The following is a 72,089-nucleotide window of genomic DNA, read 5'->3' on the forward strand; positions in this document are numbered from 1 at the left end:
GGAATCTAGAAAGATATAATACAAATGAACTTACTTACAAAACAGAAAGAGACTCATAGACTTAGAGAAAGAATTTGCACTTGCCAGGGGGATGGGATAGTTAGGGAGTTTGGGATGGACATGTACACACTGAAATATTTAAAATGGGTAACAAACAAGGACTTATTTGTACAGCACATGGAACTCTGCCTAATGTTATATGGCAGCCTGGACAGAAGTGGGGTTTGATGGAGAACACAAGCTGTATATGTGGCTGAGTCTCTTTGCTGTTCACCTGAAACTACCACAACACTGTTAACTGGCTATGTCCCAATGAAAGATAAAAAGTTTAAAAAAAAAAAAAAAGAGTAAAGCAACAACAAAAAATAAGTGATAGACCAGGAATGTCAGCCTGTACACTTAATTCTTATTTTATCCTGATTCACTTTATAATCTTCCTTCTTCTTTAGTTTAATCAGAATTTTAATGTAAAGTTGTAATTTAGAATGATTATGAAGATGAACTTTGGATTTAGACCTAGATTTGAATCTCAGCTCTACCATTTATTACCTGCCTGACCTTAAGCATTTTACTTAACTTTTCTGATCTTTCATTTCTTGCCTTCCATAAAATAAGCTTAAAAGCAACAACTATGGGTTTATGTGAAAAATAAATTTGTATACTGAATATCACAGGCTTTGTACACAGTAGATATTCAGTTCATCATCCCCTTTCCTCAAAGGAATATACATATTGGCCATGACAATTAGCCTCTAGATATTTAGCCTGTGTGTTTCACCACCCTTACTCTCATTATTACCACCGAAACTACTCAACTAGACCCACCCTTTGTTACCCAGCTTAATAACACCCCAAATTCATGTTTATACTTGTGTTCAAACTGAAGAACTTTTCTTGCCTCCTCTCAAACTTCACTTACACATTTCTATGTTCTGTGAATGATCATGGCTATTAATATGTTACTCTTCTAAAGTTCAACATTTATTTGTGTTTTACTAGGATCACCTTGCAGAAGGAAATGGCAAACCACTCCAGTGTTCTTGCCTAGAGAATTCCAGGGATGGGGGAGCCTGGTGGGCTGTCATCTATGGGGTCGCACAGGGTCAGACATGACTGAAGTGACTTAGCAGCAGCAGCAGCAGGACCACCTAAATACTTATCATCTAATCCCAGAGATAGCATCTATTTTTGTCTGCCCAGAACCATGAAGCCACAGAACAAAACAATTATAAGTTAAATGAAAAAGAGGTATAAAAATTAGAACCTTGAATTCTAGTAAAATTAACTCTCAAAAATTTCACACTGCCTCAAAGTGTTTGGGTTTGTTTCTTTTTGAAAACAAATAAAACACTCCTTTTACGCAAGTGTAAAGAAATAGAGAAAAATAAATTCTAGTCAACAAATAAAATAAACAGTAAGAGGTCAGTCTCAAATCTCTTTGAGACAATTACCAAACCCTGCATTAAGTGGTTCTCTTGCAGCTTCATCAAATAGTGACTTTGGTTCTCCTATGATTTCCACATCTCCAGGGGTGGCATTAGTAGCCTCCTTGCTCTCGTTGTCATTGCCAGACCAAAAATCTCTCTTTATTATGTACCACAATTGTTGTCCTTTGAGATAAATGCCACATGGCTCTACCATTCTCTCTTTCCATTTTGATGCTATCTGTTGATCACTGCTCTGTTCCTTTCATGAAAGCCCTATATCCAAGCTACTTTTCCATTTTAAATATGCAGGTCATCTAGAGAGATTTTCATGTCCGTGTAAATAATCCAACTACTACCTTAGCCCTCTTTCATGGATCACAGCCTTGTTGCAGTGAAGGGGCTTGCATAACTCAGTGAAGCTGTGAGCCATGCCAGGCAGGGCAACCAAGATGGACAGGTCATAGTGAAGAGTTCTGACAAAACTTGGTCCACTGGAGGAGGTAATGGAAAACCACTCCAGTATTCTTGCCTGAAGAAACCCATGAGCAGTATGAAAAGGCAAAAAGGTATGACATCATAAGATGAGCACTCCAGGTCGAAAGGTATCAAATATGCTACTGGGGAAGGAGCAGAAGGCAATTATTAATAGCTCCAGAGAATGAAGTGGCTGGGCCAAAGCGGAAATGATGCTCAGTTGTGGATGTGTTGCGTGGTGAAATTAAAGTTTGATGCTGTAAAGAACAATATTGCATAGGAACCTAGAATGTTAGGCCCATGAACCAAGGTAAAATGGACGTGGCCAAGCAGGAGACGGCAAGAGTGAGCATTGACATTTTAGGAATCAGTGAACTAAAATGGACAGGCATGGTTGAATTTAATTCAGATAACCATTATATCTACTACTGTCGGCAAGAATCCCAGAGGAGAAATGCAGTATCCCTCATAGTCAACAAAAGAGTTTGAAATGCAGTTCAGTTCAGTTGCTCAGTCGTGTCCGACTCTGCGACCCCACGAATCGCAGCACGCTAGGCCTCCCTGACCATCACCAACTCCCGGAGTTTACTCAAACTCATACCCATCGAGTCGGTGATGCCATCCAGCCATCTCATCCTCTGTCGTCCCCTTCTCCTCCTGCCCCCAATCCCTCCCAGCATCAGGGTCTTTTCCAATGAGTCAACTCTTTGCATGAGGTGGCCGAAGTACTGGAGTTTCAGCTTCAGCATCAGTTCTTCCAATGAACACACAGGACTGATCTCTAGGATGGACTGGTTGGATCTCCTTGCAGTCCAAGGGACTCTCAAGAGTCTTCTCCAACACCACAGTTCAAAAACATCAATTTTTCAGCGCTCAGCTTTCTTCACAGTCCAGCTCTCACATCCATACATGACCACTTGAAAAACCATAGCATTGACCAGATGGACCTTTGTTGGCAAAGTAATGTCTCTGGTTTTTAATATGCTATCTAGGTTGGTCATAACTTTCCTTCCAAGGAGTAAGTGTCTTTTAATTTCATGGCTGCAGTTACCATCTGCAGTGATTTTGGAGCCCAAAAAAATAAAGTCTGACACTGTTTCCACTGTCTCCCCATCTATTTCCCATGAGGTGATGGGACCAGATGCCATGATCTTAGTTTTCTGAATGTTAAGCTTTAAGCCAACTTTTTCACTCTCCTCTTTCACTTTCATCAAAAGGCTTTTCAGTTCCTCTTCACTTTCTCCCATAAGGGTGGTGTCATCTGCATATCTGAGGTTATTGATATGTCTCCCAGCAATCTTGATTCCAGCTTGTGCTTCTTCCAGCCCAGCGTTTCTCATAATGCAATCTGCATATAAGTTAAATAAGCAGGGTGACAATATACAGCCTTGACATACTCCTTTTCCTCTTTGGAACCAGTCTGTTGTTCCATGTCCAGTTCTAACTGTTGCTTCCTGACCTGCATACAGGTTTCTCAAGAGGCAGGTCAGGTGGTCTGGTATTCCCATCTCCTTCAGAATTTTCCACAGTTTATTGTGATCCACACAGTCAAAGGCTTTGGCGTAGTCAATAAAGCAGAAATAGATGTTTTTCTGGATCTCTTTTGCTTTTTCAATGATCCAGCAGATATTGGCAATTTGATCTCTAGTTCCTCTGCCTTTTTTAAAACCAGCTTGAACATCTGGAAGTTCACAGTTCACATATTGCTGAAGCCTGGCTTAGAGAATTGTGAGCATTACTTTACTAGCATGTGAGATGAGTGCAATTGTGCAGTACTTGGTTGCAATCTCAAAAACAACAGAATGATCTGGGTATGTTTCCAAGGGAAACCATTCAACATCACAGTTATCCAAATCTATGCCCCAACCACTAATGCTGAAGAAGCTGAAGTTGACCAGATATATGAAGACCTACAACACCTTCTAGACGAAACACCAAAAACAGATGTCCCTTTTCATCATAAAGGATTGAAATGCAAGAGTCGGAAGTCAAGTGATTTCTGTAGTAACAGGCAAGTTTGGCCTAGGGGTACAAAAGGAAACAGGGAAAGGCTAACAGAGTTTTGTCAAGAGAATGCATTGGTCATAGCAAACATCCTCTTCAAACAACACAAGAGACAACTGTACACATGTATATCACCAGATGGTCAACACCAAAATCAGATTGATTCTATTCTTTGCAGCTGAAGATGAAGAAGCTGTATACAGTCAGCAAAAACAAGACCTGGAGCTGACTGTGGCTTAGGTCATGAGCCCCTTATTGCAAAATTCAGCCTTAAATGGAATCAAGTAGGGAAAACCACTAGGTTATTCAGGTATGACATAGATCAAATCTCTTATGATTGTACAGTGGAGGTGAGGAATAGATTCAAGGGATTAGATCTGGTAGACCAAGTGCCTAAAGAACTATCGACGGAGGTTTGTAACATTGTACAGGAAGCAGTGACCAAAACCATGCCAGGAAAAAGAAATGCAAGAAGGCAAAGTGGTTGTCTGAGGAGGCCTTATAAACAGTTCTGAGAAGAAAAGAAGCAAATGGCAAGGGATAAAGGGGAAGATATACCCAACTGAATGCATCGTTCTAGAAAAGAGCAAGGAGGGATAAGAAGCCCTTCTTAAATGAACAATACAAAGAAATAGAGGGATAAAATAGAATGGGAAAGACTAAAGATCTAGAAGTTCTACAAACCTTGAGGATGACAAAAAGGTAATACCAGGGCAGCTTGCTATCAGGGGGCCATTTTTCTTTGGATTATTTATCTAGAGTTTACCTTTAAAATTCAGGTGCTACTTAGCAGCTTCCCTAGGAGTTTCTCTGAGGAGCAGGTCAAAGAAGAAAAAAAGAAAAGGGGAAAAGGGACTTTCTCAAAGTACAAAATCATAGTGTTGGCTTATTTTCTTCACCATCACCTCAGCTGCACCTTTGGGAATGGTTGCAGGCATTAAGCAAAGTTACCCAAGGGTTAAGCACTATGCTTCAAGAAGACTGAAGCACACCCGGCTTCCCTAGCATCTCCAGGGAAACAGCTTCTAAGTTACTCATGATCTCTGATCATTACAACAGCACTGTGAGGTAGATATTATTATGTATTTTCATTTTAAAAATAAAGAAGCTATAATCCAAGAGTCAAGTAATTTGCCAAAAACCCATGTAAGTGCTAAGTGGAAAAGTTGAGGTTTAAACTCTGGTCTAGTTCCAAGGTGAATGTTCTTCCAACTGTGCTTTTTTGCCTCTCACTTAGTGGTTAATTAGCCAATGCAACTGCTCAGCAAATAGCATTTTTTCAAGCTAAGTGATCTGCTCTGGCTGGTTATTCCTCTCAGAAGAAAAGTAATTGTTCTTTTCTGCAATACAGCAGAAATACCCTTTGTGCTAAATACTTCCTTCACCAGCTCAATAAAACCCCCTTTCCATAAGCTATTGCCTAAGCCTTGGGAATACTTCTGCTACAGTGAATTTCTCACCACAGAGGCATTCCTTGCAAAGGGACTTGATGTATAGACCAATAGTGCCTATAACTCATTTTGCAAGAAAATGCATACACTATTAACATTTTATGGCATAAATTCCACAGAATAAAACAACATTTTACATTTCTTGGAAACACTTGGTAGTTCCATTATTTGTGGAGACCTGGACAGTGAATGAGAGGGGGAATTGAGGGAATATTTATGCTTTTTTACTTTCACAGTTCTCTGCTCTGTTGCTGCGCTTGTGTGTCACTATGCCTTCTCCTTTGACCACCAAATGGAGGAAGGAGCATGTTTCCACAATTAGAACTATTCAGACACTTTTCACTTGAAGCACAAACTTGCAGCTATTTTTGGTTTCTCTTTGAGGCAAATAGTGGACAAACATGAACTATTTACTCAGTGGGAGGGATTCCAGGAACAAACTTTGGAGAGAGTGAAAACAAGTATATGGGCATTACACATTTATAAAGGCCTTCATACATGTCTCATAAAGTTGCCTCCTGGGAAAAGTATAACTAGCTGGTTTCTAGAAACCTAGCCCTCAGTATCTTCCTATCTTTCTTTCCCTACAGCCCCAGTTGCTCAGTGACATTTAGAAGCAACCTCCAACTCACTACTCACTTCAGAAGGTACATATTCACTGATACTTTGGATTACTTGCTGAGATAGCAGCCAGTTCTTAGCTTCAAAAACCAGGAGTGCTCTGAGAGATATTCCTTCTGAGAGATGCTTCCCTATCAGCTCCAGGGCCAGCGGGGAGGAAAGTTTATATTTTATTGGTCTTACAACATGAATGACAGTGAAACTATGTTATTCACAGTCTCAAAGGTGGGCTTGCTCTTGGGCACTGTTGAGAAATGGCTGACTCCTGGAATAAAAGGGAGGGAGATTGTCACAGAAGAGGGAATCACAGCCCCTTCCAGAATGAGAGCAAGGTAATCAACAAGTGCACCTTCAAAATATACCTCAAAGGTCTGGGATTTGGAAGTATTCACAGTGAGTGTCTAAGTGTTCAAGCTATCATGCACTAACTATGTGACTTAGGCTGGTTATTTAACTTTTCTGAACCTCAGTTTTTCTGTCTGAAAAATAATATCTACATTGCAGTGTTGTTTTAAGGAGTTGTTATGAGGTTAAGTATGATATATGGCAATCCTTACCATTCTGTTTAGTACATGGCAATTACTTCCCCTTGCATATATGGACATACTAATTTAACTTGTTTAGGAGCAACTAAAGTACAATTGCTAGATTATGAAGTTTAAAGTAATATAATTCTGTCTTTGAAATCCACCCCACCCTTTTAAAGGGATCATTCAGACTGGATTCAAATCTCAGTTGCACCCCTCTCAAACCTTGCTTTGATCAACTTTAAGAATGTAATATACCTGCCCCACAGAGTGGTTGAGAAATAGGATTAAATGTGAAGTGTTACTGCAGCATTGGGAACATAATAGGTACTCAGTAAATAATAATCTCCTCTCCTGTCTTATTCCTAGAAGACTAGCCTGGGCCTTTGCAAAAGTCACTATATAATCTATACATCTTGAAAAAATGATTTTTTGTTCTTTCTGTGTAAAAATATTCTAGATAATTTAAGTCATTTCAGGTCACTCTCCTTATGTATTCCACCATCCATGTTTTAAGTATCTACAGTGCACTACCCTTCTTTCAGTGATCAGGACCATCAACCATCTGACTACTACAGTAGATTGCTAACATTTATCAGTTAAAATGCACATTTCTTAATCAACCATTCTTGAGATCCTATAGCTATGGTTATTACACAGAGTTTTTGTGTTGTTGTTGTTGTTGTTTTCTAAAACAGACTCAATTTCAAGTATTGTACCCTATCTCCTATGTTGTCATAAACCACTGCAAATGCCTGGCAATTATAATACTTTGCTTTTCAAAATATATCTCTTACCTCTGCCACTCATACCCAAAAGCAGCACAGAAGTTATTTATTAAGCCATAGGACCTGATAATTGATTCATAAATTGTCATCACGGTACCTAGAATTCTTTGCAGTATGTACAAATGTGGCACTTCCTTACTCATTATTTCACACAACAAGAATTTATTGAATACTCACTGTTTGCCAGGTAAATGATGCCAGAAGGGTACATATGTTATATAGGAAAGCAGACATAGAAGTAGATAAATTATTATATAATATGACAGAAAAATAGAGCTATATAAAACTATGCTATGGCAGCCAAAGATAGAAAACAACCAGCCAATTCTACCTGAGGCTAATAAGACAGTCTTAACTAGAGAACTAGAGAAAGTGATGATTTAACTTGGACTTAAATGATACTTAAATACATAAGCAATGAATAGCTACTGTTTTTCTGAGTAGATATTGTTGAGGTGTTAGATTGGGGGTATTCCCTTCTATTACTGATTTCCATTTTGTGAGCTCATATACTGTATTTCAGTTTTTCTAGAAAGCAACATAAAAAAAAATTCCCCATGATAACAAGCCTAGCCTCAAATATTTTTCCTCGAAGTGGAACTTAAAATATCTATTTTTTGTCATCAGGTAGTTAAAATTTTACTGCTATTAGTGACCATTGTTTTCAGATATCATTACTGGCTCACAAAACATGACTTTAAAAAGAAACATATACATACCCACATATAAACACACACACGATGTGTATGTCGATGAGCAAGTGTACATATCACACACACACACATACACACACACACAACACACACACACATACCACTTAGAATAAGCTCTGCATGCAGAAACGAAATTGGTAGCCAGCATTTCATAAGTATAATACTCGATTTAAAGCCTAAAAAAGAATGTAATTATCATTAAATGCTGGTTTGAGTTTCTAAAAATCAAATAAAAATTATGTTTACAAAAGCAGTATTGATGCTTTTCAACTCTGACTTTATTAAAAATATTAATTTTGTTTCATTTTAACTCATCTCCTGTTAATTCAATAACGTGAAGCTTGTTCTCATTTACTCCTTTATTTCCCACTATAGTCTCTGTCCCAGCTCACTGCCTAACAAACACATGTCATTTGACACAGGGACAGGCAAGAGAGAGTGAATAGCTCATTGAAAATCTATCTCAGCTTGCAGGAACAGCTAATCCTCAGGCATGCTCTGCTTTAGGGGGAGGTGTGTCAAGCACTCCACATATTAAAACTTAAACATAGAGCCAAAAATGGCCCAGAAAAAAAAGAAAGAAAGAAAGAAAGAAAAGCCGTGAACCAAAACGTAACTGCAAGTGTTTTTGCAAGGAACAAGCAGGTGAATTAAGAGTGGAAGAAAAAGTCTTCATGACCAACCAGACACCACCATTGGTTTTTGCAGCTCTCGTCTCTCTTCTTGAGATAAGTTTAGGAGTAAATTTGAAGACGTTGATCAGAAACTAGATAACTTCTTCTCAATGTTCAAGAGAAAAGCACCTTCTCCAACTGGCAGAGAGAGCCAATTGGAAAGGTGAGAATGGCTCTGAAAACACATTCAGTTCTGGCTTAACCAAGATGGGATTTGTCAGTATCTTCAAGACCTGGCCAGTTTACAGTTCACATCTGTTAGGGAACAGGCAGCTATACATTTTCCATATAAATTCCAACTGGCCACTGCCCATTTGCATCCCCTCCTTCAAATCCAACCACACCAGTTCCTCTGAGGTTAGCTGACCAGTAGCTGAGAAGAGACTTTTTCTCTATCAATGCATAATTGGTCATTGATGAACAAACAAGCAGTCACTCAGACTACTTGAGTCTACCTAGGAAAAAATTTCCTGACCATCTTTCCAGATGTTCATGTCAGTCACCACAATCTCCATATAATTTACAAGGTATTAAATGTCAAATAATGAATCTTTTCAGTTAGCATCTTGGCAGATGATGATAGCAGTACAGTTTATGTGAGAAGCCAGCACAGACTTCTCCCACTAAAAGTGCAAACAGAAAACTGTGAGCACTGGCCCCAGATCCTCCTAGAAAAAGGCTGCCATTATACTCCATTACAGTTAAAGCTATGTATGCACTTCCTGGATGGCATCCAATCACATAGCACTTTTCCCTCTGTTACATTTTTTTACTCTTTTTTAATAAAAACATGCCCTCTTAATGGCTAGGCAGTGGTTTCCAGTAAAGAAATAGACTGAAAATCAACCAGAGGAATGTGTTCTGAAAGTAATTAGAGATTTTTCAAAATGACCATTAACAAGATAATTCTTTGTAGTCAACTTTATGTGCTATGTGGCATGCCATATGGACCAAAGACTCCAGTCTAATATATAATTCAGAAGTGTCAGCAAGTGCCAGAAAGTACAAATTAAATGAGGGGAAACTGCAAAGGAAAGGTGGACTTATTTACTTAAGACTTGAATATAGCTTACAAATTTTAAACATGTTCAAGATTTGTCTCCTTTCTTTGAGTTCTTCCTTGAATATTTGGAAAGATATTTGGGAACCCCTAGGTTCTGCACAAACTCAAAAGAAGCAAAAGATAGAGTAATGAAAGTAGTCTCTTTAGGAAATTAGTTATGTACTTTTCCAATTGTATTCTAAAATAAATATGATTTGCCCTTCAGTGTTCAGATTTTGATGAAAGTCAGCATAAAGCAATTGGAAAAGATGTTGAGCTTTAGGGAAAAGAGAAGGTTCAAGGAATAAATGAAGAGACAGTATAAGATCAAGAGCCTTGAAGTCAAGCAAACCTGGTTTCCTATCCCAGATCTTCCACCTTGGTTCATTCAACAATTATTACTTGAATGTCTACTATGTGCTAAATATGGTACTGATAAAAGCAACATGATTGCTGTCCTCATGGAACTTACATTATATGAAGAGTAATGTAGACAGGCACTGAACAAATTAATTAAAAAGAACATCAGTGTATTCTATGAAGAAAATTATAATAGGGTAAACTGAAAGGAGTATCTGCAAATCTACTATAGATTGGAAGATCAGGGAAGGCCTCTCTGAAGAGGTGACATTCAAACCTGAATGATGAGAAGGAGGCAGCATGTGAAGACCTAGTGAAAAAGTATTCTAAGCAGAGGGAAAGCAAAGATGAAGGCTCTAAGACAAAAATGAGTTTCACTTATTAAATAGTGGAACGAACACCAATTTATTTGGAGTTCAAGTATGAAGGGGAGAGTAGAAAGAAGAGGGTGGTCAATAGGTATGAGCTTCATCTGGAGGGAGCGCTACCATGGTTAGGTGCTATATTTCATAAAGACCCATTTGTTATCTATGAGAATTTGGGGGAGTTCCTTAACTCTCTATCTCAGCTCCCTCACTTGTAAAAGAGAGGAATAATAAGAGCATTTATCTCAGAAGATTATTATGAAGATAAAAAGAGATATTTGTAAAGCATCTTAAGGGATTTGATTTAAGTTATACCAGAATAGTCCAGTGGTTTTCCCCACTTTCTTCAATTTAAGTCTGAATATGGCAATAAGGAGTTCATGATCTGAGCCAGAGTCAGCTCCTGGTCTTGTTTTTGCTGACTGTATAGACCTTGGGGATCTTTGGCTGAAAAGAATATAATAAATCTGATTTTGGTATTGACTATTTGGTGATGTCCATGTGTGGAGTCGTCCTTTGTGTTGTTGGAAGAGCGTGTTTGCTATGACTGCTGTGTTTTCACGGCAAAACTCTGTTAACTTTGGCCCTGTTTAATTTTGTACTCCAAGGCCAAACTTGCCTGTTACTCCAAGTATCTCTTAACTTCCTATTTTTGCATTCCAGCCCTCTATGATGAAAAGGACATCTTTTTTGGATGTTAGTTCTAGAAAGTCTTGTAGGTCTTCAAATGGATTCAGGGAATTATATCTGATAGACAGAGTGCCTGAAGAACTATGGGAAAAGGTTCGCAACATTGTACAGGAGGTGGTGAAAAAAAACCATCCCCAAGAAAAAGAAATGCAAAAAGGCAAAATGGCTGTCTGAGGAGGCTTTACAAATAGCTCAGAAAAGAAGAGAAGCAAAAGGTAAAGGAGAAAAGGAAAGATATATCCATCTGAATGCAGAATTCCAAAGAATAGCAAGGAGAGATAAGAAAGTCTTCCTCAGTAATCAATGCAAAAAAATAGAGGAAAACAATAGAATGGGAAAGACTAGAGAGCTCTTCAAGAAAATTAGACATACCAAAGGAACATTTCATACAAGATGTGCACAATAAAGGACAGAAATGGTATGGACCTAACAGAAGCTAAAGATTTTAAGAAGAGGTGTCAAACATACACAGAAGAACTATACAAAAAAGATCTTCATAACCCAGATAACCATGATGGTGGGATCACTCACCTAGAGCCAGACATCCTGAATGCAAAGTCAAGTGGGCCTTTACAAACATCACTATGAACAAAGCTAGTGGAGGTGATGGAATTCCAGTTGAACTATTTCAAATCCTAAAAGATGATGCTGTGAAAGTGCTGCATGCAGTATGTCAGCAAATTTGGAAAACTCAGCAGTGGCCACAGGACTGGAAAAAGTCAGTTTTCATTCCAGTCCCAAAGAAAGGCAATGCCAGTTTTCAAACTACTGCACAACTGAACCCATCTCACACACTAGCAAAGTAATGTTCAAAATTTTCCAAGCTCCAACTTCCAGATGTTAAAGTTGGACTTAGAAAAGGCAGAGGAACCAGAGATAAAATTGCCATCATCTTTTGGATCATAGAAAAAGCACAAGGTTCCAAAAAAAGTATCTACTTCTGCTTCATGACTATGCAAAAGCCATTGACTGTGTTCAGTTCAGTTCAGCTGCTCAGTCGTGTCCGATTCTTTGTGACCCCATGGACTGCAGCATGCCAGGCTTCCTCGTCCATCATCAACTCCTGGAGCTTACTCAGACTCATGTCCTTCAAGTCGGAGGTGTCATCTGAACATCTCATCCTCTGTTGTCCCATTCTCCTCCTGCCTTCAAACTTTCCCAGCATCAGGGTCTTTCCAAATGAGTCAGTTCTTCACATCAGGTGGCCAAAGTATTGGAGTTTCAGCTTCAGCATCAGTCCTTCCAATCAATATTCAGGACTTTTGACTTTGTGGATCACAGCAAACTGGGGAACATTCTTAAAGCAATGGAGATACCAGACCACCTTACCTCCCTCCTGAGAAATCTGTATGCAGGTCAAGAAGCAACAGTTAGAACCAGACATGGACTGGTTCAAAATTGGGAAAGGAGTACGTCAAGGCTGTACATTATCACCCTGATTATTTAACATATGCAGAATACATCATGCAAAATGCTGGACTGGATGAAGCATAAGCTGGAATTAAGATTGCTGGGAGAAATATCAATAACCTCAGATATACAGATGATACCATCCTTATAGAAGAAAGTGAAGAAGAACTAAAGTGCCTCTTAATAAAAGTGAAAGAGGAGAGTGAAAAAGTTGGTTTAAAACTCAACATTCAAAAATAGAAGATCATGGCATCTAGTCCCATCACTTCATGACAAATAGATGGGGAAACAATGGAAACAGTGACAGACTTAATTTTCTTGGGCTCCAAAATCACTGCGGACTGTGACATGAAATTAAAAGATGCTCGCTCCTTGAAGAAAACAAATGACCAACCTAGACAGCATACTAAAAAGCAGAGACATTACTTCTCCAACAAAGGTCCATCTAGTCAAGGCTATGGTTTTTTCCAGTAGTCATGTATAGATGTGAGTTGGACCATTAAGAAACCTGAGCACCAAAGAATTGATGCTTTTGGACTGTAGTTTTGGAGAAGACTCTTGAGAGTCCCTTGGACTGCAAGGAGATCCAACCAGTCAATCCTAAAGGAAATAAATCCAGAATATTCATTGGAAGGACTGAAGCTGAAGCTTCAATACTTTGGCCACCTGATGCAAAGCACCGACTCATTAGAAAAGACCCTGATGCTGGAAAAGATTAAAGGCAGGAGGAGAAGGGGATAACAGAGCACAAGTTGGTTGGATGGCATCACCAACTAGATGGGCATGAGTTTGAGCAAGCTCTGGGATTTGGTGATGGACAGGGAAGCCTGGTGTGCTGCAGTCCATGCAGTCACAAAGAGTCGGACATGACTGAGAGACCGAACTTGTAAAGCATAGTGTCTGGAACATAGTAAACATTTGATAAGTAGTTATTGTATATTAAAACAAGTTTCTTGGCTGCTGATTTTAACTAGCCTGTATAAATATGTAAGTCCTGGTTCTGCCTTTTATTGGCTGTATGACTTTGGGCATGTTATTTAGGCTCGCAATTCCTTAGTTTTGTCACTTTTTAAAATGAGATCATAGGATTATGTGTGCTACTTCCTGACACTTAATGAGCATTTGAAATATGTCCATTAATATTGCTATTGTTATTATTTAAACTCATTCTAGCTTCACAGGGGAGTGGTGGTGGTTTATTCACTAAGTTGTGTCTGACTCCTGGGACCCCATGGATGGTAGCCCGCCAGTCTCCTCTGTCCATGGGTTTCTCCAGGCAAGAATACTGTAATGGGTTGTCATTTCCTTCTCCAGGGGATCTTTCCCACCCAGGAATCAAACCCAAGTCTCCTGTATTGCAGGCAGATTTTTTTACTGACTGAGCTGTGAGGGAATCCCTAAAGTAAAAGTCGCTCAGTCGTGTCTGACTCTTTGCCACTCCATGGACTACATGGTCCATGGAATTCTCCAGGCCAGAATACTGGAGTGGGTAGCCTTTCCCTTCTCCAGGGGATCTTCCCAACCCAGGGATTGAACCCAGGTTTCCTGCATTGCAGGTGGATTCTTTACCAGTTTTTCTGAAAAGAATGGTGGAGAGGGAAGGAGTCAGAGAAAGTGACAGAAACAGAAAGAAAACAAGTGAGCTTCTTGCTGTAGGATAAAGCCTGAGGGAGAGGAGCCTGAGGCCATGACATTATCAGCTTTGATGACTGAAAGTTGCCTATGCCTGGGTTTTCAGTAGCCTTTTGAGGTCTTTGGCTTGGGCAAGAGCATAAACAGCTAAAGGTAGACAGACTAACCACAGAATTTGGACAATTCAGGGCTGCATAACCCCTTTAAAAACAAACATTAGTGATGTGATGTTTTAAAGTCAGAACTCTTTAGCTTATTTTTTTTGTTTGTTTTTAGCTCTCCATGCTCTGAGTCTAGAACATAAGATTTAAAATGCCTTTTTGTCTGTTATTTTCACTACTGCATTCTTAGTGTCTAGAAGAATGTTTGGCACATGGTTGGTGTTCAAGGAATTTGTTGAAAAAGTAAATGAATGAATTATGAGTCACTCCCCCAGCCAAACTTTCCCAAGAACCTCAAACTGCCTTGAATCAAGACAAGTCCAGAAGTCCTATAATCTCAACTGAGGAAGACGATCAACTTGAGTGAGGAAGGTAAAAAGCTGAGCAGACAGTTTATCCTAGACTAGCAGTGGGCGCAATGAAGGCTCTTTGTAACAAGCTTTTCATCTTTTAGGGCAGAGCTCCACCATGATAAGAAGGAAAACAAGGTATGCACAAGTCATCCCAATCTTAGGGCTTGCCTGGTTTCCCTCACTGCCATATTTTAGGCTTCACACTGGCTCTACTCCTCTGCCCTCCTGGATTCAGTACCTCTCTGGGTGTTCGGGACAGAAGAGCTTTATTCCCAGACACTCAGAGAGAGAAAGAAGTGAGGCAGTGGGAAGTATATAGCTATTCAAAACTCTGAATACAGGCAAATTTTTACTCAGTTATCTGTGCTTTGGCTTCTCCGTTGAAACAAACTGCTTCATATTTTAAGAACCACTTCACCAAGTCCACCAGGACCAGCAGACATTTGAGGGAAATAATCCAAGTATATATCAAATGAGAGCATGTGTTCCCAGTCATCAGGGGGCAATTTTGGGAAAAAAAAAAAAGACTGTCTGGAGGAAGGCACTGTATATTTTAAACTCAGTAGTACACAGGGTAGTGTCAAGAGAGTGGGAAAAGAGAGTTGCAGTACAGAGGCTGTACTGCATGAGATGAGGTAGGCTGAAGTTCAAGAGATGATTTACCATTTACAAGGACAGTCATCTCTCCCCATCCCAACCCTGCTTCAGTCATTTGATTACCCAGACTCCTTTTATAAGATGCAAACACCAAAGTGAGAATTAAAAGCAGTGAGTAGAGGTGTCTTAATGTAAATTTCTTCAATATGTCACTGTCTTGGCAGACATTTATGTCATTTATGTATTGGTTTTGGTCCACAAAGAAGTACTATTTCTGTAAGAGGTGGGGAGAGATGTTAAAGGGCCACAAGGAACATAGGTAAAGAGTTTGGGAAACAATAGCAAACATAAACTGCAGGGCTTTGGGGGTACAGACAGATGGAAGATGGTTAATAAGGATGTGAAACCAATGGCATATCCCCATTTCTTCTGAGGATCTGGCTTAGAAGGTCACTAATGACAAAGTTCTTATAATTTTAAACATACCCTAGGGTTGACCATGCTGGTCATGATGTTAGAAAAGGCAATGTTTGCTGTCATCACATGGGGAAACCAATATACAATGTGCTTTATGAAATGCTGACACTGCTTTCCCTGAGAGTTAGAAGGCATAAGGATGACTAGGAATTTCCTGTGCTGCTATCCTGGGACCACCACTTGTTTTAGTTATTGATCAGTCAGCCACCTCTTTCCAAAATCATCTCACTGTTGTTAGATGTTTTCTCCCCCTGACTTTCCGCAGGCCTCCCAGTCATCCTAGGGTATTTCAGCAAATCTGAAAAGTCAGATTCAAGCATCAACTTGGCAATAAACTGCAAATAAATCAAAGCCAAGTTGGACAAATCAGCTTAACCTTTCAGTTTGATGCCTGAAAAGTCACCCAGGGATTTTCCTTTTGCAACTGTACATTAGTCTTCCGACAACTTCAAAAACAAAGTATTGGAATTGATTTGAGATCAAATATCTTTTAATAAGTTCTTTTCTGAAAGATGGAGGAAAGATAAAATTGTCTCTGGATGCCCACAGATAAAGGCAAAGTTCAGGGGTCCCTTTTTTCCATATTCTTGCCAACATTTGTTGTTTCTTGTCTTTTTAATAATAGCCACTCTGACAGATGTGAGGTGGTATCTCATTTTACTTGCATATCCCTGATGATTAGTGATGCTGAGCATCTTTTCATGTGATATGCCTGTTGACCATCTTCCTTGGAAAAATGTCTATTCAGGTCTTCTGCATACCTGAAACTAATATAACATTGTATATCAATTATAATTCAATAAAAAGGGCAAGTTGAATAAATATTTGACCGAAGTATAACTGCTAGATAATCCAAATGTATTTTATTACATTTAATAAGCACTTAAAATCCAAGTTGTAACTACAGTTGAATGATTGCTTTTGCTTTTAAATGTAAAATAAAAGGTAATTTTATATTTAGCTTACATTACATTTTGTTGGTTACATTGTTAATATGACAAAAATTTTATTATTAGCAAGCTATATTAACTATAAAATTTGAAATTAAAATAAGTTGAAAATGGAAAAGTAAACAAAACTAAATATGGAAATTATACAGAAGGAAATTGGTTTAATGATATATTTTATGTCAACCTGGTTAATATATTCTATTAAATGGTTTGGTGTAATAATCCTAAAATTTCATAATTTTGAGAGTCAAGGGCACAAACAAAAGTTCACATATAGTTTATATTTATAAGAAACAGAAGAGAAAGAATACTAAAAGAAACAAAAAGATTACTCATACTTTGATAACTAATTTGATCTTACAATATAACCTAACAACCAAACTTTACCTAACTTAACCTAATTTCATCTAACTTAATCTAATGCCTTACATATTCTATCTATAACCTGTTTTCGTAAGACAATATAATGCCTGATTATTTTTAGGAATTTAGATCGTGAGGAAAAAAGTAATGCCATTTTTGAGAATTCTGTTTTATTATTGTTCTATTGTTTTAGCCTTTTTTTTCAATCAGTTCTTAGTCTGGGGAAAGATTTAGCGGTTTTTAAGAGTTACATTATGCTCATGAACTTTTACCTTCAAATTTTAGCATTTTTAATCTACATATATCTGAAAGACAAATGTTAATAAGAGTTTTAACAATTAGCTTATGGCTTTAAAAGTTTTAATCTTTTGTCATTATTTTATGGTTTTTAATCTTTTTTAAATCACTCCCTGGTACAAGTTCAGGAACTTACAAAATACATTGTTTCTGAAATTTTTGCTTAAGAAGTCTTAGCATTTTAAAATTATCACATCTCTAAATAATTAAAAAATTGATTAAAACATACTTTAAGAATATTTTGGTTTTGTTTTGCAGTGCTTTATTTATGTGTATGGTTGTGTGTAGTATGTATGCAGGATATTCATTTTCACTACTTCTTACCTGAGCACAAATCTTTCAAGCTATACCATGCTCAGAAGTTTTGTTTAAAGTTTTAATATTCTTAAATCTATACTTCATTCAATAAATGGTAAGAGATTCTAAAGATGTCTTTGCTGCTTTTGTTGTTTAAGTTAGTTAAAAAAGTTTTCTTGTATATACTTTTAAATATTGATTTTAACTGCTCCTGAAGTAGATGCCAGCTTAGTAACTTCCTAGTTGCATTTTAATTCAAAGCATCATAAGAAAGTTATAGCATCTTGTAAGTTTTAAAAATGCTCAGAAAAGTTCTAAGTTGTGTGTGTGTGTGTGTGTGTGTGTGTATGTGTGTGTTGTTGTTGTTTTCTAAGGAGTTATTTTGCTTTTATTTTTTTCCAGTTAGGTCCTGACTTGGGCACAAATGTAGTGGATTTCTACTTGTACTCTAAAATTTTATACAAATAATATAGTAATTTAAAATTTACATATAGTCAAATAATAAATAAAATATTAATGCAAGTGTTAGGAATATTTTTGTGGCTTTTACTGTTTTACAGTTTTTCTTTTTGTATGTGTTTGTTTGTTTGCATTGGTTTAGTTTGGTTTATGTATTTTTTTTTTCAATATGCTCCCAACCTGGGCACAAATTCAGCAGCTCTTTGGCTACATTGTGCTCCAAAATTAATATGAAAGCATAAGTAATTTAAAGTTACAGATCTCTGTTCCCTCCCTCAAAAAATGATCAATGCAAGTTTTAAGAAAGTTTTTTGTTTTATTATTATATTTTTGTTATACTTTTGTCTTTTTTTTTCAATTTGCTTCTGACCTGGGCACAAATGCAGCCGCTTTATGGTTGCACTGTGCTTCAAAATTTCACATACAGAATATTTATAAAAATTAGTCTCCCAAAAGAAAAAATTATTGAAAATTCTTAGAGAAAATATTAATTTCTCTTAGTTTTTTATGAACATTTGTTATTTTATGTGATTTTCCATTTTGCCCTGTTTTGGGCACATACTTAGCAGCTTTCTGGATTTGACATTTCATATAAGAAATTTAATATAGTATAAAAAAAGGAAAAGTTTTTAAAAGCTGAAACTGCTGGTAACTGCAAATATGTAAATCCAGTTAATTTTCCATTTCTTTCCAGCAATATTCATACAAACACAATTTATGTTTCTGCTTTTAAAATATATGCAATACATTTTACTTTTTTAAATTTGATACTTTTTTATTAATAATGTTAAAGTATGTTCTTGTACTAAAATAAACTCAATGACAAAAAAAGCAAAAAGAAGACTAGTATATATCAGTAGTAACACAAAAGCTTGTTTAAAAACAAATACCTGAATTTGTTCTATATTTATAGGCCCAAACTAATTACCAAATATTGGAATGGAAATATACTTTTTCAAAGTTTTTAAGTAACCTCTGTATCGCTGAAGTCAAGGCTACTGTTGACTTATAAAATGTGGTACACTGAATTTCCAACCCAGAAGAAGAGTTTGGCAATTCCTTTTGGCTGTTGTAATTAGATGTGACCTATAATTATTGAACAAAACAATATATGTATTACAATAAACATTCAAATAAATGTAGCTGACTATATTCAGTACATTAATCTATTCTTAATATCATTAGCTTCAAATTTTTTATTCATAGCATAGGAAAATCATAGAAGAAACCATATCTGGACCTAAAGAGACTTCTTGTACCTAGAAGGTGGATTCTAGCATTAATTCACCACCATTATGTGTTGTTTGATCACTAACTTCCTCTTGAATAGCTGGAAGGGAAGGCTTTGTGGTCAGAGGTGTTTCAGTCTTGAACAGAGACTCCATCCTGATATGGGTATTGATATAGAAGGACTTCTGAAAGGACTCAAGGGTGAAGTAATAGATGAAAGGGTCAAAGCAACAGTTTAGAGTTGCAAGGCACAAGGTGATTGGATACATAATCTTAGCAAATCTTTCCAACAAGCAATTGGTAATGGCTTGGGAGCGCACCAGGGCATACAGGAAGAGAACAGAGTTATAGGGTACAAAGCATACCACAAAGACTGCCATATGCACTGTGATCATCTTCAGCACTTTTTTCTTATTAGTCCCAATTTGAGACAATGTAGCAGGCTTACGGAGGGTTTTTAGCACCACAGAAGAGCAAGAGACATTCAGTATCAAAGGAATGATAAAACCAACAACTTCAATAAATATGGTTATCTTGGACAGATATGTCTTCCATACACGTTTGGAGAAGCCCTCAAAGCAGGTGGTGGTTGCATTGTTGACATTAGTGGTGGAGAATAAAGAGGCTGAAATACCACCACTGAGGACTAGGATCCAGACTCCAGCACACACAATGGCAGAATTCCTCCTGGTCCTAATGGTACGGGATCGGAAGGGATAGACAATGGCCAGGAAACGATCCACGCTAATACAGGTAAGGAAGAGCATGCTCCCATAGATGTTGGTTAGGAATGCAGTCCCAGAGATCTTGCAGAGGGTATCACCAAAAGGCCAGTGGCGGTTGAAATTGTAAAATATTTTGAAAGGTAGAGTGCAGACAAAGAGCAAATCAGAGAGGGCCAGATTGGTGATGAAAATAGCTGTCTCACTTCTCATTTTCATGCGGAAGCAGAAGACGAACAGAGAGGCACTGTTGGTTATCAAACCCAGGATGAATACAACACTGTAGACAGCACCATTCAGATTATACTTGAAGGAATCATCAACAATGCAAGTATTATTGGCAGTAGCATTGCCCAACCTGGGTCTGAGGTTTGAATTTAAATCTTGGAATTGGAAGTCAATGAATCTTCTGTCACCCATGGACTTTTATTCAGGAGGCCTGCGGGCTGCAGGGTTCAGCACTCTGAGACTAAAGACTGGTAGGAAATGTTTTCCTCCTATGGGAGATAAGATTAAATGAGTCATCAAATCTATCTTCCATCCATTTTTGTGGAGTAAAAGATATTCTGTTCACACAGACTGGAAATAACATGCATATTCAGTTTGGTTTAACAAGTACCTTTTGATTACCTACCATATGTTAAAAGGCAGTACAAGAGTATGTTGCGGGAACAGGAGGGACCACACTCAAGACAGTAAGCACTATACTGTAGCATTGCAATTCACAGGAATAAGGTATTTGTTCCTTGGGAGCCCTAGGCTAGTAGGGGTAGGGATATGGAGACTCTGATATTTAAAACAATGCTAATACTTGGAAATTTGTATAATTTTTTAACTTCAAAAACGTTTTTTATTTGATTCCCACAAAAACACCATGAGATAGGCAGGGCAGGAATTTATCATCATGTTGCAGAAGCAGAAACTGAGGCTTATATAATTTAGAATTACATAATGTCAGAATTGTAAGAACATGTAAATGGTATAGTCAGAACCAGAATTCAGGTGTTCTTTTTAAATTCCTAACCAGAGGATTATTAAGCTTCTCTAAATTATATTGTCTACTCTCTGGTATTACTAAACTTCATTGTTGAGTATTAGTTCTACTGCACAAGACTAAATGTGGATATGAGACCGCCAGGAAAACCTCTTTAAAAAGTTCTCTGAAAAGCAGGCTCATCTGCAAACTTAGAAATCTATGAATGAGCCACAAAATAAGGACTGTGCATACCATCACATAAATATCTACCTATTTCCATAAATCAAAAAATTCAAATAAAAGATTATTCAGTGGCTAAAAAAATAAAGGTATAAGTAAACTCCGGAATTAAAATGTTGATTCATCTTTTCTTCTAAAATACAGGTTCAGAGAGCAGGAATTCCTCAGTACATTAAAACTTCTGGCTGAAACTTTTCTCACTCCATTACAAAGCCTCTATAGAGAGAGAATTCAAATGACAATTGCAGTGTTTCTCTCCTTTAGATTGTGGTCCCTTACCAAGGTTCTTTCATGCCAGACCCTGAGCCTTGGATATTGTCTTACTCCCTCTCCCACTGCCCATTCCATGAGTTACATTCATGCTTTTAGCTTTTAAAATGGCCCAGGTCAATAAAGCCTTTTCTGGCTACATAAAAGTGAAATATGAAAGGTAGATTTGAGTTGAACAGCCATTCTTGTACGCGTGGAGGTCGCTGACTAATTAGCTTTGTTGGATATCTGAACCAATATCGTTCAAAGGTGCATATAGAAATCTTACTAACGTGCTCCTAGGTCAACAGCTGCCATTGGAGGACTGTCTTCTGAATGCTCTATAATGCACTATGAATAAGTTGCAGCTGAATGAATTCTTTTCAATGAAGAGGATATGGAGTGAAAGTGGTCTTTGTTCCTGACATACCCAGTAATGAGTTTGCACATGATTACATTTTAAAATGTGAAAGCCATTTCTCTGAATTGATTCTTCCTTATGTCACTCTTTCTTTCCAACTCCTGGAACAGGTCACAGGACCTCATATATAACAGAAAAGGGACTGGCAGGAGGAATCTGCCAGAAATATAGAGGTCTGAAGTCACTTCAACCAGTGGTTGGCCTGAGGGAGGAAAACATGATTTGAGAGAGAAAAAAAAAAAATTCACTCACTGTAGTGCCTAGAATGAGAGCTGACTTTGGAGAAAACAGAGTGCAAAAAAAGTGTTGGCATTTTTAATAGCAAAGTTTAAAGTTAAAATTGGAAGTGTGCTGTTTCTGAATTCTCATTTAACGAGCTTTATGGAGTGCCTCCCCTGAGTCTAACACTTCTGTAAGATCATATTCCTTCATGGCCATTTCATCTCATATGAGATGGCTCAACTCAAAAGCCAGCTCAACTTTTGCCAGAAGTGACCTTGATACATGAAAGCAGGGTATAGTAAAAATCTTGACAAAGGAAGGTCCAGGAGGAAAAAAAAATCCAGACAAGGAAGAAATAAAAATAGATGTGGAGAGCAGAAGAGGGAATAGCAAAGAAAGTAGCAGAGAAAGAAAAATAGAAGAATTGAGAGAAAAGGAAGAATAAAACACACAAAAAAGAAGACCTTGCTGGAGAGAGGTCACTATTTCCATCTAATTTGTATTAAGGGCTCAGAAGATAATTCCTCTAATGCCATCCTCTCTACCTTGCTTCATCTGACTTCTTCCATTTTTCTCAGAAAAAAAACAGTACACAATGACTGCTTAAGGTCAATGAATCTAATCTGAAAAAGAAAAACAAAAAGCCAGGAAAATCTCAGTCAATGGCATTCAAACCTCACTTTGAGAGCTGTAAATCTAAGTTTCTAAAGATTGCTTCACCAAGGGGTTGGCAGAAAGGAAGACAATGGCAACTTCTCAACTGCTTAAACCACATTATATACCATTTTACACCCAACATGCTACCCGTTAGTCTGGAAGTCATTTTTTTTTTTTTTTATTGCTGAAAGAAATCAAACTAGTCAAAAATATCCCTCTAATCACATAATCTAATGAAATTATGGGACTGAAAAACCCCTAACATTAAAGTCAAGCCTCATTCACTATGATTTGCTTGCACTTGCCTTCTACAATAAGTACTGTCAATAAATTTTATTTGGAAAATGTTTTCATAATAGAAGACTTTCCATATTTGCTCAGAGTCCCTCCAGTCTGCCCACTGGTGATCCCTTTCCAGAGTATACCTCTAGCTCACTGGCTCTGTATTATTTTGTACTTCCCAAGATGGCATGTTTCAAATAGCTGTTTTCAAATAACTGTTTCAAAAATCCCCAGTTTTCTATTCAGTTTTATATCTCTTAGAACATATACACTATATCCACAGCAGACAGTCTGCAAATGTCTGGCACTTCTGTTCTTCTGCTTTGCATGACCAAGTTCTATGGGAGAGAAAGGACCAAAGACAATAAAGCATTACAGTCTCAATCCTGAAGAGAGAGCATGGGAAAACTGTCACTAAGGCCCTATTCATAGCTTTCCCTTGCTCAAACACACAGCACCTTTTGCTGTCTGGCGGAGAGGGTGTGGTGCTGGGATTTAACACAGCACTGGAAGCAAGGAGTTCTATTTCTGATTCAGACATTGGTTCGCTCTGTAACTTGGCTATACAGTTTCTCTTCCCTGTATAAACATTACCTCTAAGTCTCCCAGCTGAGGCTAGGAAGATTCAACAGGGTTTGTGAGTAGCTTTATGAGCTTGCCCAGCATTCAGTCCTACCTAACCACAAAGAAATATTACAGGAGTTTTTTTCATTTTCCTTCATCTAACACAGCTGGACACATGTCTCTGTCTTTCTCGGTATGCTGAACTTCATATTAGTAACACATCTTCCTCCTAACACCTCCTAACACTCTACTTCAGAAATCTTCCCTTAAGTTTCTACCTTAACTACACAATTTTATCATAACAGGACAGCCCAGGAGTGCATACCAAAAGGAATATCTTCCCACTGAGCTATGTTTAAAAAAAAATCAGAGAGGCATTTGACTCTTAAAACTAATTCTGAAGAAAAAATCAATGAAAGAGAGAAATGAGATCTCTTTTCTAACTGGCTTTCTTTTCTTTCCACTGAAATAAACAGTGTTTTTATAACCACTATATTTTCCTAAATGGCTAACATATTGTGTACTGAATGGAGGCAAAGGGCCAACACTTGAGCTTCAGATGAGATGAAGAAGAAAAAAAAAATAGACTGACATAGTTAATTACATCTTTCACTGCAAGTAGCATTAGACTATTATCTTGTGAAGACTTTTACAGCCAATTATTATAAATTAATCACCTAGGGGTTCAGAGTGCTGAGTGGATGTATTTTCAGTGACAACAGGCAGGAAGCAAGTTACCTGGAGGTTGGCCAAAAAGAAATCTGACCTTCATGAATTTTTAACTTTGACCTACACATATGGAGCCAGTTCAGACAGTTCACAGTAGTGTTCACAATGTTTTTCCTTTATAAAAAATTTCTAATGATAACGAAATATAACATGTTTGGGGTCTTTGGGGCTCCTGGAGGAAGTAGAGTTAGCCCTTTTTTCCTGTAAAGATGAATATCTAAATCACTTTACTAAGTGCTAAATTTTCAGATGATATATTGAAAACAAAGGTCTAATTTCTGGCATATTCCCAGTAGCCCAGAAAGGCTGACTTGCTTTTGTTCCTTACAGAAGACAATCCATAATTCAGGGAGACAATTCAGGGAGACGAGGTCTTAAAGAAAGAGAATACTCAATTTTCTTTGCTTTGCTCCCTTTTTAATGAGCTTGGGTCAGATCAGAGTGCTTCTGATCCCCAGAGCCATTTCCTCTTTCTACTCTAGTCGAAGCTTAGGACACTGCCACAATAGTTTTCAGAGGAAGCTGAAACCTATTGGGTCTTTGTCTATAAATATTTAGCAGTGAAGCAAACTAAAAAATACAAAAATGTTGCAAAAATATAGATTAAAGCTATCCCACTGGAGTAATAGGGAATATGTCCAGATTGCTGTTCCTCAGACGAGTGGCTGCTAACAGAGAAGACTCCTTAAGGAAATCTTCTAGGCCAAGTCACAAGCACAGGTCACAATCAAACACATGGTTCCAATTGATGTTTCTGTGCACTGGTTACTGTTTCATAATAGTTTTCAAAACACAACCTAGCCATATAAAATTACATATGGAGGAAACCATTGGTAAATGTTTCACTCCATAACTGAGCTGGGAAATTCATCTATATCAGGTCTCATCTCAAACAAGCCTCTCTCAGTGTCAAATGTTTAAATTGATAAGACTTATTTATTTTTTATCCTCATTTATTGTTTATACAAGAAATATCCTTCTGAAGAAGTCTCTTTGTTACATTTGGTTCACACTAAGATTGCTATGACTGTTTTGTCCTCCTGCTTTATTTGAAATGAGCAGGAAATTGACATACATCCTAATCTGAGCAGTTCTATCCTTAGTGATTAACTTAATTTTTTTCACTAAAAAATTATTCTAGTCTTTCACTAATGCTTCATCTGATAACACAGTCTAATACTTGAAAGATAATGTGGTTTAGTGCTCAACATGATGGGGTCAAAGAGCTCATCAATCTTACTAAAGCAGAATTTTCCTTAGCAGTAACTTATAGAGTAAGACAACTGTAGATAAATTGTTCAACCTAATATTATGAAATTGTCTAGAGTCTTGAAACTTAATACTTGATCTTAGCAGAAGCCCCAGACATTTTGAGGAAATTTTTAGGTGTTCCTAAAAGAACCTATTTCCAAATCCTGTGAGGTTCATAAATGCCAGCTAGGAATCTGACTTTATTTCACATATTTGAACAAGTAAATCAGTTACCAGTTTGCATACAATTCATCTGATATACTTGAATACTGATCCTGATAATATGAATAAAAGCCATGTCTCCCATTGCTAAAGGTATATACCAGTGGCTGCTGCTGCTGCTAAGTCACATCAGTCATGTCCAACTCTGTGTGATCCCATAGACAGCAGCCCACCAGGCTCCCTGTCCCTGGGATTCTCCAGGCAAGAACACTGGAGTGGGTTGCCATTTCCTTCTCCAGTTGCAGAGAGGGCTTAAACCAAAGAATCAATATTTTTCCACACCAAATCTGCCTGGATTACAATAAACAATTACAACTCTTCCCTACATTCTGGATTTTTAAAATCATATAATCTGTAATAAACTGGAAACACTGGTTAGAAAAAAAGTTGGAGAATAAAATTAAGAATTTTAGAGAGAGTTATTACCAGGACAGTGGTACTCACCACATTAGTTCAAACCAAATTCTGGCACCAATTTTATCCAAGACTTGGTCGATCAATGAACTTTCCGGAGGTACTGTGGTTAGAGATTTCCTCCAACGGATACTGTGAAATAGAAATAATCACAATAGCATGTCATGGAGAGAACTTTTCAATAAAATGTATACCAAAATCATAAGGTAAAAAAAAAAATTATATGATATAAATCAGAGTAAATGAGAGCCAACACATTTAAAAATGGTATATAAATGCTTTCAATTTCATTATTACAGAGTTGCTGAAAACATTTTATTTTCGAAATTTGTTACTGTTATGTCATATTTTATTAGTTATATTAACACACACGAAGTCCATGAGTTTATGTAACTTATAATCATTTAAGGATAACTAGTGACAAAAGGCATAAAATACTTCTTCCACTTTATAAGGTAATTGTTTTTGTTGTTATTTAGTCACTAAGATGTGTCTGACTCTTTGTGACCCCATGGACTACAGCACGTCAGGCTCCCCTGTCCTTCATTATTTTCTGGAATTTGCTCAGATTACTTTACATTAAAAATAACTGAACAAAGGAGATTTCTTTATTTCGATTGAAGTTGTATTGGTTCTTTGGGTTTTGTTGTTGTTGTTTTTCTCCTTTCTTTTCCCTGGCAATGACTATTACTATTGAGCAGGAGCCTTGATAGGGGAAGAGGAAAGAAGACTAGAACAACATGTGGAGACCTTACTGCCTTGTCTCTAACCTGCATCCCTAGTCCAGCTGGATTTCTTCCTTCTCTGAACTGTAGTCATATGAGCAAGTCTTCAATTACTGAATATTAGCACACTGACAGTCACCACTGCCTCTACTAGGATGTCCTAGACCAACCTAATATAGCATGTCTGTAACATCTTCAAATCACAATTCTACCTAAAATACCTGTATAGAACCAGAAATATTCTGCAATAGTATTCTTACAAGTAGCACTTACTGCCTATAAAGTGGCAAATTTATACTATCATCACACCTCACTCCCTTCTGAAGGTGGCCTAAACAAAACAAAGTAGACTGCTATGCTTGAACTCTCCTGAAATAATTTTTCTCTAATCTAAAGGAATCAGAACTTAAAAATAAAATCATGAGACAATTTTAAATATATTTGAGATCACCTTAACATTAAGGAGAATTGATTTTCACACTCCTCCAGAGACCAGTATTCCTGGAAAGAAATTGATATTATTTTATTGATTTATCTTAAAGAAAGACAGAACATTAACATTTCTTTTTTTATGGCTTTCACAATTGACACAGATTATAAAGAAAAAATTTCTTTGTTTAGAATCAAAGAAAACTAAGAAGTTCAAATACCTAGAAGTTTTCATATTTGGTATTAATTCAATGTAGCCACATCCAGCCCCATCACTAGCTAACTGTGTAAGACCAAGTCACAGTCCCCTTCTGGTCCTCAGTTTCTCTTTTTGCTCCGTCTTTGCCTTGATTATTAGCAGCCTTCAATTGGTGTCATGGCAGTGTGACTTTACTGGCTGTTCCCTCCTATCAGATGTTTTCACCTGCTCCCATTTGTCACTGCAAAAAAAAATTTTAATCCCTCAAAGTCTGAGATAAGGGAAATTAATTTTTATTAGACTCAGTAAAACTATTGCTAATTTATTTTATTTTTAATTGAGGTATAATTGACATAATATTAGTTTAAATATATATTATAATGATGATTTGATTGATATTTGTATGCATTGTGAAATGATCATCACAGTAAGTCTAGTCAACATCCATTACCATACATAGTTTAGATTTAACATCAGAAGTAAAAAAAAAAACATCAGAAGTAAATATTATTAATTTTTATCATTACCTAAGAATCACAGATCAAGCTGGCATTTATATGGTAAAGTCACCCTGATAACCTCATTTTCCTCCTCTTCTTTCCTCATGTATCAGCTCTAATTGTCTAGGTCTTAATCCTTGACCTATTCTACCTGTTCCCCAGTCACCTCTCTCCTCAAAATATAAGGTTATTGAAATACTTCAGAACATAACTATAAGGAATCAGTAGACTACTTATCCTATGTCGTGCTCTAATAACCAATTATTTATCTACTAAAAGTGGGGCTGAATAACCAATGGTAGGTGAATTCCTATCAAGCTCCCAATTTTTAGTACTAATATTCACAAGTACATTATTAAGCTTTCTCCTCTCCCTTAAAAAGGCCAAGAGTAGACTATACACAATAACCATATAGACAGAAAAAAGGCAACTACACAATTAATCTTTGACCACACCACAGTAAGGGCAACACTTTTTATTACAGTTTCTGTCAGATGGAATTGAATAAATTAAGCTTTAGCTAAACTTAGCCTATCTCTGTAAGTCATATTCCCAGTCCTCTTTTTAACTTTTGTGAGTATACATTCAGAAAGACTGGTCTGCTCTTTCCAATAGGGCTTTCATTTGCATCTCTGATTAGCAGGAGACACTTCAGAGTATAGCGGCCATCAAGTGTTTCAGCTGAACTCATCTTTTTCAGCAAGAGCACATTTCATTTGTGACAAGGCAAAATAATTTACAGTCTATGTTGATGGGATATGTTATTTGAAATTCTGTTCTGAAAAATAAGCACTTCAAAGCCACTGAATAATTTGGAGCTTAGGTTATTATTGCTGTCTTCTTCATATTAGCTAAGGGAAAAGAAAGTTGGTATAATTTGGTAAGGTAGCAAAGTGAACAACCCAACTAAGCTCTGAAATATTCTAATCTTAGAATTTGTTTGGTCCTTTCCACAGTGGAATAATAATAAATTACAGTGCTCAATGTCCTAAAACAAAGTAACTAATATACAGTATTTATCAATTCAACAAAATCTTGTAAGTAAAAAAAAATCTTAAAAATATTCAGGATATACAAGAAGAGAATTTTAAATGTCACATTATTGCATTTGTTTGAAAAATGGTAATTAATTTCACATATAAGAACAAATTCCATTTATGCCAGAATTAGTTTTCCATTAAACTGTGTTTCTTCCTTTATGGATTATTCATGAATTATTCAATAAAGCAAATGTCACATTCTCCACAAATCAATTAGGCATCAAAGGCATGCTGCTGTATAGTTTCACTAGAAGAAACCTCATCATAATAGAAGCCACATTAGCTCACAATCAATTGTAAACTAAAGAAACATAAAGCTAGCCAAAGAAATTTATAAATTGCTTTACTGTGTGATTTTAAATCAGCTTTTTAGGACAACTGTGTTAACATGAAACAGCCTGAAAATATTGTATCTCTTCCACTGAAACAGTATTATTGCCAAAACAATAGAAAATCCTCTTTTGTAACCATTAACACGAAGATCCCTGTTCAGCACTTCAGAGTTGAAATCTAATTTCTTTCCCCAAACCCTCAAAGCCTCAGTGCTTCCACTGAAGTTTGTTACGCCATCCCCCACCCCCAAACGCCCGAATCAAATCTTTCTCAAAGAGACTTACCCCAAGAAAGAGTGTGCTAGATGAGAGAGTGTGCTCATGCCTGTAGACAATTAGCTAATAAACATGTAAACGGGAAACTCGCACTTTAGAAGTGCATATTTTAATCTATTATTATTCTTTTTTTTACAGGGAAAGTTTATCCCAGCCCAAAGTAGCAGACTCTGGCTGCTGAAGCTTCTTACAGCAAACTGCTCCTTCTGAAAATGTGAGCTTATTTACATTTATCTCTTTCCCTTTGTTAAGGAACGGCCCTCTTGAATGCTGTAGCTGGCATGCCTTTAAAACCGGGACTCAAGAAAAGGCCCAAAGTCCGGGCCTGAGCGGAGGGCCTGGGGAACTCTTGGGGGTCTCAATAGGAAATGCTTTTCATTGGATAAGAAGGCATTATTAGGAGCCAAGATCCCGCCCAATCCTCTGTGCTCCACGATTCCCTCAGTCACCAATCACTGGACTGAAGAAGTTTTTCCTTAAAGAGCATTGCCCAGGAAAAGCAGTTTTCACAGTCAAGAACTGGCGGCGTAAGTGCCACTTCACAGTATAAAAAAATGTCTTCCCTGAGCAATCAATCCTCTGAGAAAGCCTGTGTGCCTGTCTTTGCTGCAGGACTGCTATCTTCCCCCATCCCCTTACAAGTCTAAAGAGGAGGATGAGACGAAACTCCAAACTGGGAGGAGTGTTTCACTTTTGAGCAGCCCATATTTGTTCCAACTTGTTTAAAATAATTGCAATAACAATATTAATAATAATAGGGGCAGGGAAAGGCAAAGTGACTGGTACTATAAATACACTCCTATGCAAAATACACTCCTACCTATATCTCCCACCACCACATTAAAATGAAATTTAATACTATACTCACTTACTTAAGCCAGTGAAGTGCCCTCAGATGGAGATGTGCTGGTGTCCCAGAGCTTTAGTACCCACCTTCCATGTACTAGGGAGTGCTCTGTGGCAAAAGGAGGGTCTACACTTTGCTTAAATAACTTCCTGGAAGGACATCTAATTACCATGAGATTTTTCAGAGTTTTGCTAAAAACCAAAATAAATAGTACAGATGCAATTTGTTTATAATGGAAACTTATCTTCAACTGAATACCTAATGCCCCCTGGGCAAGTTCTTTTCCTATAGGTTTACTACCTTGGTTGTCACACTGTTTTTTTTTTTTTTTCCCCTCCTTCTCTCCCCTCTCTTTGATTTGAATTTGTTGCAGAAATTCATTCACCCATCTGTAACTTCTCACTAATTCTTCCCTTCCGTCAGCTCCCTTCATCCTTCTCTCCTCTATCTCCACTCACTGCCAATGCTACCACCAGCAGCCACCCCTCCCCCTTCTCTGGAATGAAACTCTTGGGCCAGGGATAAGGTGCTTTCTTACTCTGGGCAGAGCGGTGTTCCTGGAGAATTGAGGGATTCTCTGACTGCTTTAAAGCTTTGGTCTATATAATTAAGCTGCCTCCCAAATAAGGCATGCTTCATCTTTATTAATTCTCCCTCTTTCTATAGCTCTATTGTGACTTTTCACTAACAGTCAAGACTAGCAAGCAAGTGTGAAGCTGATACTAGCCTCATTATTTGTGACTGAATTTAAAAAGCACTTTCTCTGTTGTTTTCCTTCTCCCCCACTCCCAGTCTCTGCTCGTTCTGTTCCCCTCTCCACTTATCTCATGTATATCTATTTCTGTCAGTTGCAGAATTGGCTATGTCTCCACAAATGGTCATTCACCCACTCTGAGCCTGGATCAGTCCTTGGCATCTTTATCAATCTACAAGAGAAAGATATAGTCACTGTCCTGCAGTGCCTCACAGTCTAGCTGGGGACACAAGACACATGAAAGGGTGAGATATGAAAGGAAATTTCAAAAAATATTAAACTCATTATATGGAGAGTAAGTTCTGTAATGGATCAGAGGATGGAGATGAAGTCCCATGGATAAAGCCAGAAGGGCTTCCCAGAAGAAGTGGAATTCAAACTGGACCTTGATAGATAATTGGTATTTAAATAAGCCAAGAAAACAAGGAGAAATCTTTTCAGGGGGCCAGATAATAAGTGACCAGATGCAGTAGGTGTAGAATGAGAGAAGGGGAAAATGAAATTGGTTTGTGAAGAGGGGAAAAAAAAGGATGATAAGAGCTTTTATGCCAGAGGGCTCAATTGTAGCAACTCAGTGCACCACAATGATTAAAGTCAAATTTTTGTCATAGAAAGTGAAAGGGAAAGTCACTCAGTTGTGTCTGACTCTTTGTGACCCCATGGACTATACAGTCCATGGAATTCCCCAGGCCAGAATACTGGAGTGGGTAGCCTTTCCCTTCTCCAGGGGATCTTCCCAACCCAGGGATCAAACCCAGGTCTCCCACACTGCAGGCGGATTCTTTACCAGCTGAGCCACAAGGAAATTTTAGTCATGGTCACTATCTATTTGTCTGTATGATCAGCTCATTATCTTTCTCCTCTTTGGATTAATATCCCTCAGTCTTCCAACTCATCTGCCTTCATTTCTCCCTAAGGTACCCAAGTACTTCTCTGATTAATCTCACAAGTGACTCCCAGATTATTTACCATTTCACTGGGTCACATGGCCTTCTTGCATCACTCCTTCTCTGAGCTGTAGCCTAACTGACCTACTTCAGCTTCCTAGAATGATATATGATCCTTCACACCATAGCCCTTTCTACATGTTAGTCCCCTTGCCTGTAACACTCTCCCTCTCTCTAGCTTCCCCCTCACCAAGGTAATTTCTACTCCTCCTTCAGAACTTATCACAGTAATCATATTTTCAGGGGACCTTTCCTTATCCCTAGTTCAGATTACATACACTTATTAGTTCTTACAGCATTATGGACCTTTTGTTCAGTGTATTCATCACAGGTATAAGTTTATAAGATGTGGCAATTTTTTAATTTGTATGATAATTTGATTGTTGGCCTCTCCCAACTACAAACTCCAAGAAGACAGGGTCTGTATCTGCTTAATTCAAAATTAATATTAGTAGTGTTCTCAAAAACACTTAAGTAGAGCAGCAACATTTCTTATTTTATTTTGTCTTATTTTACTCACTAGCTGAAAACCTGTGTCATTTCATCCTTTACAAACAAGTCCACATCAAGGTGTTACTTTACAACAAAGGGTACAAATGTATAAATAAAAAGTCCTATTAACAAGAAAGTACTAAAGCTTATCCACTACCATCTCCTTTGGCTTTCATCTCAAAATCCCCACTGTGAACATTCTGGTTCTGCTTGCTCTAATATTTGTAAGGTGGAAGGGGGAAAATTAAAGCTTTCCAAGGTGTTTTCCAAACAACCAGTTTATAGCCCACACAACTTAACCCAAAAAGTCCTTTTAAAAATGCCTTCATTGAGTTGCTGATGTCTTTGCTACTTGGAGGTAAGGGATGAATATGCAGCTGAAAAAAGTGCTTTCAGAGCTACCTGGGAGGGTGTAAATTTCATTTTATCTGAATAGAGAGTAACAAAATATGACTAACTTCCAACTGGGAATTTACACACTAGGGAAAGAACAGTCAGATGCTTAAGATCTAAACATTGCAAACCCAAATCACTTTTTTTCCTGCCAACAATATCAAATGACTGGGTGAATTCACCCCAAGTTCTAAGACTCAAAACTATGCTAGTTTCCTTAGAAACAGTACAGATGTAACCAAAGGATTTTTACTATGCCTTAGGGTCCCACTAACAATCTTGATGACTCTTATATTCTCTAAATGAACACAGTGCCTATATAAACCTGGGTAGTGTTCCAGGAAGAGAGGTCATTTAAGTACTTATTTTGCATTAATTAGCAAATGTCTTGAAACCTTTAATAAAACAAAGGCAAGATCCTGAATCTTACAGACTTTCTTCTTAATACAGTCTTTTTTGCTTCAGTGGGAGGAAAGGACCACCGGTTAAGTTCCAAACCAGTTCATAACACTGGACACTACATCACTGAAAGGACAGAAAGTATTTTTTTCAGTCATAGTCCCTGGAAGATTTTTTAGCTCATCCTTCACACTAGAGAACCATGACCTCTTAGCACTTGCTCTGGCAACTGTGATTTCCTTCTCATTTAACTGAAGAGGCTTAGATAATAGCAAGGTTCCATTGCTATAGGCAGGGTTGATGGTTGAAGAAAATGAACATTTTAACCAGTGAGTTTTGTAAAGCACCCAGAAGTCTTGAATACTTAGTATGGGTTAGAAAAAACATCAGGGCAATAATAATAATAGCAATAGAAAATTATTCTTGACCATTACTATACCCCTGGTAATATTCTAAGTGCTTTTCCCATATTCATTTACCTAATCTGCACAACAATGCCATGTTGCAGTTACAATTATTATTCTTCTTTTATACTTAAAAATCAGGCACAGAAAGATTAAGAGACTTGCCCAAAGCCATACATCTAGTAATTCCTCCAGTAATTCTGCCAATTTTCAGGCTAATAATCATAATCACATATTCTTTTGATAGAGCACTTACAACTCTGCCCCAAATATATTGTTCATGAGCAAGCGTAAGGATCTATGTTTTGTAATGCAAATTGATCACCAAAAGCTGACGAATTCCACTAATAAAATGTATGGCTTTTTAATCTTTCTAAGGTTTAAAAATTTCTTTTTAAAATTCATTTTATTTTTATTTTTAATAGGAAGACAATTGTTTTACAATATTATGTTGGTTTCTGTCATACATCAACATGCATCAGCCATAGGTATACATGTACATACATATATATATATACATGTATGTATATGTCCCCTCCCTCTTGAACCTCCTTCCCACCTCCCACCCCATCCCACCCTCTAGGTTGTCATGCACAGAGCACCAGGTTTGAACTCCCTGAGTTAAACAGCAAATTCCCACTGGCTATCTATTTTACATATGGTAATATATATGCTTCAGTGCTTCTTTTTAATGATGTAGCCATTACTTTTTAATGGTATTGATGAACCTACTTGCAGGTTTAAAAATTTCTGGATCTAGATCTGCCAGTATGAGACCTTAAAGGAGGGAGGGGGGAGGAGGGTTCAGGATGGGGGACACACGTATACCCAAGGCTGATTCATGTCAACGTATGGCAAAAACCACTACAATATTGTAAAGTAATTAGCCTCCAATTAAAATAAATTAATTAATTTAAAACAATCACAGGCTAACTCTCAAAGGCATAAGGAAAAAAATTGACTTACCTAAGACAAAAAAGCTAACAAAGCAAAGCCAAATCAAAATGCAAGTTTTTTGTAATTATGTTAGTGTAAATCTAAACTAGATGTGATAAATTAATATAAATCTTGGAAACCCAGCAACAACCACTAATAAAACAATTAGATGCCCATCAGCAGATGAATGGATAAGGAAGCTGTGGTACATATACACCATGGAATATTACTCAGCCATTAAAAAAATTCATTTGAACCAGTTCTAATGAGATGGATGAAACTGGAGCCCATTATACAGAGTGAAGTAAGCCAGAAAGATAAAGAACATTACAGCATACTAACACATATATATGGAATTTAGAAAGATGGTAACGACAACCTATATGCAAAACAGAAAAAGAGACACAGAAGTACAGAACAGACTTTTGAACTCTGTGGGAGAAGGTGAGGGTGGGATGTTTCGAAAGAACAGCATGTATATTATCTATGGTGAAACAGATCACCAGCCCAGGTGGGATGCATGAGACAAGTGCTCGGGCCTGGTGCACTGGGAAGACCCAGAGGAATCGGGTGGAGAGGGAGGTGGGAGGGGGGATCGGGATGGGGAATACGTGTAAATCTATGGCTGATTCATGTCAATGTATGACAAAACCCACTGAAAATATAAATAAATAATAAAAAAAATTATTCAAAAAAAATATTGTAAAAATCTTTAAAACAATTGGAAAAGGTATATTAGAAAATAAGCATTCAAAACAAAGAGAAATAGTAAATGAGGAACATAAGACAAAAATATTCATGAGCTCTATAGAAAACAAAAGAAAAAATGGTATCAAAATTCAACTATAACAATAATAACATTATGTAGAATAAACAATCCAACCATAAGGCAAAGAAAAGATTACTATAAAACTGTATTTAAAAATAAGATCCAACAATATGCTGTCTATAAAGCATACACTTTACATCAAAAACATAAACAGCTTGATGATGGCTTAGGTTGTCTCTATATCATGGAAAGTGTAAGTAATGTTGCTATGAACACTGAGGTGCATGTATCTTTTCAAATTAGTGTTTTTGTTTTCTTTCAGTTCAGTTCAGTTCAGTCACTCAGTCGTGTCCGACTCTGCGACCCCATGAATCGCAGAAGGCCAGGCCTCCCTGTCCATTACAAACTCCCGGAGTTTACTCAAACTCATACCCATCGAGTCGGTGATGCCATCCAGCCATCTCAGCCTCTGCCATCCCTTTCTCCTCTTGTCCTCAATCTCTCCCAGCATCAGGGTCTTTTCCAATGAGTCAACTCTTCGCGTGAGGCAGCCAAAGTATTGGAGTTTCAGCTTAAGCATCAGTCCTTCCAATGAACACTCAGGACTGATCTCCTTTAGGATGGACTGGTTGAATCTCCTTGCAGTCCAAGGGACTCTCAAGAGTCTTCTCCAACACCACACTTCAAAAGCATCAATTTTTCGGCGCTCAGCTTTCCTCATAGTCCAATTCTCACATCCATACATGACCATTGGAAAAACCATAACCTTGACTAGATGTACCTTTGTTGGCAAAGTAATGTCTCTGCTTTTTAATATGCTATCTAGATTGGTCATAACTTTCCTTCCAAGGAGTAAGCATCTTTTAATTTCATGGCTGCAGTCACCATCTGCAGTGATTTTGGAGCCCAAAAAAATAAAGTCTGACACTGTTCCCACTGTCTCCCCATCTATTTCCCATGAGGTGATGGGACCAGATGCCATGATCTTAGTTTTCTGAATGTTGAGCTTTAAGCCAACTTTTTCACTCTCCTCTTACACTTTCATCAAAAGGCTTTTCAGTTCCTCTTCACTTTCTCCCATAAGGGTGGTGTCATCTGCATATCTGAAGTTATTGATATTTCTCCCGGCAATCTTGATTCCAGCTTGTGCTTCCTCCAGCCTTGCATTTCTCATGATGTACTCTGCATATAAGTTAAATAAGCAGGGTGACAATATACAGCCTTGAGGTACTCCTTTTCCTCTTTGGAACCAGTCTGTTGTCCCATGTCCAGTTCTAACTGTTGCTTCCTGACCTGCATATAGGTTTCTCAAGAGGCAGGTCAGGTGGTCTGGTATTCCCAGCTCTTTCAGAATTTTCCACAGTTTATTGTGGTCCACACAGTCGAAGGCTTTGGCATAGTCAATAAAGCAGAAATAGATGTTTTTCTGGAACTCTCTTGCTTTTTCAATGATCCAGTGGATGTTGGCAACTTGATCTCGAGTTCCTCTGCCTTTTCTAAAACTAGCTTGAACATCAGGAATTTCATGGTTCACGTAATGCTGAAGCCTGGCTTAGAGAATTTTGAGCATTACTTTACTAGCATGTGAGATGAGTGCAATTGTGTGGTAGTTTGAGCATTCTTTGGGATTGCCTTTTTTAGGGATTGGAATGAAAACTGACCTTTCCCAGTCCTGTGGCCACTGCTGAGTTTTCCAAATTTGCTGGCATATTGAGTGCAGCACTTTCACAGCATCATCTTTCAGGATGTGAAATAACTCAACTGGAATTCTGTCACATCCACTAGCTTTGTTTGTAGTGATGCTTTCTAAGGCCCACTTGACTTCACATTCCAGGATGTCTGCCTCTAGGTGAGTGATCACACCACTGTGATTATCTGAGTCGTGAAGATCTTTTTTGTATAGTTCTTCTGTGTATTCTTGCCACCTGTTCTTAATATCTTCTGCTTCTGTTAGGTCCATACCATTTCTGTCCTTTATCAAACCCATCTTTTTTTCTTTAGATATTGTTAAATCATATGTGGTTTAACTGCTGGATTATATGGGAGTTATAATTTTAGTTTTTTGAAGAACTCTCATACGATTTTCCGTGGTGGCTGCACCAATTTTCATTCTCACTAATTGTCCATTAGGATTCCCTTTTCACAACAGCCTTGACAACATTTGTTATTTGTAACCTTTTTTGATGATAGTCATTCTAAGAAGTGTGAGGTGATGGCTCATTGTGGGTTTGCTTTTTTGTTTGTTTTTATTTTTTTTAATTTATTTATTTTTCATTGAAGGATAATTGCTTTACAGAATTTTGCTGTTTTCTGTCAAACCTCAACATGAATCAGTCATAGGTATGCATATATCCCCTGCTTTTGAAGTTCCCTCCCATCTCCCTCCCCATCCCACCCCTCTAGGTTGATACTGAGCCCCTGTTTGAGTTTCCTGAGCCATACAGCAAATTCCCATTGGCTATTTTACATATGGTGATGTAAGTTTCCATGTTACTCTTTCCATACATCTCACCCTCTCCTCCCTTCTCCCCATGTCCATAAATCTATTCTCTATGTCTGCTTCTCCACTGTTGCCCTGTAAGTAAATTCTTCAGTACTGTTTTTCCAGATTCTGTATATAAGTGTTAGAATACAGTATTTATCTTTCTTTTTCTGACTCACTTCACTCTGTATAACAGGTTCTAGGTTCATCCACCTCGGTATGGAGATTCCTTAAAAAACTAGGAATAAAACCACCATATGACCCAGCAATCCTGCTCCTAGGCATAAACCCTGAGGAAACCAAAATTGAAAGAGACACACTGTTGGTGGGAATGCAAACTAGTACAGCCGCTATGGAAAACAGTGTGGAGATTTCTTAAAAAACTGGAAATAGAACTGCCATATGACCCAGCAATCCCACTTCTGGGCATACACACTGAGGAAACCAGATCTGAAAGAGACACGTGCACCCCAATGTTCATCACAGCACTGTTTATAATAGCCAGGACATGGAAGCAACCTAGATGCCCATCAGCAGATGAATGGATAAGGAAGCTGTGGTACATATACACCATGGAATATTACTCAGCCATTAAAAAAGAATTCATTTGAATCAGTTCTAATGAGATGGATGAAACTGGAGCCCATTATACAGAGTGAAGTAAGCCAGAAAGATAAAGACCAATACAGTATACTAACACATATATATGGAATTTAGAAAGATGGTAATGATAACCCTATATGCAAAACAGAAAAAGAGACACAGATGTACAGAACAGACTTTTGGACTCTGTGGGAGAAGGTGAGGGTGGATGTTTTGAGAGAACAGCATGTATATTATCTAGGGTGAAACAGATTCACCAGCCCAGGGGGATGCATGAGACAAGTGCTCGGGCCTGGTGCACTGGGAAGACCCAGAGGAATCGGGTGGAGAAGGAGGTGGGAGGGGGGATCGGGATGGGGAACACATGTAACTCCATGGCTGATTCATGTCAATGTATGACAAAACCCACTGCAATGTTGTGAAGTAATTAGCCTCCAACTAATAAAAATAAATGAAAAAAAAAAAAGAAAGAGACACATGTATCCCATTGTTCATTGCAGCACTATTTACAATAGCTAGAACATGGAAGCAACCTAGATGTCCATTGACAGATGAGTGGATAAAGAAGTTGTAGTATATATACACAATAGAAAATTACTCAGCCATAAAAAGAAACACATTTGAGGCATTGTGGTTTTGATTTGTGTTTCCCTGATGATTAGTGATGTTGAATATACTTTCATGTGCCCATGGCCAACAGTATGTCTTCTTTTGAAAAATGACTATTTAGGTCTTTTGCCTATTTTTTAATTGGGTTGTTTGGTTGTTTTTTTATATTGTTTTGTGAGCTGATTGTATATGTTAACCCCTTTTCGGTCATATGATTTGCAAATATCTTCTCTCATTCAGTATGTTGTCTTTCTGTATTGTTGATAATTTCCTTTGCTGTGCAAAAACTTTTAAGTTTGATTAGGTCCCATTTGTTCATTTTTGCTTTTGTTTCCTTTGCCTAGAGAGACAGACGCAAAAAGTACTGCTATGACTTACATAAAAGTATTCTGCCTATGTTCCCTTCTAGGAGTTTTATGGTTTCAGGTCTCACATTTAGGTCTCTATTCCACTTTTTAATTTTGTATGTGGTGTGAGAGAATGTTCTAATTTCATTTTTTTACATGTAACTGTCCAGTTTTCCCGGTATCACTTAATGAAGAACTTGTCTTTTCTCCATTATATGTTCTTGCCTCCTTCACAACATACCAAAACCTACATGATACAACAAAAGTAGTTCTCAGAAGGAAATTTATAGCTGAAAATAACTGTATTTTTTGTAAATCTCAAAGTACTGTCCTATCTTTTAACATTAAGGAACTCAAAAGAAGGGGCAATCTAAACCCATACTAACTACAAGGAAGAAAATAAAAATCACTAGAGTAAATATTAATGAATTTGGTAATAGAAAAATAATACTGGAAAATCAATGAAACCAAAAGTTGGTTCTTTGACTAGATCAACAAAATTGCCAAACCTGTAGCTAGACTGACCAAGAAAAAAAAATGTCTAAGACTCAAGTTACTAAAATTTGGAATGAAATAGCAAACATTACTGCTGACCTTAAAGACATAAAAAGTATTATAAGGAATATTATGAATAATTGTGTACTAACAAATTTGATGACATAAGTGAAATGGACTAGTTCCTAGAAACATACAAACTACCAAAATTGATTCAAAATAATGGAAAATGTGAGTAGTATAATAACAAAAGAGTGAATCAGTATTTTTAAATCTTTCAACAAAGAAAATTTCAGCAGTAGATAGCTTCACTGTTGAATTTTGCCAATCATTTAGGGAAGAATTAACACCCATTTTTCACAAACATTCCTTAAGAATAGAAGAAAAAACACTCTCTAATTTATTTTACGAGGCCAATAATACCCTAACACTAAACAGAAATAAGCATCACAGGAAAAGGAATCTACAGACCACTATCCTTCTTGAATACAGATGCAAAAACCCTTCAAAAACACTAGTTAATCTAGTCTAGCAACATATAAAGAGGATTTATATATCATAACCAAGTAGAACTTGCTCCAGGAATATAAAATTGTTTCAATATATGAAAAAATTTTAATTTACCATTTTAATAGAAAAAAGAACAAACCACATGATCTTCTCAATGTATGTTGCAAAAGCATCTGACAAAATACAATACTCTTTCAAAGTAAAATCACTGAAAAAACTATGATAGAAGGGAAACTCTTTAACATGATAAAGGACAGCTATGTAAAACTGGTTAACATCATACTCAATGGTGAAAGAATAAAAATTTTCTCAGTAATATTAGAAACAAATAAAAAATGCTAGATTTTTACCACTTTTATTCAACATAATACTGGAAATTCTAACCAGAGCACTTAGACAAGAAAAACAAACCAAAGGCATCCAAACTGGAAAGGAAGAAGTAAAACTGTCTCTGTTCACAGATGATGTGATGTTATATATAAAAAATTCCAAGGAGTCCAAAAAACAGTTTTTAGATATAGTAAATAAGATCAGCAAGGTTGCAGAATATAATATCAAAATACAAAATCAGTTGAGTTATTATACACCAGTAATGAACAATCTGAAAAGGAAATAAAGACAATAATCCCATTTATAATACCAAAGAAATAAATAAAACACTTGAGAATAAATATAACAGGGAAATGCAAGACTTACATACTGATAATTATACATAAATATATTTGTATATTATTATAAATATATCTGATAATATGTAAATAATGGAAAGAGAGGTATGTTTATGGTTTGGATGACAATATTTTTAGGATAGCAATATTCCTCAAATTGAGCTATAAACTCAAAACATTTTCTATCAAAATTCCAGTTGGCCTCTTTGCAGAAAATGATAAATTAAAAATCATATGAAAACACAAGGTACTCAAAATAGCCAAAATAATCTTTAAAAAAAAAAACAAAATTTGCAGACTCATACTTAACCAATTTTAAAGCTTAACACAAAGCTATATTAAATCAAGATTGTGTGGTACTGGCATAAGGATAGACTGACACATAGATCAATAAAATAGAAGAAAGAATCCAGAAATAAACTCACATCATTATGTCAATTGATATTTGACAAGGGCACTAAGACAATTAAATGGAGAAATAATTTTTTTTCACATATGGTAATAGGCCAACTGGATATAAGAATGGCTATCAAAAGAATGACTTTGGACTTCTACCTCACATCAAACACAGTGCAAAAATTAACCTAAAGTGAGCCACCTACCTAAAATTAAGAGCAAAATTAGAAAAATCTTAGAAAAATAAGCATAAATCTTCAAGATGAGGGGTTAGGCAATGATATCTTAGCTAAAATATACAACTCAAGAGCTATAAGAGGTTGAGAATTTCAGTTCAGTTCAGTACAGTCATCCAGTCATGCCCGACTCTGCGACCCCATGGACTGCAGCATGCCAGGCTTTCCTGTCCGTCACCAATTCCCAGAGCTTGCTCAAACTCATGTCCATCTAGTCGGTGATGCCATCCAACCATCTCATCCTCTGTCGTCCCCTTCTCTTCCTGCCTTCAGTCTTTCCCAGCATCAAGATCTTTCCCAGTGAGTCAGTTCTTTGCATCAGGTGGCCAAAGTATTGGAGCTTCAGCATCTCTCCTGCCAATGAATACTCAGGACTGATTTTCTTTAGGATTGACTGGTTTGATCTCCTTGCAGACCAAGGGGCTCTCAAGAGTCTTTTCCAACACCACAGTTCAAAAGCATCAATTCTTCAGTTCTCAGTCTTCTTTATAGTCGAATTCTCACATCCATACATGACTACTGGAAAAACCATAGCTTTGACTAGATGGACATTTGTTGGCAAAGTAATATCTCTGCTTTTTATTATGCTGTCTAGGTTGGTCATAGCTTTTCTTCCAAGGAGCAAGCGTCTTTTAATTTCATGGCTGCAGTCACCATCTGCACAGATTTTGGAGCCCCCCACCCCAAAATAAAGTCTATCACTGTTTCCATTGTTTCCCATCTATTTGCTATGAAGTGATGAGACCAGATGCCATGATATTAGTTTTATGAATGTTGAGTTTTAAGCCAATGTTTTCACGCTCCTCTTTCACTTGCATCAAGAAGATTTTTAGTTCTTCTTCGCTTTCTGCTATAAGGGTGGTGTCATCTGCATATCTAAGGTTATTGACATTTCTCCCAGTAATCTTGATTCCAGTTTGTGCTTCTTCCAGCCTGGCATTTTGCATGATGTATTCTGCACATAAATTAAATAAGCAGGGTGACAATATACAGCCTTGACATACTCCTTTCCCAGTTTGGAACCAGTCTGGTGTTTCATGTCCAGTTCTAACTGTAGCTTCTTGACCTGTATACAGATTTCTTAGGAGGCAGGTCAGGTGGTCTGGTATTCTCATCTCTTTAAGAGTTTTCCAGTTTGTTGTGATCTATACAGTCAAATGCTTTGGTGTAGTCAATAAAGCATAAGTAGATGTTTTTCTGGAACTCTCTTGCTTTCTCAATGATCCAACGGATGTTGGCAATTGACAATTTGATTGAGAATTTGCACTTACTCAAAATCAAAACGTTTGATAAAAAGACAATCTCAGAATAAGAGAAAGTATTTCCTGATTATACATCTTGTGTGAGGTTAGAACAGAATGAACTCTTACAATTCAACAGGAAACAAGACAAACAGCTCAATTTAAAAACTGGGCAAATTATAGGAATAGATGTTCATCCAAAGAAGATAATTAAATGAAATTTATTTCATAATAAATTTAATGAAATAAATTCAATGTGCCAATAAGCACATGAAAATGTGCTCACATCACTATTTATGCAAGTCAAACCCATATTGAGATATCACCTTATAACTGTTAGGATGGCTATTATCAGAAGAAGAAAAAAAGTATTGGACAGGATGTAGAGAAAATGCAACACTTGCACAAAATTCATAGGAATGTAAAATGATGCAGCCAGTATGGAATACAGTACGGAAGTTCTTTAAAATGCTTAAAATAGAATTTTCATTGTTGTTAAGGCTTCCTTGGTGGCTCAGATGGTAAAGAATCCACCTGCAATGTGGGAGACATGGGTTCGATCCCTGGTTTGGGAAGATCCCCTGGAGGAGGGCATGGCAACCCACAACAGTATTCTTGCCTGGAGAATCCCCATGGGCAAAGGAGCCTGGCAGGCTACAATCCATGGGGTCTCAAAGAGTCGGACACTGCTGAGAGACTAAGTACATCATTGTTGTTTTTCAGTCCCTCAGTTGTATCCAAATCTTTGCAACCCCATGGATGCCAGGTTTCCTTGTCCTTCAACATTTACTGGATTTCGCTCAAACTCATGTCCATTGAGTCAGTGATGCCATCCAACCATCTCATCCCCTGTTGTCTGCTTCTCCTCCTGCCTCCAATCTTTCCAGCATCAGGGTCTTTTCCAATGAGTCAGCTTTTCGCATCAGGTGGCCAAACTATTGCAGCTTCAGCTTCAGCATCAGTCCTTCCAAAGAATATTCAGGATTTATTTCCTTTAGGATTGACTGGTTTGATCTCCTTGCAGTCCAAGGGACACTCGAGAGTCTTCTCCAGCACCACAGTTCAAAGGCACCAATTCTTTCGTGCTCAGCCTTTTTTATTGTCCAGCTCTCAAATCCGTACATGACCACTGGAAAAACCAAAGGTTGACTATATGGACCTTTGTTGGTAAAGTAATGTCTCTGCATTTTAATGTGCTGTCTAGGTTTGTCATTGCCTTTCTTCCAAGGAGCAAGTGTCTTTTAATTTCATTGTTGCAGTCATGATCCACAGCAATTTTGGAGCCCAAGAAAATAAAGTCTGTCACTGTTTCCATTGTTTCTCATCTATCTGACATGAAGCGATGGGACCAGCCACCATGATTTTTGTTTTTTGAATATTGAGGGTTTTTTTTTTCTAATTCACTTTAGTTGGAGGCTAGTTACTTTTCCATATTGTGGTGGGTTTTGCCATACATTCACATGAATCAGCCATGGGTGTACATGTTTTCCCCATCCTGACCCTCCCTCCCACGTCCCTCCCCATCCCATCCCTCAGGGTCATCCCAGTGCACCAGCCCTGAGCACCCTGTCTCATGCATTGAACTTGGACTGGTGATCTATTTAATGTTGAGTTTTAAGCCAGCATTTTCACTCTCCTCTTTCACTTTCATCAAGAGGCTCTTTAGTTCCTCTTAGCTTTCTGCCATAAGGGTGGTGCCATCTGCATATCTGAGGTTATTGATATTTCTCCTAGCAATCTTGATTTCAGCTTGTGCTTCATCAAGCTGGCATTTTAGCTGATGTACTCTGCATATAAATTAAATAAGCAGGATGACAATATACAGCCTTGACATACTCCTTTCCCAATTTGGAGTTAGATCCATGTCCGGTTCTAACTGTTGCTTCTTGACCTGCAAACAAGTTACTCAGGTGGCAGGTAAGATGGTCTGGTATTACTTTAATGTAGTCAATAAAGCAGAGGTAGATGTTTTTCTGGAATTCTTTAGCTTTTTCTATGATCCAATGGATGTTGGCAATTTGATCGCTGGTTCCTCTGACTTTTCTAAATCTATCTGGTACATCTGGAAGTTCTCTGTTCATGTACTGTTGAAGCCTAGCTTGAAAGATTTTGAAGCCTAGCATGTGAGATGAGTGCAATTGTGTGGTAGTTTGCACATTCTTTGGCATTGCCCTTCTTTGGTATTGGAATGAAAACTAACCTTTTTCAGTCCTGTGGACACTGCTGAGGTTTCCAAATTGGCTGGCATATTGAGTGCAGCACTTTAACAGCATCATCTTTCAAGATTTGAAATAGCTCAGCTGGAATTCCATTACCTCCACTCTCTTTGTTCATAGCGATGCTTCCTAAGGCCCACTTGACTTCACACTCCAGGATGTTTGGCTTTAGGTGAGTGATCACACCATCATGATTATCCAGGTCATTAAGATCTTTTCTGTATAGTTCTTCATGTATTCTTGCCACCTCTTCTCTCTCTATGATCCAGAAATTCCACTTCTAGCTATATATCTCAAAAAATTAAAATCAGGATCTCAAAGAGATATCTACAGCACCATGTTCATTGCACAATTATTTACAATAGGTAATATATGGATATAGCACAAATATTTATTAACAGATAACTAGATAAAGAAAACGTGAAATATGAACCTGGAACACATTATGTTAAGTGAAATAAGTCAATCACAAAAACATATCAATCAAAGACAAAAACGAAATGATTCCAATTATACAAGGTAACTGAAATGGTCAAACTCATAGAAGCAGAGAACAAAATGATGATTGCTAGGGACCAGGTGGAGGGGGAAATAGGGAGTTGTTCAGTGACTATAATGACACCACCCTTATGGCAGAAAGTGAAGAAGAACTAAAGAGCCTCTTGATGAAAGTGAAAGAAGAGAGTGAAAAAGTTCGCTTAAAGCTCAACATTCAGAAAACTAAGATCATGGCATCCGGTCCCATCACTTCATAGCAAATAGATGGGGAAACAGTGGAAACAGTGGCTGACTTTATTTGGGGGGGGGGGGGCTCCAAAATCACTGCAGATGGTGACTGCAGCCATGAAATTAAAAGATAGTTGCTCCTTGGAAGGAAATTTACGACCAACCTAGACAGCATATTGAAAAGCAGAGACATTACTTTGTCAACAAAAGTCCATCTATTCAAGGCTATGGTTTTTCCAGTGGTCATTTATGGATGTGAAAGTTGGACTGTAAAGAAAACTGAGCGCCAAAGAATTGATGCTTTTGAACTGTGATGTTGCAGAAGACTCTTGAGAGTCCCTTGGACTGCAAGGACATCCAAACAGTTCATCCTGAAGGAGATCAGTCCTGGGTGTTCATTGGAAGGACTGATCTTGAAGCTGAAACTCCAATACTTTGGCCACCTGATGTGAAGAGCTGACTCATTTGAAAAGACCCTGATGCTGGGAGGGATTGGGGACAGGAAGAGAAGGGGACAACAGAGGATGGGATGGTTGGATGGAATTACCGTCTCAATGGACATGGGTTTGGGTGAACTCCAGGAGTTGGTGATAGACAGGGAACATGGGGTCGCAAAGAGTCAGACATGACTGAGCGACTGAACTGAACAATGACTATAAAGTTTCAATACAAGTTGAATAAGTTCTAAAGATCTGATGTAAAGCATTGTACTTGTAGTTAAAAATACAGTATTGTGCCCTTAAAGTTTTGTTAAGAGGATAGACCTTAAGGTAAATGTTCTTACCACCAAAAACAAGGAGGCACGAGAAAACTTTTCAAGGTAATGAATATACCTATTTTCTTGATTATAGTGATAGTTTCATGGGTATATTAATAAGTCCAAACTCATCAAATTACATACATTAAATATGTACAGTTTTTGGTTAATTGAGTATACCTTAATACAGCTGTCAAAAATAAAGCAAAAGTATACTGGTTATGAAAAAGATTTATTGAAAGGTAATAATTGTATTTTAAAATTAGACCATTTTAATAGTTACACAATATTGTGAACATACCAAAATCACTGAATTATACTCTTTAAACAGATAAGCATTAATGATGTGTGCATTATATCTCAATGAGTTTTTTCTAATTAATTTGTTTATTTTAAATGGAAGATAATTACTTTATAATATTGTGATGGTTTTTTAAAAATGTGAGGATTAAACAAAATGGTCTCTAGGATCTAGAGGACTCTCAAGTTCAGAAGTTCTATAATGTTAAATCTAATTTATTTTATGCATTTTACCACTTTCTGTTGTCTACTTTCTTTACTGTACACTCTATTGGATTACTTTCACCTCTGAGCTCAAAATGAAGCAACTATTTTAAAACTCCCTTATAGTCTATAGTTGTTAATAAAGGCACTTATCAGGCATTTTTAGATATCTGTAATATTCAAGAAGGCACAGCACAAACTTATACATCTGAGACAAGATTATTAGGTCAAGGTCCCTGCTTCCAAGCATTTGACAGATATGTACTCAAAGAGCTTTAAATCAATGCAGAAGGAAGTGCTGATGAATATATCAGAGAGAAAAGGCTTGACAGAGTAAGAATTCAAGCTTTTTTGAATAACTATTTGGTAGGTAGACACAAGGGTTACTCCAGACTAAGAAAATCATGTGAACAAACAGATACAGACAGGAAGGTCTGTTTTTAATGCCGTTTCCCAATGGATGTTGACTATACAATACCAGTCTAATTTCAGCCACCATAAATATTTCAATGCCATAAAATATATTCCGTTAAAAATATCCCATCATTCATACTCCCTACCTCTATCCTCCAATTAATCTGAATTGGTGAGGCTTTATTGCATTCCTATTCATAGTGTTTTGCTTAATGATGACTACTAAGGAAATCAATCTCTTTATGGTGTACTGTGGATTAATAAAGTAGCATTTTTTTGAAGTCAGAATTGGTATCTCTGCCTCATACTGCCTCAGGAGGCAGTCCAAAACTAAAATAAGAAGACACTCTAATCCTTTTCATGATCCCAATAAAAATATATATTATAAAAGATTCCCCTGAAGATTTTGCATTTCAAGACTTTTTGCATTATTAGACTTCATTATTTAGAGCAGTTTCAGGTTTACAGAAAAACTGAACAGAAAGAATAGTTTCTATTTATTTCTCCTCCTTCCTCACCACACATAGTTTCCCTTATGAACATATTATATTACTGTGGTACATTTGTTAACAATGATGAACCAATATTGATGCATTATTATTAACAAGAATTTATAGTTTATATTAGGGTTCACTCTGTGTCATACAATTCTATAGCTTTGACAAATGCATAATGTCACATGTCCACCATTACAATATCATACAGAATGGTTTCAGTGCCCTAAAAAATCTTCCATGCTCTACTTATTCATTTCTCCCTGTCTCAATAGTTTTGCCTTTTCCAGAATGTTGTATAGTTGGAACCATACATAATATAGACTTTCAGGTTAACTACTTTTCACTTACCAATACATATTTAATTGATGTATACAATATACGTTCCTCGATATATTTTTGTGACTTTGATAACATACTTGTTTTTGTCACTGAATAATATTCCATTGTCTGGGACTTCCCTGGTGGCTCAGTGGTAAAGAATCATCCTCCCAATACAGGATGTATCAGTTCTTGTCTTGAGAGAAGGGTTTGATCCCTGGTCAGGGAAGATTCCACATGTGGCAGAGCAATTAAACCTGCGTGTCACTGAACCTGTGCTCTAAGGCCTGGGAATCCCAACTACTGAAGCCTGTGAACTCTAGAGCCTGTGCTCGACAACAAGAAAAGCCACCTCAATGAGAAGCCCGCACACCACAACTAGAGAGTAGCCCCCACTCACTGAAACTAGAGAAAAGCCAGTGCAGCAATGAAGGCTCAGCAAAGCCAAAAATGAATAAATAAATAAAATTATTTTAAAAGTTCCACTGTCTCAGGCTTCCCTGATAGCTCAGTTGGTAAAAAAAATTTGCCTGCAATGCAAGACACCCCAGTTCGATTCCTGAGTAGGGAAGATCTCCTGGAGAAGGGATAGGCTACCCATTCTAGTATTCGTGGGCTTCCCTAGTGGCTCAGCTGGTAAAGAATCTGCCTGCAATGCGGGAGACCTGGCTTCAATTCCTGGGTTGGGAAGATCCCCTGGAGAAGGGAAAGGGTACCCACTCCAGTATTCTGGCCTGGAGAATTCCATGGACTATACAGCACATGGGGTGACAAAGAGTCGGACACAACTGAGAGACTTTCACTTTCATTTCCTTGTCTGGATATGCCACTGTTTGTTTAACCATTTACCTACTGAAGGATATCTTGGTTGTTTCCAAATGTTGGCAATTATGAATAAGGTTGAATAAATAATTGTGTGCAAGTTTTTGTTTGGACAAAGTTTTCAACACATTTGGGTAAATACCAAGGAGTGAGGTTGTTGGATTGTATGGTAAAACTATATTAAACTTTGTCACAAACTGCCAAATTTTCCTCCAAAGTGGCTCTACCATTTTCCATTCCCATCAGCAAGATGTTACACTTATTGAAAATTATTCTACTGAAATCTATCTTTGTATTGCATTATGTCACATTCTCAGCCATATGGCCAATTTCTGAACTCAGAAAATGGATGATAAGAGATCAAACTACAGTGTGTCATCCAGTTGTCCATGTACTATTCTGCTGTGATTCCTGATGATCACAATGATTCCTTTCAAAACGCATTGAGTATTAACGTGCAGATGGTACCTAAGGCTACCTAAGTGGGAAAGAAGAATTTCTAAAAGAATGGATTTTTATGCAATGAAATTGACTTGGAATTTTGTTTCCCAATTTGGCTGAAATTTCTTCAAGGATGTTTACCCACTAATAATAACAGACAGTGTGTATCCAGTGCCTATTGAAAGAACAATGAAGGCAAGCTCAATGAAAAGTAAAGACTGATTGGGGAATAATAACATCTAAAGATCTGAAAATTTTGGAAGGGTAGCTTTCCTTTGGTTGCAAGGAGAGAGACCCAATAAATCTCAATCAAGTAAAAGGACCAGATTCAGTTAAAGATATATGGGAGTCTCAGAGAAAGTGAAGGACAAGAACTGATACATAGTCAGGCCTCACAGGCACTGGGACTGGGATAGGAGTAGAATAGTCATTAAGTGCACACTCTGAAGTCAAAAGGCCTGGGTTCAAATTTTTACTGACTGTGTGACTTTATACAGCTCAGTTCAATTCAGTCGCTCAGTCGTGTTTGACACTTTGCAACCCCGTGGACTGCAGCACACAAGGCATCCCTGCCCATCACCAATTCCCTGAATTGCTCAAACTCATGTCCACTGAATCGGTGATGCCGTCCAACCATCTCATCCTCTGTCGTCCCCTTCTCGTCCCTTCAGTCTTAACCAGCATCAGGGTATTTTCTAATGAGTCAGCTCTCCACATCAGGTGGCCAAAGTATTGGAGCTTCAGCTTCAGCATCAGTCCTTCCAATGAATATTCAGGACTGATTTCCTTTAGGATTGACTGTTTTGATTTCCTTGAGTCCAAGGGACTTTCAAAGGTCTTCCTCAACATGGCGGTTTATAAGCATCAATTCTTTGATGCTCGGCTTTCTTTATGCTCAAGTCTCACAACCATACATGAGTGCTGGAAAAACCATAGGTTGGAATATATGGACTGTTGTTGGCAGAGTAGTGTCTCTGTTTTTCAATATGCCATCTATGTTTGTCACAGATTTTCTTCCAAGGAACAAGTGTCTTTTAATTTCATGGCTGCAGTCACCATCTGCAGTGATTTTGGAGCCAAAGAAAATAAAGTCTGTCACTGTATCCATTGTTTCCCCATCTGTTTGCCATGAAGTGATGGGACTGGACCATGATCTTAGTTTTTTGAATGTTGAGTTTTAAGCCAGATTTTTCACTCTCCTCTTTCACTTTCAGCAAGAGGCTCTTTAGTTGCACTTTATTTTCTGCTATAAGGGTGGTGTCATCTGCGTATCTGAAGTTAGTGATATTTCTTCCGGCAAACTTGATTCTAGCTTGTGCCTCATCCAGTCCAACATTTCACATGATGTACTCTGCATGTAAGTTAAATAGGCAGGGTGACAATACACAGCCTTGACGTACTCCTTTCCTAATTTTGAACCAGGCTGTTGTTCCATGTCCGGTTCTAACTGTTGCTTCTTGACCTGCATACAGATTTCTCAGGAGGCAGTTAAAATGGTCTGGTTTTCCCATCACTTTAAGAGTTTACCACAGTTGGCTGTGATCCACACATTCAAGTGTTTTACTGCAGTCAGTGAAGCATAAGTACATGTTTTTCTGGAACTCTCTTGCTTTTTCTATGATCCAACAGATGTTGGCAATTTGATCTCTGGTTCCTCTACCTTTTCTAAATGCAGCTTGAACATCTGAAAGTTCACAGTTCACATACTGTTGAAGCCTCCATTGGGGAATTTTGAGCATATCTGTGCTAGCATGTGAGATGAGTGCAATTGTGCGGTAGTTTGAACATTCTTTGGCACTGCCTTTCTTTGGAATTAGAATGAAAACTGACTTTTTCCAGTCCTGTGGCCACTGCTGAGTTTTCCAAATTTGCTGTCATAGTGAGTGCAGCACTTTCACAGCAACATCTTTTAGGATTTGAAATAGCTCAGCTGAAATTCCATCACCTCCACTAGCTTTGTTCATAGTGATGCTTCCTAAAGCACACTTGACTTCACGCTTTAGCATTTCTGACTCTAGGTGAGATATGACACCATCATGGTTATCTGGGTCATGAAGATGTTTTTTGTATAGTTCTTTCGTGTATTCTTGCCACCTTTTCTTAATGTCTTCTGCTTCTGTTAGGTCCATACCATTTCTGTCCTTTATTGTGCCCATCTTTGCATGAAATGTTCCCTTGGTATCTCTAATTTTCTTGAAGAGATCTCTCTCTAGTCTTGCCCGTTCTATTCTTTTCCTCTATTTCTTTGATCACTGTGGAAGGCTTTCTTACCTCTCTTGCTGTTCTTTGCAACTCTGCATTCAGATGGGTATAGATTTCTATTTCTCCTTTGTGTTTAGCTTCTCTTCTTTCCTCAGCTATTTGTAAGGCTTCCTCAGACAACCATTTTGCCTTTTGCATTTATTTTTCTTGGGGATGGTCTTGATCACCACTTCCTATACACTGTCATGACCCTTGTCCATAGTTCTTCAGGAACTCTGTCTATCAGATCTAATCCCTTGAATCTATTTATCATTTCTACTGTATAATGGTAAGGGATTTGATTTAGGTCATACGTGAAATGGTTCTAGTGGTTTATCCTACTTCCTTCAAATTAAGTCCGAATTTTGTAATAAGGAGTTCATAATTTGAGCCACAGTCAGCTCCCTGTCTTGTTTTGCTGACTGTATAGAGCTTCTCCATGTTTGGCAGCAAAGAATATAATCAATCTGTTTGCGGTATTGACCATCAAGTCGTCCTTCGTGTTGTTGGAAGAGGGTGTTTGGTATGACCAGTGTGTTCTCTTGGCAAAACTATGTTAGCCTTTGTCCTGCTTCATTTTTTACTCCAAGGCCTAATTTGCCTATTACTCCAGGTAGCTCTTGACTTCCTACTTTTGTGTTCCAGTCCCCTATGTTGAAAAGGACATCTTTTTGGGGTGTTAATTTTAGAAGTTCTTGTAGGTCTTCATAGAACCATTCAACTTCAGCTTCTTTGGCATTAGTAGTTGGTGCATAGACTTGGATTACTGTGATACTGAATGGTTTGCCTTGGAAACAAAGATTATTCTGTCTTTTTTGAGATTACACACAAGTACTGCATTTCAGACTCTGTTGTTTACTATGAGGGCTACTCCATTTCTTCTAAGGGATTCATGCCCACAGTAGTAGATATAATGGTCATCTGAATTAAATTCTCCCATTCCAGTCCATTTTAGTTTGCTGATTCCTAAAATATTGATGTTCACTCTTGCCATCTCCTGTTAAACCACTTTCAATTTGCCTTGATTCATAGACCTAACATTCCAGGTTCCTATACAATATTGTTCTTATAGCATCAAACTTTACTTCTGTTACCAATCATATCTACACATGGGCATTGTTTTTGCTTTGGCTCCATCACTTCAATCTTTCTGGAGTTTTTTCTCCACTCTTTTCCAATAGCATGTTGGGCTACTACCGACCTGGGGAGTTCATCTTTCAGTGTCATATATTTTTGCCTTTTTATACTGTTCATGGGACTCTGAAGGCAGGAATACTGAAGTGGTTTGCCATTCCTTTCTCTAGTGGACCATGTTTTGTCAGAACTCTCCACTATGACCCTTCTATTTTGGTTGGCCCTACATGGCATGGCTCATAGTTTCATTAAGTTAGACAAGGCTGTGCTTCATGTGATCAGTTTGGTTAGTTTTCTGTGTTTGTGGTTTTCATTCTCTCTGCCCTCTGATGAATAAGGATAAGAGGCTTATGGAACTTCCTGATGGGAGAGACTGACTGTGGGGGAAACTGGGTCTTGTTCTGATGAGCTGGGCCATGCTTAGTAAATCTTTAATCCAATTTTCTGTTGATGGGCAGGGCTGTGTTCCCACCCTGTTGTGTGGCCTGAGGTCAAACTGTTGAGCCGTGCCTCCACTGGAGACTCCTGTACACTCATAGGCAAGTCTGACTCAGTCTTTTGTGGGGACACTGTTGCTTTCTCCTGGTTCCTGGTGTGCACAAGGTTTTGTTTGTGTCCTCCAAGAGTCTGTTTCCCTACTCCTATGGAAATTCTGTAATCAAGTCCCACTGGCTTGCAAAGTCAAATTCCCTGGGGGTTCTAATCTGCTTTGTGGCTGTATGGTGGGGCTAATGGCAAACTCCTCCAAGAGGGCTTATGCCACATGCTGCGTGACCCAGGTCTGCTGCTGTCAGAGCCACTGTCCCTGTGGCAGGTCACTGCTGACCTCTTCCGCTGCAGGAGACACTCCAAGGCAGGCCTGGCTCAGTCTCTGTGGGGCTTCGGGTCGTGGTATACACAAGGTTTTGTTTGAGCTCTCTGAGTGTCGCTGGTTGGTATGGGGTTTGATTCTAAATGCTATTTTGCCCCTCCAACCATCTTGCTTGTGGCCCAACTGGTAAAGAATCTGCCTGCAATGCAGGAGACCTGGGTTCAATCCCTAGGTTGGGGAGATCCCCTGGAGAAAGGAAAGGCTACCCACTCCAGTATTCTGGCCTAGAGAATTCCATGGTCTGTATAGTCCATGGGGTTGCAAAGAGTTGGACACAACTGAGCGGCTTTCAATTTCACCATCTTCTTGGGGCTTCTCCTTTGGTTTTGGATATGGGGTACCTTTTTTTGGTGGGATCCAACATTCTCCTCTTGATGGTTGTTCAGCAGTGGGTTCCAATTTTGGAGTTCTCACTGGAGAAGATGACCACACATCATTCTACTCTACCAGCTTGAATATTATGGGACCTACAAGGGATTTCTGAAGCAAGGTCCTGGAGCAGCTCATTACCATGTGCATCAGGTACAGCCATACATGGCAGCAGGTTTCACCCTGGGGTGAAGAATATAATCAGTCTGATTTCAATATTGACCATTTGGTGATGTCTATGTGTAGAGTCATCTCTTGCATTGTTGACAGAGGGTGTTTGCTGTGACCAGTGTGTTCTCTTGGCAAAACTCTGTTACTTTCTGCCCTGCTTCATTTTGTACTCCAAGGCCAAACTTGCCTGTTACTCCAGGTATCTCTTGACTACCAGCTTTTGCATTCCATTCCCCTATGATGAAAAGGACATCTTTTTTGGGTGTTAGTTCTAGAAAGTCTTGTAGGTCTTCACTGAACTGTTCAGCTTCATCTTCTCTGGCATTAGTGGTTGGTGCATAGACTTGGATTACTGTGATATTGTATGATTTTCCTTGGAACTGAACAGAGGTAATTCTGTAATTTTTGAGATTGCACCCAAGTACTGCATTTTGGACTCTTTTGTTGACTATGAAGGCTACTCCATTTCTTCTAAGGGATTCTTGCCCACAGTAGTAGATATAATGGTCATCTGAATTAAATTCGCCCATGCCCGTCCTTTTTAGTTCACTTATTCCTAAAATGTTGATGTTCATTCTGTTTGACCACTTCCAATTTACCTTGATTCACGGACCTAAAATTCCAGGTTCCTATGCAATATTGCTCTTTACAGCTTCAGACTTTACTTCCATGACCAGTCATATCCACAACTGGGTGTTGTTCTCACTTTGACTCTGCCTCTTCATTCTTTCTGGAGCTCTTTCTCCCTTTCTACTTCAGTCTTTTTCTTTATATCTGTTTATGGCGTGGCTCAGGCAGTAAAGCGTCTGCCTACAAAGTGGGAGACCCGGGTTCAATACTTGGGTTGGGAAGATCTCCTAGAGAAGGAAATGGCAACCCACTCCAGTATTCTTGCCTGGAAAATCCCATGGATGGAGAAGCCTGGTAGGCTACAGTCCATGGGGTCACAAAGAGTCGGACACGACCGAGTGACTTCACTTTCACTTTCACTTTCTGTTCTCCTTTTACTGAAAACTCTTTTCCTTTTTCTCCACTATATATTATTTTTATTCTCTCAAAATTTCAGTTTAAGGATCATCTTTTATATTTGATTCTTGGTTAATGTAGCTAAAGGTTTCTTTTTTGGCTTACTATACTTCAGTCCCATGGTTATTTAGTGTAGTAGTTAAGGTATAGACTCTTAATCCAGACTGCTTAAGTTTCAGTCTTAACTCTGCCACTTACTACCTATGTGCCCTTGAGCAGGTTACTTAGCCTCTCTGTGATTTCACTTCCTTATTTGTTAAAAGATATTGATAATAATTGAATCTATCCCATAGTTTGTTGGAGGTTTAATGAGTTAAGATTCTTCCAGGTACATAGAGTATGTGCTGCATGAGCATTTGCTATCATTAATATGGCAATTCTCAAAGCATACTTTGTGATTTTTCATGAGATGTTAAATTGTATAAATTCTAACTTCAAAAGAAACTGGTGGAAGGGGGTACAGGAAGAGTTCAAGAAGAGGGAAGAGAAAAGTTAGGAGAGGCAGTATACCATTTATCAAGATACAAAAATAGAGTATGCCTTCCCCCCCCCCCAATAAGAAAGCACTTGCTTTAAACATATTTAGTTGGCAATAGAACCTCCAAGTGGAAATTTCTGGAGACAGTTTGAGAAACTGATTTGGAGCTCAGATGCAATGTCAGGACTAGAATACAGATTTGATCATTATTCTACATAGAAAATATCTGAAGAATTGAGATTTCACCAAGGGAAATCAGAGGGTGCTAAGACTGACTTCTGGGAATTGCCTGCATTTAAGAAGTGGGAGAAAGAAAAGAGAAAGAAGGAGTCATTGAAAAGATCAAGGAACATCCTGTGACCCCAGACTCAACAAATAGTTTCAAGAAAGCAAGGACAATCAGCAGTTCTTGTTAAATGCTTAAGAACACTCGTTTTGCTTGAGTTTGGCAGTTAGGGCTAGAGAATAAGAGATCACTGATGATCTCCAGAGAACAAATTAGGTAAAGCCACAGGATATAAAGAATGCAGGGGGTCATGAGGCAAGAAGTTGGGCAAATAAAATAACTAAGGAAGATAACGTTAGGAGAGTGACAGAGTCAAGTAAAAGATCTCCTTAATTCACACCCAAAATGGATAAGACCTATGAGGCTTTCATCAATTAGCATTCCATCCTGTCGCAAAAAAATCTAATTATTTTCATTTACATTAGTTGTATTCTGCAAACATCTGAATTTATTGTAATATATTAGAAATGTCTTGTGGTATAATTTTTAAAAATAAATGCAATTTGCTATATTACAAGTAATATAGGCTAAGTAAAAGTAGCATTAGTTACATGTATTTCAAGAAACTAATTGGAAATTGTATATGAATAGCCTATTGGATAGCTATTTAATATCAGGAAACTTTGTGTATATATGTGTGTCTCTGTGTGTGAGTGTGCATGTGCACTCAAAATATAAATTTTTTTTTATTTTTATTGAGGTATATTTGATATACATTATATAAGTTTTAGGTATAAAACATAGTGATTCATATTTTTAAAGATTATATTCAATTTACAGTTACTATAAGATATTGGATATATTCCTTGTGTTGTACACTATATCCTTATAGCTTATTTATTTTACACATAGTAATTAATACCTCTTAATTCCTAGGCTTATCTGGCCCCTCTCTCTTTCCCTCTCCCAACTGGTAACCACTAGTTCATTCTCTATATCTGTGAGCTTGCTTCTTTTTTATTGTGTTCATTAGTTTGTTTGTTTGGTTTTAGATTTCACATTTAAGTGTAGCATAAAGCATTTGTTTTCATTTGTCTGGCTTATTTCATTTAGCATAATACCATACAAGTCATCCATGTTATTGCAAATGGCAATTTTTTTTTGTTTTATGGCTGAATAATATTCTAATATATATATATATATTTTTTATATACACACCACATCTTCTTTATCCATTCATCTGTCAATGGACATTTAGGTTGTTTCCATATCTTGGCAGTTGTAAATAATGCTGCCATGAATATTGGGATGCATACATAGATTAGTCTTTTTTTTTTCAGTTATATACACAGAAGTGAAATAGCTGGGACACATGATATTCTATTTTTAGCTTTTTGAGGAATCTACACAATGTTTTAAACAGTGCCTTCACTAATTTACATTCTCACCAACAGCATACAAGTGTTCCCTTTTCTCCACAACCTCACCAACATTGGTTATCTGTGGGGTTTTTTATATGAAAAATGTGAGGTGATATCTTATTGTTGCTTCAATTAGCATTCTCTAATTTTTAATAGTGTTAATCATCTTTTCTTGTGCCTGTTGGCCATCTGTATATCTTCTTTAGAAAAATGTCTATTCAGAACTCCCACCCATTTTTTTTTTTGTTGGGCTGTTTTTTCTTTTAAAAAATTTTTATTGAAGGATAATTGCTTTACAATGTTGTGTTAGTTTCTGCTGTACAATGTGAATCTGTGACGATCTAGAGGGTGGAGAGGTTGGAGCAAGGATGCTTGATTTTTTTATTCTGAGTTGTTTGAACTGTTTCATATGTTTTGGATATTAACCCCCTCATTGGTTATATCATATGCAGGTATTTTCCCATTCAGTAGGTTGTTTCTCCAATCTTTCCATAATTTCCTTTGCTGTGCAAAGACTTTTAAGTTTGCTTAGATACCATTTGTTTATTTTTGCTTTTATTTCCTCTGTTTAGGAGACAGTTCCAAAAAAATATTGCTATGATATATGTCAAAGAGTGATCCAAATATGTTTTCTTCTAGGAGTTTTATGTTTTCTGGCCTTAGCATTTAGGTCTTTAATCCATCTTGAGTTTATTTTGCATTTGGTGTTAGAAAATGTTCTAATTTAATTCTTCCATATGTAGCTGTCCTATTTTCCCCCACCAGACTTTTATGGCTTTTCTCCATTGTTTATTTTTGCCTCCATTGTCATAGATTAACTGACCATAAGTACATGGGTTTATTTCTGAGCTTTCTATTCTATTCCATTGACATATATCTTTGTTTTTGTGCTGGTAGATTCTGTTTTGATTACTGTAGCCTTTGTAATATAGTCAGAAATATGGGAGTATGATTCCTCCAGCTCTGTTCTTTCTCAAAATTGCTTTGGCTATTTGAGTTCTTTTATGTTTTCTTACAATTTTTAAAATTATTTGTTCTATTTCTGTTAAAAATGCCATTGATATTTTGACAGAGATTGCATTGAATCTGTAGATTGCCTTAGGGTCATTTAAACAATAATAATTCTTCCAGTCCATGAACAAGGTATATTTTTCCATCTGTTTGTGTCATCTTTGAGTTCTTTCAACAGTGTCCTATAGATTTCTGAGAACAGGTCTTTTACTTTCTTAGATAGGCTATTCCTTGGCATTTAATTATTTTTGATGTGATTATAAATGAGATTGCTTCCTTAATTTTTATTTCTGATAACTCATTTCTAGTGTATATAAGTGCAGCAGATTTCTGTATATTAATTTTGTATCCTGAAACACTATCAAATTTATTGATGAGCTCTAGTGCTCTTCTAGTGGCATCTTTAGAAGTTTTTATGTATAATGTCATGTCATCTGCAAATAGTGACAGTTTAACTTCTTTCCAATCTGTATTCCATTTATTTCTTTTTCTGTTATGATCATTGTGGCTAGGACTTCCAATCTTATGTTTAATAAAAGTGACAAAAGTGAGCAGTCCTGTCTTGTTCTTGATCTTAGGAGAAATGATGTTGGATGTTGGCTTACTGTATGTGGCCTTTAGTATGTTGAGGCATTTTCCTTCTATGCCCACATTCTGGATAGTTTTTCCCTAAACAGATGCTGTTTTGTCAAATATTTTCTGTATCTATTGAAATAATCATATGATTTTTAATCTTCAATTTGTTAATGTGGAGTATCACACTGATTGATTTCTGGATATTGGACAATCTGAATCCCTCAGATAAGTCCCACTTGATCATAGCATATGATCCTTTTATTGTATTGTTGAAATCAGTTATTAATATTTTGTTGAGAATTTTTATATCTATTGTCTTCAGTGATATTTACCTGTAATTTTCCTTTGTTTGTGTGTGATATTTTTCTCTGGCTTTGATATCAGGTGATTTTGGCCTTGTATAGTGAGTTTAGAAAAGTTCCTTCCTTTGCAATATTTGGAATCATTTGACAATGATAGTTTTTAACTCTTCTCTAAATGTTTTGATTAGAATTCATCTGCGAAGACATTTGGTTCTTGACTTTTACTGATTGGCATCTTCTTATAACTGATTCAATCTCATTACTGGCAATTGGTCTGTTCATGCTTTCTGTTTATTTCCTGTTAGGTCTTAGAAGATTGTACATTTTAAGGAATTTGTTCATTTCTTTTAGTTTGCCCATTTTATTTTTATTTAGCTGTTTGTACTAGTATTTTATGATCCTCTGTATTTCTGTGGTTTCCTTTTTTATTCCTGCCTTTACTGATTTGGGCCCTCATATGTTTTCTTTATAAGTCAGGCCAAAGGTTTATCAATTTTGTTTATCGTTTCAAAAAATCAGATCTTTTACTTTCATTGATCTTTTCTATGGCATTTTAGTCTCCATTTCATTTATTTTTGCTCTGATCTTTATTATTTCTTTCTTTCTACTAATTTTAAGGATTTTTTGTTCTTCATTTTCTACCTCCTTTAGGTGTAAGTTTAGGTTGTATATTTGAAATTTTTTCTTGTTTCCTGAAGTAAGTTTGTATTGCTATAAAATTCCCTCTTAAAACTTCTTTTGCTGCATCCCATAGATTTGTGATAATGACTGTGGATATAGATGATTTTACTACTTTTGTCTTTTAACTTCCCTACTAGCTTTGTGTGTGAACTATTTCCTACCTTACTGTGTGTTTTCCTTTCCTGTGAGCTTTTTCATTTCATAATTTTCTTGTTTCTAGCAGTGATGGTTTCTTTTTTACCTAGAGAAGTTCACTTAACATTTGTTGTGAGGCTGATTTGGTGCTACTAAACACTTTTAGCTTTTGCTTGTCTGTAAGTATTTTGGTCTCTCCATCACACCTGAACAATAGCTATGTCAGGTAGAGTACTCTTCTTTTTCAAGTTCATCACTTTAAATATATCATGCCATTCTTTTCTGGCTTGTAGACTTTCTGCTGAAAAGTTAGTTGATAGCCTAATGGGAGTTCCATAGTGTGTAACATTGCTTTTCCCTTGATGTTTTTAATATTATTTCTTTCTCTTCATTTTTTTTCCATTTTAGTTACAATATGTATTGCTGTGTTCCTCTCTGGGTTAATCTTGTAGGGGATTCTCTGTGCTTCCTGGAACTGGATGGCCATTTACTTTCTCAAGTTATAGAAATTTTCAAACATTATGCCTTCAGTTATATTCTCAGGCCATTTCTCTTCCTCTTCTCCTTCTGAGACCACTACAATGCAAATTCTAATACACTTGGTGTTGTTCCAGAAGTCTCTTAAACTATCATCATTTTTTTCATTCTTTTTTTTTTTCTTTAGCATAATTGACTTCTAACACTCTGAACTCTGGGCCCATGATCTACTCCTCTGTATAGTTTAATCTATTGCTGATTTCTTCTAGTGTATTTTTCATTTCAATTCTGGTTTTCTTCATCTCTGTTTGATTGTTCTTTATATATTCTCTTTGTTTAAAACTTCTAACTTTTCAGTGTGCATCCATTCTTTTCCCAAGTTCTTTGATCATCTTTACAATCACGACCCTGAACTCTTTCTCATGTAGATTGAGAAAGAGTAGGCCTATTTCCACTTCACTTAGTTCTTCTTCTAGGGTTTTATCTTGTTCTTTCATTTTGAATGGGAGCTTCCCCAATAGCTCAGTTGGTAAAGAATTTGCCTGCAATGTGGAAGACCTGGGTTTGACCCCTAGGTTAGGAAGATCCTCTGGAGAATGGAAAGGCTATCCACTCCAGTATTCTGGCCTGGAGAATTCTATGGACTGTACAGTACATAGGTTTACAAAGAGTTAAACAGGACAGAGTGACTTTCACTTTCATTTTGAACACACTCTGTTTTTGCCTTATTTTACTTAAGTTCCTGCTTTTATTTTTATATATCTGGTTAGTTGGTTATATTTCCCAAACTTGGAGAAGTGGCCTTCTTTAGGAGATTTCCTGTGAGTCCCAGTAGGATTCTCCCCTCTCATCACCAGAGCTATATACATTAGGGATTTCCCCAGTGAAGATTGCACATGTCTTTCTGTTGTGACAGGCTGATTACATCGTCAGCCTGTTAGGCTTCGTTGGTCACCAGTCTGGTTGGTTGCAGGCCCTGTCTGCTGCCTCCTGTGAAGGTTGGTGATTGCTGATTGGTGGGACTGTGTCATGAGACAACTTATTTCAGGACCCCAGGGACCCTCAGGGCTAGTGCTAGTTTACTGATGAGTAAAGCCAGGTATGGGGTTAATGCCAGCTACTGGTGGGGAAAATCAGGTCCTAGGGTCTGATTGTAGGACCTGGGGTTTCAAGAACTAGTGTAGGATTGCTGGTGGATGGGGCCAGTTCTTAAAAGAGTTGGCTATAGGTCTGGGGTTTTCCAAAGCTTGTGTTGGCCTATCAGTGGATGGAGCCAGGACCCAGCCAATCTCAAGGCAATATTTGGTCTGTTATCCATAGGTTGCAAGACTGCATTTTTCTTGCAGCTGGTGTCTGTCCACCAGTGGGTGAACCTGGGCCTGAGACTAGAGAAAGCTCACTGGTGAAAAAGGCTGGGGCCAAGCCATTCCCAGGACAGGAACTGGCTTGCTAGTGGATAGGCTGCAACTGCAGATCACAGAGCTGTGTGTTTTTGTTTTTGTTTTTTATGGCTTGTGTCTGCCCCCCCGGTGGGTAAGGCTAAGCCCAAGGCTAGAGCAGGCTCCTATAAGGGAGTAGTCAGGACTCATGGCATTCTGGGGCTAGAGCCTACCCACTTATGTGTAGGAAGTTGTATCATGGGGTCTCTGGCTGGAGGGCCTTGGGATCCTAAGTCTAGTGACTGTGCATTGATGTGGGGGGCCAGATCCTGGGCTCCCTAGTGGCTGGACTATGTCCAGGGTTTGCTGTTTGCTCAGGGGGTCTTAAGACAGCCTGTGGCTGATGGGTGGCACTGTGCCCACGTCCAGTTAGTTGCTTGGCCTGAGATATCCCAACACTGGCGCCTAAAGGTTGTTGGGTGGGGACAAGGATGAATTCTGGGGCTAAAAAGATAGAGGGATGATTTCAAAATGGCACTTTCCAGCACCAGTGCCATGATAGAAGAAGCTCCTAAAATGGCTGCTGCCAGTGTCTATGTCCCCAGGTTGAGGTGCAGTTGCTTCTTGTCTCTCTAGAAGGGTCTCTAAGACCATTAGGTAGGTCTGATCCAGGTTCCTATCAAAATCACTGCTTATGCCCTGGTTCCCAGAATGTATGAGATTTTGTATGCACCTTTTAAGAGTGAAGTCTCTCTTTCCCCCAGCTCTCTGAGACTCCCAAAATTAAGCTCCACTGTCTTGTAAAGCCAAATGCTCTAGGGTCTCAAGTTATTGCAGGACTCTTGGGCTGGAGGTCCAAGCTGGGGCTCAGAACTCTTACTCCTTAGGGAGAACCGCTGTGATTATGATTGCTCTTCTTTCTGTGGATTGCCAAACCTTGGGTATGGGACTTGACTATGTCATGCTTTCACCTGTCCTACCTGTCTGGATAGGTTCTTTCTTTATATCTTTATTTGTAGATCTTCTCTGGAAGGTTCCATTCTTTTTATTCATGATTGTTCTGCAAATAATTGTCATTTTGTTGTGCCTATGAGAGGAGGTGAGCTCAGGGTCTTTCTATTCCCCCATCTTGCCACCAACCTAAGTTGTTTTTTAAAATACTCAGTTAAAATTTCATCTCTTCTATAAAACCTTTGCTGATCACTCCAGTATGCATTTGTGCAACTTCTAAACTGGATAACTGTCCTTTTAAAATGCACTGGTTTGTCATATTTCCTCTAGTTTTCTCAAACATTCCTTTAAATGAGCTTTCATCCATTGGTCCTGTCTGCCTATCTCCTTCATTAATGTGTAAAACTCACAAGAACTTTTATTTTGTTAATAGTTGTAACCCCAAAATATTTATCATAAAACTTGCACATAGTAGAAAATTGATGATTTTATTGCTTTGAATTTTTTAATATCCTGATAATTCGCACAAAAGTTCCATGTATTTTCATATTATTGGCCCATGCAATGCAGTCATTTTAAACAGCAAACTAATAGCAAACATGTCATTTTTAGCCTTCATGTTCTTTTAAATTTTAACTTAATTTTAAATTTTAACCTTCTGTGCATTTGAAAGCTAGTAGACTTAGAAAGCCTTGCACCATTATTGTTCTTGTAGGTCTTAGGTAAATATTTCTTGCATCTTCTCAATCTTTGCCTCCATTCTTTTTCTGAGATCCTGGATCATCTTCATTATCATTATTCTAAATTCTTTTTTCTGGAAGGTTGCTTATCTCCACTTCATTTAGATATTTTTCTGGGGTTTTATACTCTCCTTTCATCTGGGACAAAACCCTCTGCTTTTTTATGCTGGTTAACTTTCTGGGATTTGGTTTTTCTCTAACTGCTGCAGGACTGTGGTTGCATCTTGCTTCTTCTGTCTACCCTCTGGTAGATGAGGCTTGTATAAGCTTCCTGGTTGGAGCTACTGGTGGTAGGAAAAACTCGGTCTTGCTCTAACGGGCAAGGTCATTCTCAGTAAAACTTTAATTATCTGATGATGGGTAGAGTTGTACTCTCTCCCTGTTAGTTTTTTTTTTTTTTTTTTTGAGTCTAGGGCTCTATGTTAGGGTTAATGGTGACCTCCAAGAGGACTTACATCAAGCGGCCCCTTCCAGGACTGCTGTTGCCAGTGCCCCTGACTCCACAGTGAGCCACTGTTGACCTACATCTCCTCAGCAGACCTTCCAGCACTAGCAGGTATGTCTAGTTCAGTTTCCTGCTCCTTTCCCCTGGGTCTTGGTACACACAATATTTTGTTTGTGCCCTCCAAGAATGGGGTCTCTGTTTCCCCCAGTCCTGTGGAAGTGCTGTAATCAAGTCCTTCTGGCCTTCAAGGTCAGCTTCCCTGGGGGTTCCCAGTCCCTTTGTAGGATCCCCAGGCTGGGAAACCTGACATGGGGCTCAGAACCTTCACAACAATGGGAGAACTTCTTTGGTATTATTGTTCTCCAATTTGTGGTCCGCACACCCAGAAAGCATGGGATTTGGTTTTATCATGTTTGCACCCCTCCTGCCATCTTGCTGTGGCTTCTTCTTTGCTTTTGGACATAGGGTGCCATTTTCAGTTGGTTCCAGAATCCTCCTGTAGATAGTTGTTCAACACCTAGTTGTGATTTTGGTGCTCTCGCCCTTAGGGTTGTCTTTGCATCTTGTTTGTTTCCTTTGATGTGTAAAAGTTTTTAAGTTTAATTAGGTCTCATTTGTTTATTTTTGTTTTTATTTCCACTATTCTAGGAGGTGGGTCAAAAAGAATCTCGCTGTGATTTGTGTCAGAGTGCACTGCCTATGTTTTCCTCTAAGAGCTTTACAATTTCTGGCCTTTCATTTAAGTCTTTTTTTTTTTTTTCCATTTAAGTCTTTAACACATTTTTAGTTTATCTTGGAGTATGATGTTAGACATTGTTCTAATGTTGGGAATTCCCTAGAGGTACAGTGGTTAGGACTTAGCACTTTCATTGTCATGGCTTGTGCTCAATCCCTGGTTGGAAACTTAAGATCCTGCAAGCTGAAAGCTGTTGCTGGGGAAAAAAAAAAAAAAAAAAAGAGACGCTTTCTAATATGGCCTTTTCATTTAAAATGGTGTCCCTTACCTGAAAAAATGACCAACTCGTCTGTCCTATCGTTTTTCCAGTTTCATTGAGGTATGATTGATGAATAAAAATTGTGTATATTTAGGTTTTAAAATGCAATGCTTTTTATTTTATTTTTTTTAATTTTTATTAGTTGGAGGCTAATTACTTCACAACATTTCAGTGGGTTTTGTCATACATTGACATGAATCAGCCATAGAGTTACATGTATTCCCCATCCCGATCCCCCCTCCCACCTCCCTCTCCACCTGATTCCTCTGGGTCTTCCCAGTGCACCAGGCCTGAGCACTTGTCTCATGCATCCCACCTGGGCTCGTGATCTGTTTCACTATAGATAATATACATGCTGTTCTCTCGAAACAATGCATTTTAAAGTTGTACAACATGACTACATATATAGAGTTAAATGTTTACCACAATCAAGTTAATTAGCACATCCATTGCCACACATGGTTACCTTTATTTGACATCACTAATCATCAGGAAAATGCAAATCAAAATCACAGTGAGATACCACCTCACAAGTGTTAGAATAGCTATTATTAAAAAGACAAGTGATAACAAATTTTGGTGAGGATGTGGGGAAAAAGTAATTCTTATACACCATTGATGGAAATGTGAATTGGCACATCCATAATGGAAAACAGTATAGACATTTCTTTCCTATAATTTAATAATTTATTGGTGCCACAACAGAGAAGTACCCTAATACCAGTTCTCCCAAGGACAATAATGATTTCCCTGGGTGGCCCCTATTTATCCAGCATGCCAGCCTCCACTCTGGCATTGTAGAATGTAGGCTTGATTGTGAAACGGCTCCTTAGACATTTTCTCCCTGGGTAGTGCATTTACAAGAGCCTGTCCTCAGCTTCAAGTGTGCTGATCTTAATTTCTCAAATAACAGAAACTATGCTGTACTAGATATGTGGCCTCAGACAAATCGTTTCCCTTCTCTGGGCTTCAGAACTTCCATCTATAAAATGAAATGCTTAGACTGGATGAACACTAAGGTATCTTTAATTTCTATCAATTTCTCCATCAACAGCATTTGTTGGTATCAACTCTCTGTCTACACACACACACACATACACACACACACACACGCATCCACTCTTATTTTATAAAGTTGGAACAATATGGTAATAAGGAAAGAACATCAGATTTGTCCTCAAAATAATTCAGTTTCTATCTTATCTCTGCTATCAAGTAACCTCAGAAAGATGGCATCATATCATATACCTATATTCAATGATTCAATCTGTAAAATGGATGGAAAGAGAGATTTCAGCTAAATAAATTTCTAAAGGTATTTACCTTCTAGCTCTGAGGATCCAACATCTCAACAGCGTGGCACTTTACAGGGATCTTTCTGAAGTTCTTAGCTTATTTATTCAAAGAACCATTTCCATGATTACCCAGGCTCTCTCCAAGTCCCTGTATCCAATCAATAACTAATTCTCCCCAAATATCTCCTGCAATAAATCTCCTTCTCTTCATTCTCACATTTACCATCCAACTTGAGTTCACCACTGTTGCCAAAGTTATCTTTCTGGAGGATGTCCTGGAACATATTCTTGGGCTCAAAATCCTTCAATGGCTCCCCATTGCCTCTAATAAAATGCTCAAATGTTTTAATCTTGTCATTTAAAGTCCTCCATGCTACCACCCCACCCATGTGTTCACTCTTTCCAGACTATGTCTTGCACTTTCCCATTTCCATGCATGATGCAATGATGTTCCAACAACATCCTCCCTATAGCAACCCTTTTTGCTTGCTGGATTCCGTACATATTTTAAGGTTCAGCTCACATTCTTATTGCCATCTCGAAGTATTCTTTGATTTCCCAAATAGATAAAGTATCTTCCAGTGCTGCAATCCCATAGTACTTCTTCTGAATCTCTTTAATGGTGCACATTAAACTCTGCTATGTATCAACTCACTTATGTATACAATACTGAATGCCACTGGACTGTGACCAGAGTCCATGTTTTACTCACTCCTGTTACTGCCCAGCTCAACATAGCTTGACACAGGGTCCTGCTGTTCAGCACTTAATAAGCACACAAAGACATTGAAAAGTCATGGAGTGAGTACAAATCTGCCTACCAGACCTGGATGGTGGATGAATGATCTCAGGACTCAGAGGAAAGAAAACTCAGATATGCCATGTCTGTACAAAATCCAAGATCTGCACTGTGGGAGTCCTAAAAAGTAAGCTAATGTATTTAGACCTCATGAGCTAGGGGGTTTACAAATTTATAAGACACCCAAAAAGTAAATAACAAACGTAGAAACTGAGTATCTTTCCCATCAAAATAAAGTAAGATATCACCTGATAGTTACCTTCTGATTTGTAAGGTCCAGATGCCACATCAATCACTTAATTACACCTGAAGCAAAACTGAACCATGAGCAGTCAGGAACATAGGATACTAACCAAAAACACACTGTACCAAACCAACTTAATTTTACATTGGAACAAATTAGAATAATTATAAAATGAAGGCCCTCATCAGGTATCCTTGATTTCAGGAAAAGCAGTCAACAGGTGCTTTCTGGGTTGTTGGTTGAGACACAATTGGCCTCAGGGATGATTTGCATGCATAGAATTTGAAGGGATGTTCAGCTGATGGTTTCAGAAAGCACAGGCAGGAATAATTGTCTACTTATAAAGAAATGTATAAACCTTTAGTGCACAAAAGAATTTCTTCAAATCCCAGTATGGCCATATTAGTTGAAGGTGACAACAAATGAAGGCATTCAAAGACCACTGCTGCCTGGGACCAGAGCTGTGGAGTTCACTGAATTTGTACTCACTGGCCATGCATTATTATTTTCTATGCCTCTCTCTTTTTGTGCTATCTTTCCCTTTTCCACAGCTCTTCATGTGCTTTATGGCTTCACACTGTCTCATGGTGAACCAGGATTCTCTTCTGTGACCTTTACCCTATGAGTGGGAGCCGTGGACTTCCCTATTCCCCCTCTGAACTCTAAAGTTGTTCTGCTCTGCCTGCTTCTCACCACAGTACTCAGCTCTCTAATGGCTCCATCCACCTGACAGTACACAAGGAGAGGCTAAGAATTTATAACAGCATGAGTTAGTTACCTCTTCCAAGATGATCAGTATGTTAACACAAATAACTAAATTCAAAAATGTGAACCTCTAGTGGTTGTGGATTTTTCAAGTACATGAGGAAGCTAGAAGAATGATTTTTCCTTTTAAAACAAGGGAACTTAAAATACAGACATGAGTCCCGATGCTGGCTCTGCAGCTAGTTGATAATGTGGTTTTGTACAAGTCATTTGGTTTCTATGAGTGTCAGATTTCCTCTCTGAAAATTGAAGTGGATTATCTAGATTCTTTTCAGTTCTAATGATCTGTACTCAGTAAATCTCAGTACCTTTACTACTCCATTTATTCAACCTCTCCATACTCTTTGTCCTAGTTGTCACCACCACACTAATAGAGAGAGAAGCCTGTGTTTTCTACATTTCACATCACTGCTACCAAGCATAACTGACTCAATAGAACCAAATTCACTATAATGGACACTAAGCAAAAGATGTTGGCAAAAGTGGCATGAGATTTCTTTTGCACAATAGATGGACATACCTACAAAAGGGTACATGTAGAATAAGATGTTTCTGACCTATAATGGGAAGAATATTGAACTTAAAGTCAAGCAAAAAAAAAAAAAAGTTCAGTCACTCAGTCATGTCCAACTTTCTGTGACCCCATGAACTGCAGCACACCAGGCTTCCCTGTCCATCACCAACTCCAGGAGCTTACTCAAACTCATGTCCATTGAGTCAGTGATGCCATCCAACCATCTCATCCTCTGTTGTCCCCTTCTCCTTGGACTCAAATCCTAGATCTACTGCTTAATAGCTCTAGCAAAGTCTTTTCATTTCTTGAACACCTATTTCCCTGTTTTCTAAACCAAAATCTCTTCAGACTTTCCAAGTCTGAAGGTTGCTGTAAAGGTTAAAAGAGAAAGTGCATGTGGAGTATTTGACAGACAGTCTGGAAAATAGTAGGGTTTCTGTTCACATTACTGAAATCTGGGTTGGAAATAGGAATTTCTCAAGCTTTCACCTGAGAAAACCTTTGATGCCAATTAGATAGGTATAATGTCCTCAAGGTCCATGCATGTTGTCTCATTGGGCAGAATTTCTTTCCTTTTTAAGGCTGAATAATATTTCACTCTATGTGTATACCACGTTCTCTTTATTCATCCATTTGCCAATGGAAATTTAGGCTATTTCCACTTCTTGGAATAATTCCACTTACAGGAGGTGTTTAAAATAATCAAACTCGTAGAAGCAGACAGTAGAATGGTAGCTACCAAGGGTTGGAGATATGAAATGGGGAAGTGATTTTTAGTGGGTATAAAGTTTCAGTTATGAAAGGTGTAAAAGTTCTACAGACCTGTTGTACAACACTGTGCTAATAGTTCACACCTGAAGCAAAACTGAATTATAAGCAATACTATATTGTACACTTAAAATGTGCTAATAAGCTTAATCTCAAGTGTCCTTACCATGATTTAAGAATTGATGGTATATGGACTAGACATACGATGGTGAGGAGTAGGTAGACATGGAGTACACCTTCACGGATGTATCAGAAATACACCTTGGACACAGAAGATCTCTAAGAACATTAGCTGAGAGTGGACAGAGTCCCTGACCACTGGAAAGGAATACATAGGTCCACGCAAAACTCAGTAGGACAAAGGAAGTTGGAGAAAAAGAGGAGAGTGAGCAGGACTGAACATGCCCTCGGGGATTGGGGTACTGAGGCAGAGGGCAAAACCCCCAAATTGGGGCAATTGTTTGCAACAGTGGAGAAGCACTTGAGGCTGTTACAGAGTGCAGCAGCTGATCTATGACAGTCTCGATGGAATGAGAACCACACAGACAATCCCTGCCACAGTCCTATAAACCCTGGACAGGGATACAAGTCTCTTGGAATGTGCAGTGGCTGGGAGCTGGACCATAAGCATTGGAGAACAAGCCCAGGGTGAAGTCTGTTGTTGACTGATGGGAGACGGCCCAAGGGAACATGAGGGAAGAGAGCACAGTGGGAAATGCCTTTGGAAGAAAGTTGATCTGCCATGGAGGCAAAGCACACAGCTGAGTCATGTGCAGGGTGTGGAGTCATCACTTTAGCCTCTCCTCACATGTCAGCAGGGGCAGTTAATTAATAGAGAAGGGCCATAGCCAGGGTGGCCATTTAAGTGCCTGATGTGCTGAGCAATACAGAAGGACCTTAATAAGGTGGCCGTTTAAGTGCCTGATGCACCAGGTAGCAGAGAAGGACCAGCCAAGGAAGCTCTTTGAGTGCCACCTGTCAGAGGCTAGAAAGACTAATAGGAACATAGCTCCTGTGGTTGAGATTATTGGCATCCCTATGCACTTGGTGCCAACAGGCTCCCTGTGATCCAAGCAGTCATGCCACTTCCACACTTGATCCCCACTGGACAGAGCTGCCAGAGGCTAGAAAAAACCCTAAGAGCACCACCTCTCCTGCTCCCCTGACCACAGGCTTCGCTATGTACCTAACACTGCCAGTGTCCCTGTGATCCAACCAGCTGCATCATCTCCACAACCGAACTTCACTAGGGCAGACCCAAGTCCTCCAGGCAGCTCAGGATCAAACTCCTATGGACGACCCACATGCAGAGGAGGAGATAAAAACACAATTGAACTGCAGGGGCAATGTGGCTAAACCTGCTGTACAAGCTGCAGATTAAATCCACATGATTTAAAGACAGATTCTTTGTCTACAGAATATATTAAAAGACAATGAGAGTTTCCACAATAGAAAATGCACTAACTCTGGTAGTTGTGGACATTGGAGGCAAGTACATGCAGGAGTAGGGCCAGATTAGAGTTTGAGATGTCCCCACAGCAGGTTCAGACCCCAGCCCATTATTGAAAGTCATTCTAGGGAGGTGGAGGTGGACTGTGACTTAAAGCGAGGGAAAGGATGCTGACAGCTGAGATCCAAGAGAAACATTTATTACTATTCTTAGATTTTTATTTGTTCTGTAATTGTTTCTGGAAGTTTTTTTCTTCTTTTCTATCTTTTCTCATCTATTGCTGAGGCTGTTGATATTATTATTAACTCTAAACTTGTGAGAACTTTTTTTATCACATTTTTAAGTTCCTTTATATACTTCTACATCTATGTTGGCATTTTGCTGTTCTGTTTTGATCTTTGTTGTTGTTGTTTTGTTTTGTAAGTTTGATTGTTTTTCTTATTGTTCATTTCCTGCTGTAGTTATTTTTTAATATATGTAAATATCTTATATAATTTTATTTAACTTTGCTTTTCTATTTTTAATTTTTTTTCTACTCTTATTACTTTTCTTTCTCTTTTTCAACATGTTCATTAGTTTACTCTATTTTC

At 37.9% G+C, this 72,089-nt stretch overlaps 1 protein-coding gene across 3 annotated transcripts; it reads right to left on the reverse strand.

Annotated features, from left to right (window-relative positions):
* Positions 1 to 18,273: 18,273 nt before the first annotated feature.
* LPAR4 (lysophosphatidic acid receptor 4) lies at positions 18,274 to 30,766 on the reverse strand. Of its 3 annotated transcripts, XM_043459543.1 has the most exons (5): positions 29,822 to 30,183; positions 27,687 to 27,905; positions 27,488 to 27,537; positions 26,342 to 26,443; positions 18,274 to 20,581 (listed from the first exon to the last, which is right to left on the reverse strand). In XM_043459543.1, the coding sequence occupies exon 5, from the start codon at positions 20,502 to 20,504 to the stop codon at positions 19,392 to 19,394; it is 1,113 nt and encodes a 370-aa protein (XP_043315478.1). In that variant the 5' UTR covers positions 20,505 to 20,581; positions 26,342 to 26,443; positions 27,488 to 27,537; positions 27,687 to 27,905; positions 29,822 to 30,183; the 3' UTR covers positions 18,274 to 19,391. The 3 variants fall into 3 exon arrangements, with proteins under 3 accessions (XP_043315478.1, XP_043315479.1, XP_043315477.1); XM_043459544.1 differs by lacking the exons at positions 27,687 to 27,905; positions 29,822 to 30,183 and adding an exon at positions 30,685 to 30,766; XM_043459542.1 differs by lacking the exon at positions 27,687 to 27,905.
* Positions 30,767 to 72,089: the final 41,323 nt, after the last annotated feature.

This window comes from Cervus canadensis, chromosome X (genome assembly GCF_019320065.1).
Source record: "Cervus canadensis isolate Bull #8, Minnesota chromosome X, ASM1932006v1, whole genome shotgun sequence".
In the NCBI taxonomy this organism is placed as follows: Eukaryota; Metazoa; Chordata; class Mammalia; order Artiodactyla; family Cervidae; genus Cervus; species Cervus canadensis.

Coding starts and splice junctions, on each gene's coding strand:
- LPAR4 (XM_043459544.1), bottom strand. CDS start 20,504: ATGGGTGACAGAAGATTCATTGACTTCCAATTCCAAGATTTAAATTCA.